The sequence below is a fragment of the Populus alba genome, chromosome 1 (assembly GCF_005239225.2).
Source record: "Populus alba chromosome 1, ASM523922v2, whole genome shotgun sequence".
Taxonomy (NCBI): Eukaryota; Viridiplantae; Streptophyta; class Magnoliopsida; order Malpighiales; family Salicaceae; genus Populus; species Populus alba.
The window spans coordinates 29,441,588-29,512,858 of record NC_133284.1 but is presented as its reverse complement, the minus strand read 5'-3'; the positions used below and the strand labels follow the sequence as shown (position 1 = coordinate 29,512,858).

General features: G+C 33.0%; 7 protein-coding genes and 1 long non-coding RNA gene across 11 annotated transcripts; 5 read left to right on the top strand and 3 right to left on the bottom strand.

Moving 5' to 3' along the window:
- Positions 1-6,882: 6,882 nt before the first annotated feature.
- Positions 6,883-11,947, bottom strand: LOC118032893 (cell division control protein 6 homolog B). The gene is made up of 17 exons (XM_035037684.2): positions 11,630-11,947; positions 11,424-11,514; positions 11,116-11,336; positions 10,649-10,723; positions 10,451-10,560; positions 10,151-10,257; positions 9,979-10,038; positions 9,692-9,765; positions 9,506-9,556; positions 9,372-9,421; positions 9,045-9,165; positions 8,722-8,811; positions 8,439-8,501; positions 8,263-8,358; positions 7,993-8,082; positions 7,731-7,888; positions 6,883-7,649 (listed from the first exon to the last, which is right to left on the bottom strand). Exons 1-16 carry the CDS (start codon positions 11,831-11,833, stop codon positions 7,856-7,858), a joined length of 1,536 nt encoding a protein of 511 aa, XP_034893575.1. The 5' UTR covers positions 11,834-11,947; the 3' UTR covers positions 6,883-7,649; positions 7,731-7,855.
- Positions 11,948-26,193: 14,246 nt separating this feature from the next.
- Positions 26,194-29,425, top strand: LOC118032894 (uncharacterized). 2 transcript variants are annotated; one of them, XM_035037686.2, is made up of 3 exons: positions 26,194-26,351; positions 26,576-28,251; positions 28,721-29,425. In XM_035037686.2, exons 2-3 carry the CDS (start codon positions 26,714-26,716, stop codon positions 28,968-28,970), a joined length of 1,788 nt encoding a protein of 595 aa, XP_034893577.1. In that variant the 5' UTR covers positions 26,194-26,351; positions 26,576-26,713; the 3' UTR covers positions 28,971-29,425. The 2 variants fall into 2 exon arrangements, with proteins under 2 accessions (XP_034893577.1, XP_073263265.1); XM_073407164.1 differs by having other exon boundaries at positions 26,212-26,351; positions 26,623-28,251.
- Positions 29,426-33,609: 4,184 nt separating this feature from the next.
- On the top strand, positions 33,610-36,498 carry LOC118032940 (transcription factor MYB119). The gene is made up of 3 exons (XM_073407102.1): positions 33,610-34,046; positions 34,169-34,322; positions 35,617-36,498. The coding sequence occupies exons 1-3, from the start codon at positions 33,610-33,612 to the stop codon at positions 36,496-36,498; spliced, it is 1,473 nt and encodes a 490-aa protein (XP_073263203.1).
- An 8,010-nt stretch (positions 36,499-44,508) lies between these two features.
- Positions 44,509-45,937, bottom strand: LOC118032897 (uncharacterized). The gene has a single exon (XM_035037690.2). It carries the CDS (start codon positions 45,751-45,753, stop codon positions 44,611-44,613), a length of 1,143 nt encoding a protein of 380 aa, XP_034893581.1. The 5' UTR covers positions 45,754-45,937; the 3' UTR covers positions 44,509-44,610.
- Positions 45,938-46,276: 339 nt separating this feature from the next.
- LOC118032898 (uncharacterized) lies at positions 46,277-47,600 on the top strand. 2 transcript variants are annotated; one of them, XR_004684735.2, is made up of 3 exons: positions 46,277-46,464; positions 46,662-47,143; positions 47,251-47,600. It is a non-coding gene; the product is annotated as an uncharacterized lncRNA (long non-coding RNA). The 2 variants fall into 2 exon arrangements; XR_004684734.2 differs by having other exon boundaries at positions 46,607-47,143.
- Positions 47,601-51,954: 4,354 nt separating this feature from the next.
- LOC118032896 (probable anion transporter 1, chloroplastic) lies at positions 51,955-57,363 on the top strand. 2 transcript variants are annotated; one of them, XM_035037688.2, is made up of 10 exons: positions 51,955-52,478; positions 52,677-52,784; positions 52,868-53,023; positions 53,117-53,332; positions 53,624-53,833; positions 54,560-54,697; positions 54,833-54,934; positions 55,265-55,330; positions 55,573-55,657; positions 56,844-57,363. In XM_035037688.2, the coding sequence occupies exons 1-10, from the start codon at positions 52,110-52,112 to the stop codon at positions 56,939-56,941; spliced, it is 1,548 nt and encodes a 515-aa protein (XP_034893579.1). In that variant the 5' UTR covers positions 51,955-52,109; the 3' UTR covers positions 56,942-57,363. The 2 variants fall into 2 exon arrangements, with proteins under 2 accessions (XP_034893579.1, XP_034893580.1); XM_035037689.2 differs by having other exon boundaries at positions 52,338-52,478; positions 52,663-52,784.
- Positions 57,364-57,486: 123 nt separating this feature from the next.
- Positions 57,487-59,448, bottom strand: LOC118032895 (cytochrome P450 86A1). Its single transcript, XM_035037687.2, has one exon. The coding sequence runs from the start codon at positions 59,371-59,373 to the stop codon at positions 57,838-57,840; it is 1,536 nt and encodes a 511-aa protein (XP_034893578.1). The 5' UTR covers positions 59,374-59,448; the 3' UTR covers positions 57,487-57,837.
- Positions 59,449-63,165: 3,717 nt separating this feature from the next.
- Positions 63,166-63,721, top strand: LOC118032899 (uncharacterized). Its single transcript, XM_035037691.2, has one exon. The coding sequence runs from the start codon at positions 63,343-63,345 to the stop codon at positions 63,619-63,621; it is 279 nt and encodes a 92-aa protein (XP_034893582.1). The 5' UTR covers positions 63,166-63,342; the 3' UTR covers positions 63,622-63,721.
- Positions 63,722-71,271: the final 7,550 nt, after the last annotated feature.

Below are 71,271 nucleotides of genomic sequence, written 5' to 3'. Positions count from 1 at the left end.
AAGGGCCTGTTAGAGTTCTAATTCAGTGGGTTGACGGCTCCCATCTGCTGCAATAGTTCCAGGCTTCCAGCACCATAAGAAGATCCACCCTTCACTTCATTCATCTCAAACATGCCACTGTCGACGGTGTAATTGTTGAACCTCAGTATTTCAGGAGCCAAAAGTCTCTATTTATTCATTATTATTGTGACTATATATATCCATACAGAGAACAACAGTAATAACAGAATAGGGAAGGAGTAGTTTTAATCCCTGATTCTTAGGAACCGTTATTAACAAACTAACAAAATACAAAACAGAAATGTTGAGTCACCACTTAAGCTTTGGCAACATTCCCTCCTTTAAACTGAAGATATTGTATTCAGTTTACTTCTGGATCTTCACAGACACCCATCAACATACGCAGCTTCTCAAAAACAACTTGTGGCAATGGTTTGGTTATGATATCAGCTAATTGATCTTGAGAGCGACAGTGCAGTAGTGTTACTACTCCATCCTGAGTTAAGTCACGAAGAAAGTGGAAACGAACATCAATATGTTTGCTTCTACCATACATGACAGGATTTTAGGAGAGTTTAATAGTAGAACTATTATCACAGTATATTATCGTAGTTCCAGTTGAGGCGTGATCAAGGTTTTCCAACATTCTTCTCAACCACATAGCCTGACAGGCACAAGAGGTGGCAACAATGAACTCGGCTTCAGTGGTGAAGAGTGTGACGACAAGTTGCTTCTTTGAAGACCAAGATACAGCTCCAGAACTTAGCATAAACAAGAAACCCGATGTACTTTTCTTATCCTCCAAATCTCCTATATAATCGTTATCGGTGTAGGCAAGAAGCTCTGTATTACCACTTTGTTTATAAAAGATGCCATATGAAAGAGTCCCCTTGATATAGCGAAGTACTCTCTTAACAACTTGAAGGTGGAGTTCTGTAGGATGTGCCAGATATCTACTAAGCAAATTTATAACAAACATAATGTCAGGTCTGGTGGATGTCAAATACATCAGACTGCCTACCATTTGAATGTACTAGGTGTTATTGATTGTCATGCTAGCAGAGTCTGTAACTAGCTTGAATCCTGAAACTATAGGATTATATACAGCATTGCACCCAACGATATTAAATCGTTCCAACACCTCCTGAGCGTATTTCCTTTGGCAAATGAAAATACCATCAGCTCGTTGTAGCACTTTTAAACCAAGAAAATACTGCATTCTACCTAGATCCATCATATCAAATTCCTTCATCATGGAATATTTGAAAGAGCTGAACAATGTTTCATCATTCCCAGTAAAGATGAGATCATCTATATAAAGACACACAAGTAGTAAGGAGGTACCGTGTGATGCTTTCTTGATGAACAAAGTATGTTTATAGGGACATTTCTTAAATCCTTCCTTTAGAAAATAGGCTTCAATGCGACTGTACCATGCCCGTGGAGCTTGTTTCAAACCGTACAATGCTCTTCATAAGCGATACACTTTGCTTTCTTCTCATTTGACTATATAACCAGGAGGTTGTTCAACATACACCTCCTCATTCAACTCACCATAAAGAAAAGCAGACTTGACATCTAACTGGAACAGAGACCACCTTTTTTTAGCAGCTAGAGCAAGTATTAGTCGTATAATGTCCATGCGAGCCACAGGAGAAAATACCTCCATGTAATCCACCCCATGTTGTTGCATATATCCTTTGGCAATGAGATGAGCTTTGTATTTATCGACTTCTCCATGTTCATTTAGCTTAGTTTTATATATCCATTTCACCCCAACTATTGTTGCACCACGAGGAAGATCTATGAGATCCCATGTATTGTTTTTCTTAATGGCAGCAATTTCAGTCTCCATTGCACATCTCCATTTATTATTGCGAGCTACATCTTCATATGATAGAGGATCTACATCAACAAATAGAGCAAAATCACTTTGATTATCTTCATCAGAGAAACCTTCCCAACTGTCATAGTCTTGTAGCCATGCTGGTGGTTGTCGAGAACACCTCTCAAGAGGGCTGGGAACGTGGTCAATCTCAACAGTTGTATGTGCATTGATTGTTTGATGCTGCTCTAAATCTCCCTCTGGACTACCAACATAAAGATCAATATTAGTGGATCCACTTGTATGATCTTCGGCATAACCAGTCCCACCCAAACTATCATTGTTTATAGTTTCATTCTGGACATTTTTAATGTTGTTGTCTTCATTTATATCCCCCCACTCAAGAGATACATGAATGGCCGCGACATGATCTTCACTCCAGGGCCAACTATCCTCTTCTTTAAAGATAACATCACGACTGATGATTATCTTTTAAGAAAGGGGATCATATAAGCAGTAAGCCTTAGATTCCTTGTTAATTCCCAGCAGAACACATTTCAAGCTTTTACTATCCAACTTTGTACGTTTGTTATCCGGGATATGAGCATAAGAGACACACCTAAATACTCAAAAATATACAACAGATGGTTTAGTGCCACTCTATGCCTCCTCTGGTGTCTTATTACGTACTGCAAGTGTGGGACTTCTGTTAAGAACATACACTGCCCAGTTGACAGCCTCGGGCCAAAAGGTTTTGAGAACCTACCTACTGGTGAGCAGGCTGCGAACCATGTTCATGATTGTGCAATTTTTCCTCTCTTCCACGCCATTTTGTTGAGGAGTGAATGCTGCAGTAAGTTGACAATGGATGCCATTGGTTGCACAAAACTCAAAGAATTCATTTAATGTGAATTCCCCATCTCTGTCAGTACGTAAGCCCCTGATATTGGTACCAAGTTCTTTCTCAATCTTTATTTTGAAGAGTTGAAACCGTTTGAAGGCAACTGACTTCTCTATCAAGAAAAAGACCCAAAGTTTCCTGCTAAAGTCATCAATAAAGGTTAAAAGATATCGTTGATGACTATTAGAGATAGGAGAAACTTGTCCACATATATCTACATAGAGAAGTTAAAGTGGTTGTGATGATCGCCACATACTTTCTCATGGAAATGAGTTTCTGTGTTATTTGCCCAGTACATAGTCCTCATATGGTAGAGTGGAACATCTCAGCTGTGGCAACCCATGAACCATCTACTTTTGTTATAGAGTTTGTAGACCACCAAAACTCAAGTGACCATACTGACAATGCCAGAGATAATCCAAATTCTATTCTAGAGTTAGAAAACAGTTCTGATCATGAAGTTGGATCTTGGTAAGAAAAACAAACATTCTATTAAGGGTCATAGTTGTTTCGATTATAAGTCCTCTCTTAGGATGATACACTTTACACTTATTGTATCAAAACAGAATGGCCAATGCTTAATAGATTGTTTTTCAAATCAAGAATATAAAATACCTCTGAAATGACTTGTGGAATATTGTTAACTTGAAGATGGATACGGCCTTTTCCCATTACATTAATACTGGAGTTGTCCCCTAGCTTAACTGATTTGCGAAAGCTCTCATCCAGTTCTGCAAAGAAATCTTTGTGTCCAAACATGTGATTACTACATCCCGAATCTAAAAATCATGTTGTCTCATTAGGTACTTTCTCAATATGAGCTATTAGAAGTAACTCCATTGTGCATTCATCTATTTCAACAAAATCAAGTTCTCTGCATTCATCCATTTCAAGAGATTCAGGTTCTGAACAAAGCTCTTTGAATTCCACCTTCTCTGTATTGTTAACATATGCCATTAGTAACAACGATTCATTGGTTTCAACATAATAAGCATGTGATTGTGATTCCCTTTCTTTGCTCTTCTTTGGACATTCATACTTGAAATGACCAAGGTCATGACAATAAAAACATTCAATAAAGGATTTGTCAAAGCCTTGCCTCCCATGACCACGTCCCCTTCCACGAAAAGTGTTGTTGCTATGACCAAATGTGCTATTATTGTTGTTATGAGTAATCTTCAATGCTTGCTCTTCCACAACATGACTGTGCATGCGCTGCTCATAACCCAACAGACTACTTTGCAGTTCATCAATGGACATGGTGTCCAAGTCTTTGGACTCTTCAATGGAGCAAACAATGTAACCAACTTTTAAAGTCATAAATCGTAGGATCTTTTCAATAACAGTGACATCATTCAATATTTCACCAAGAAACCTCAGTTTATTAGTGATAGTGAGAATGTGGGCAAAGTAATCAAGACAGTCTCATTGTCCTTCATGTGGAGGATTTCAAAATCCTTGCGAAGAGCCTATAGCTGCGCACATTTGACCCTTGTATTTTCTTGGAACTTTTTCTTCATAGAATCCCAGATTCCCTTTGAAGTTCCTTTATCCAAGATAGTCTTAAGAATTGAACGATCGATGGCTTGAAAGAGGTAATTCTTAGCTCGCAAATCTTTCAATCTTTGATCTGCTATCGCCTTTTGTTGTTCATCCAAGAGATCAATGTCATCTGCTGTAGCAGAAACACCAGTTTCAACTACTTGCCAGTATTCCTTAGAGCAAAGGAAGTTTTCCATCAGCATGCTCCAGTGATTGTAGGAATTGCTAGCTGGACGAAATTGCCCTCACTTGTCATCTTAGCTACGACTATAAGATGTGAAAGAGAAAACAATAAAGGCTCTGATACCAAATGTTGAACCTCAGTATTTCAGGAGCCAAAAGTCTTTGTTTATTCATTATTATTATGACTATATATAGCCATACAGAGAGCAACGGTAATAACAAAATAACAGAATAGGGAAGGAGTAGTTTTAATCCTTGATTCTTAGGAACCGTTATTAACAAACTAACAAAATACAAAACAGAAATGTTGAATCGCCACCTAAGCTTTGGCAACAGTAACCCCGAGGAAAAAATAGCATACCATGGTATGCTAGCTGCGTTATGGTTGTAAATATGCAAACAGGAGATGAACAAACGATCAAGTGACCAGTGGCATTTTACAGAAAATGGGGAGATCATATAGGACATTGTATATGCACTCATGCCCATAAAGAAAAAAAAATTGAAAAATAGTAGCTAATGATATAAATTTATTAAAATACGCCACGATTTTACCCTAAATCTGATTATTCATTGATGATGACGGGATTAGCAATGCAAGATGAATCATACAAGCAAAGAAAACTAGTGAACTTTCAAATTTCCTTTCCCTTCATTCCATTCATGCAATTTTGTCTATAACTTTGACAACATTTCTTTATGCAAGGCTCAATTCAATAATGTCAAAAATATATGTTAAACAATTTAATATGAAAATGAATATTAAAATTACCCTTGATTATTCGATCATTCCACTTTGATGATGATTTTTTTAATTTGAGTAATAAATCTAACAAATTTATCAACTTCTCTATTTATTTATTGGCATCTACTTGAAATGCTTATTTAGGAACAATTATTCAAGTTTCCTCCATTTTCTACAAAGTAAGTATGTACTCAAGCCTAAAACTGTTTTGTTTGTTGTTCAACTCCTGTAATTGGATCTTTGCTTGTAATTAACCATGCAAAGATAAGTAAACAATTTTTCTCTGGTGAGAAGTTTTTACTTCTTTGTGATTTTTTTTATTGTATGGACATTTAAATTCGAGTATGTTAAGTCATCAATTAATTAATTAGAGTCACTTGGTTGAAAGAGAATATCTTTTGACTTGCTCATAAGAAAATTGGTAAAAGAGTTTAGAAAATTTGAATCTATCTATATTTAAAAAAAAAAAAAAAAAAAAAAAACAACTCAAGTTAAAACCTCATAAAAGGGTGTAAAGGTAGCTCACATTCAATGTCTAGCAATTATGTGTGAATTAATAATAAGCATTGCCTCCTACTTGTTCTAACATTAATCTAATCATACAACCATTATAATTTGGCCATTTTGGGGAACTAAAAAATGATTGATATATTGGTTTAGTTGCATTTTCAACAAGATAAAATATAATTCACCTCAAATTAAAATAGAAAATCAAAAATAAATTTAAGATATGTCACTCTATATTTTTATCAATATCAGCTACCATCATTACTTCCTCTCAATTTTGTCTAAGACAATAACATAAATAAAAATTGACTTTCTTAACCTATATCAAAACACATAAAATAACAAAGAAATAAAAATCATCACAAATAGCAAATTAACAACAAAAGGTCTCAAGAATCAACTAATTAAATAAACATACCTTTTGATTTCAGCTAATTAACACAACCAATGTTATTAATTAACTAGAGAATAATTGATTCTTGTTTTTCTAAATCACAATAAAGGTGGGGCACAATGTAATGGTTTGAAATTTGCAAGTAAATTTTCTTCCTTTTGTTATACTTTTAAAGAGAAAAATAAACGTTGGCTAATGGATACAAAACAAAAAAGACAATAGTCAACAGATACAAAACAAAGAAAAAAAACATTGGCCAACTGAAAAACATCATTTTATTAACTTTTAGTTTTTTCTACAGGAAAATATAGAGATGACACTTCAAAACAAGAATAGCTATTTTAACTATTCATATAGTTTACCTGTTGGAATGGTTAAAAGCAAAAACTATAAAAGATAAAAGTATAGTTTTTAACTATTTTGCTTCTTTTTTTTTTAACCTTTTCATTGGATATGCTATTACAAATATAAAATTTCATGCAAGCTAGGGTGTTTAGAAGTGTGGTTGTTGTTGCTTTTTAAAATATTTTTTACTTAGAAAAACATGCCAATAATATTTTTTTTATTTTTTAAAAATTATTTTTTAAGATCAACACATCAAAATGATTTGAAAACATCAAAAACATATTAATTTAAAACTACAAAAAAAATAAAAAAAATTTCAATTTTTTTCAGAAATGCTTTTGAAAAGCACTCCCAAAATTATTATTTTTTTTTTTCAGAAATTATTTCCATTACAATTAAAAGCTTCATATCCATTAGATTTTCCTTCAGTCTCTTAGATTTTCCTTCACAATCTCCTATCTTGCTTGCTTAGGGGTACTTGAAGATCAAAAGCTTCATATCCTATATCATAACCGCACAGAATCCAATGCTGTCCATCGTGTTAAAAGGGGCCTTGGATTGTGCTGTGAGAATACCTATATATCATTCCTTAATCTCCCAATTCTTTGTCCTAATCCTTACCATTAAACTGTCAGGGCGCGCTAATTGCTTCCGTTGTTTACTGAAGGCGTCCCATTGGCATTTTATTTCCATTACAATTAACGCAAGAAATATATTCAGTTGCCATGTCATCTGCAAAGGATTTATTTAGATGCAGGGGCGGAACTACCTTCAACAATGAGTGGGCAAAGGCACACCAAACTTTCGAACATTTTACATTTTAGTCCTAAAACTTTGAATAGCTTAATTATACCCTAAAATTTGTGTTTATTTTATCTAAAATACAAGAAGCTTTTCCCTTCGTTGTTGCAGGGGGGGATCAGAATCAAAATCTTTCCACTAACTTCATGAAATGTAATACAGCTATTGTAAAAGCAGTGGCTTAATTTGCATACTACTATAAATCTGTACTGAATTAGTCCTTTTCCTGTCGATATTTCTGTAAATGGCAACTCTCATTTTGGTTGAAGATAAAACGGTTTACGCAATCCAGGTATGCTATCTCTCTTATTAGCTTCTTGCATGTCTCCATCATGCACTCACCGTAACATGTGTGAAAGCTCAACGATGTGTGCCATGAGATTTGCTGTGGCGATGACATCTGATTCTGAAAGAAAAATACACACGATGAAAACTTATAGAAACAACGAACTACAAAATCTCGTTTGCAAAATCAACAGCTACAAACCTTGGAATAGGTGGAATACTCTGGTAAATAGCGACCAAATATGAAGTTGAAGAAAGAAACAATAAAAATCCTTGTAGCTGATAATTGAAGGCAATTCCGGAAGACTCAATCTTCAATTATTAGCATCACTGAAGGCAATTCCGGAAGACTCGGACTCCCTGACCAAACACACATGCTAAGATGATAAGAATCCAATTGAAGATTGGGGGGGGGGGGGAGTTAAGCTAATAAAAATAAATAGCTTCTCTTTTTGAATCCATACCTGCAATGCAAATGTGATGTCTGCTTCATCTACTTTTAAGGTTACTCTCTTTAATTTATCATCACGAGACTGCCCTAGTTTAAGAAGCCCCTGCACAGTGTTCTCAATATCATGCCATTGTTGGTGAATCTCATTATTCAGTAAAAATGATGTGCTTTAGTTCCCGTCGGCTATTCACACTTTTATATGAGCATATGTATTGATTTTGCTTCACGGAAATAAAATACCCTGGAATGAACTAAAACTGGACACGTGTTTTTCTATCTGTACCTGGTCAGCTAGAACTCTGCACATACTCAAGAATTCCAGAATCCCAACCGGTGGTATGATGGTTGATTTGCAGATCTCCATGTAAGATTTGTTTAGCTGTATCCATGTGACAAGTTCAATACCAGTGACAAAAGCTAGATGTTCCTTGATCATTATTTTAAGTAAAGAAAACACACCTCTCCTACAGTAGTATCCTTCTTTCCTCCACGGAAAAACTTCACAGCAGCGCACAGTATCATCTGCAGTTCATATGTCATTAAACACTGGAATCTTGACACTTGAACAATAGAACAGGTCCCCCAAAGAAAAGAGGAAATCTAAATGGGTTGCATTTTTTATACGAGAATCAAAAGGAACTACACTGTACAAAAGCGGGTAACGAATCATGTTAAATTCATTTATTTCATGCATGTAATATCTGCAAATCAATAATTACAAAAGTTACTGGCCCAAACTTACTTGTTGATGCTGAGGGAGGGACTGTATGGTGTCCACTGTTGGTGACCTAAAAGCTTTTGATAAAGCAACAGCCATATGATCAATCCTCACCTGTAACAAGTTCAGGGAGGCATTTAGCATGGGAAAAATTTTAAGAAGGCAATTTCTTGATTTAATTTGGAACTATCAAGTCAATAGCATGATTAGACTGGAAAAGAACACAACAGTTACATAGTGAAATGCAAGAGTATTGACAATGAGGTGGCCTTGCAATAAGTTAATGGCATGATGTATGAAAATTGATGCTTGTAAAATAATAATTCAAAATGATAGCAAGCACTTACGATGTCATTTTCATGTGTTTTAATACAAGCTGGAGCTGTCTTTTGTTGAGACAATTCTTTATCAGAAGTTAGAATGATCGTAGATTCTCTCAGTTCTGCTTCTAGAATCTCAATTGCACTCCTGAAAAAAAAAAAAAAAAAAAAAAAGTTATACACGCTGCCACTTCAAAAGCCCCGACTAGGAAAAGCTGGCAAATGCCACTGCAAAAAACCAGCCTCTGTCATTTGCATGCATCAGAAATTTGAATTAGGGTAAGCCTTATGCCATGACATATAAATGCAAAAGAAGACTATTAAATGAATAGATAAAAGAGAGAAAACAATGACCTGCAAACACAAAGGGCTTTACGCATGTCTCCAGATGCAGCTGCAACTTTCTGTTAGAAGTCAAGAAAGGCTATTGATCAATTGTATAAAAGCAAACCAATTCATCAGAAGTGCGCCCAAAAAAAAGGACTTACTCTGGCACAGAGTTCCATTGCTTGTGGGTGAAAAACTGTGTGTGGCACTGCCTGTTGATGCAGAGCAACAGTTATTACATGTCAGCAATGTATCCATATAATTTCAAAAACTATAATTTCGCAAGTATTGTTGCACAAAGCAGACTCATGCATATAGGAAAAGTGAAATACAAGGATGTAAATTACCAGTAGCCTCTCCTGAAGTATTCTGAGGATTTGATCCTTGGAATAGGCCCTGAAAGTTATAACCATAGGTTTGCCTGCCACAGGAAAGAATGCACATTTGAAACCACCAGTAAGTACCAAACCCAAATTCATGCTTAGTAAGTGACAAGTGAGTGAACAGAACAGCAATCATTGCTGAAATGAAAAATGCTAAAAACTTAATTTCATGACATTGAATCAAGGATAAGCATCTGCACGAGGATGTAGAAAAAATTCATCAACTTGAAGAAAGCAACCAATGAACTCACAATTCAATGACTTAAGTCTCGGAAGAAAGCGATCTGCTAGGTCTATGGCATTTGCTACTCCTGCAAAAGCAAAGGTTAAAGAGTTAACTCTGGTTTGAATGTGGTAAGAAGACTTAAAACCCAAAAGACCAAGTGAAGAACCATTAGATAAGTAATTTGTGACGAATATTACCTATCAATATGCATCTAGAAAATGGGAAAGTTGTAAGCATGAAAAGATCGTAGAGGACAGCACGGTCCTTGGTTATTAAATAATCCAACTCATCAGCAATTATAAGCCTGCAACAGGTGAAGTTTGGTCATGTATAATCCAAGAAATTATGCATCAAAACACATTAATTCAAATAGATTTTGCATGCGTCATGGTCCATTCCATTATATTCTGTACATTTGACAGTGAATTGCACTACCTCATTTAATTGAGAAAAGGATGACAATTTATTAGCCTGTGTGTTGATGACATGATTCTTACATCATTTTGGAGCCCATTGACTTTTGTTGCTGCGAATACAAGTTCTGGAGATGTTGTAGAGGTGGGGTAGATCCATTGATTTTCTTCCCCGGCTGGTTTTTCTCCATCACCTGAGAAGACAAAACAGCTAATAAGCAAACATTGTAGCATCTATATGCTATTATACTGCATTCAGTGGAAAGAACTGTCTGTCCATACCTTCTTGAAGATTTCAGATGTTTTTGTTAATGAAGTGCAATTCATGGTCAGTACATCCGGAGGCTGAAACCCAGCCTGATAGGATAATAACTTGATGAGCATTGACAATTAGGAAAAAGCAAACGCACAGCAACAAGCAAAAAATAAGAAAAGCATTGGGAGCGCACATTATACGGCGATTAATTACTATAGTTCAGTTATCGAGTTCAAGAAAATAAGTGACCTAAGTTCTTCCACTCGTTCATTTCTACAAACAATAATAAACTGGCGTAAAAAGCACCGTAATTCATTGGTGTATAAAGGTAAAAAAAGGAAAGTAAAGACCACAGCACAAAGGGGTACAAGCATCCATGTTGTTTTCTTATGCCAATATACAGAAAATCAACCCTAACTCAATAAATTCACAGCATCTATTCAAAAGAAACCTAATCATTTATTCTAAAAACAATACATTCAGCTTTACTTACCTCTTTTGCCCAATCAACTAAACACTGCTTCACTTTTTCCATCGACAATGATTTCCCAGTCCCCGGGCACCCACACACGTACAAACTCCCAGCCTTTTCCTGCTCTATACACGCCTTACAGAAATCAAAGACCCTTTTCTGCTCATCTTCACGGCACACAGCACTAGATGGTGCTGTCGACACATGCAACACCTCCTTCACAGCGCTTACTTGCTTTACATCTACAATTAAACCACAACAAAATTAAGCTCAACTAAACATTAATTTAAATTTATTGTCCAGAAGCGGGTAATTAATCAAGCAAAAACCTCTTGGATTCCAATTTGGTTTCTCGCTGAGATTATTTGACAATTTTTTCTTCACAGGCGATTTGCATTTCTTTTCTAGTTTCTCAATTCCCTGAAAATTAGCAAATTATCAAACACTTTAACCACTTACAAACAAAAACAGAAAACGCATATAACAATTTGTTAACGGTGAAATTAAGATCTATAATAATAAATCAAAAGCTCACATTAGTAGGAGTGTTAGGGCTCGAATCGACGCATCGGCGAGGCGATTTCCGCTTCAAAGGAGAAGAAATCGGACTCTCGTGCATCACTAGATCTGCATTAGATCTTAATCTCCGTTTCTGAGGAGTAGTTTCACCGTTGGATCGAGAGATCTCGTCCGATTTGACGGCCATGATTGAGGAGCTGCAGCCTGCGATTGACGGCATCGCTAACTGAACTTAAGTGCTTCTTAGGATTTAGAGAGACTAAAAAATAATTTTACGAAGAGAAAGTGAGGCGTTGATGGATAAATAGAAGGCAGAGGAGGGTTTTTGGCGAAATTCTTTTCGCGCGAAATGTAACCGTAACAATTCGTCTCCCGCGCATATATAAGTGGTCTTCTCTTTTTTTGAAGTCTTGCCTTATTTCGTGTTTGGGCTGGATTCGGTCCATTTAAATCATTTACTTGCACCCCCTCACCAAGGCCTGGACAAACAGCCACTCCAAGGATCAAGAATCCATGTTGTTTATTCAATGCGCTTAATCTCTTACACACACATTAGAAACATGGCCGCCTACACCGCAGGTCAATTTATTTTACATAAAAAATATTAAAAAAAATTAAAATTTAAAAGTGTTAGGTTTTTCTCCAAAGTTATACCTAAAAATATTTGGTATGCCTGTTACGCCTGATCCAAAAGTTATATTTATAATATTAATAATAATATTAAACTTGCATCACCTAATTTTATGTGAGTTTAATTGCAATATCAAACTCGGAGCCCTGGATATGAGTCTTGATGTTTATAAAAGTGTAATAATTAAAAAAAAAAATTAATATTACAAGATAAAATTAAAAAAAAAAAGATTAATTAAATAAAAAAAAATAACAATAAAACAAAGCATTATTCTGATTAAAAGTGATTTGCAAGGAGGGGTATATTAAAATCACCTCATGGTATAATAATAATTGAATGAACAGTAAATAAAACAAATCATAAAGTTCAATTTTTAATCAAATCGATATTAAAAAATAAAATTGAAAAAAAAAACTACTTAAGAAAAAAAAAAATCTAAATCAATTGGTTTCACTCGTCAAACCAGGTTAACCCGTCAAATCTAGAATTTGTGTCATGAAATTGAAAGAAAAAAGGTTGATGCATTTTAGTTATAGTTAATTACAATATTTAAAGATGAAATTGGAAGAAAAAAAAACCAATGAAGAAAAAAATATATGAATCAACTAGGTAAACTCATTAAATCAGGTCCTGGGATTCGTGTCATGAGAATGTGATAACTATATAGAAAAAAATTAACATTAATGAACTAAATTAAACCAAAAAAAAGATTAATTAAAAAGAAAGAAAACCTACAGGACGAAAAAAAAACTAATGAAAAAAAAGAAAAACAAACCTGAATTAACTAGGTTAACCCGTCAAACCTGGGATTCATGTCATGAAAGTTTGATAACTAAATAGAAAAAAAACTTACTATTAACAAACTAAATTTAAAAAAATAATAATTAAAAAGAAAAAAAAAAGGTAAAAGAAAAAAACACAAAAATACTTAAAAAAAAAAGATTAATTTAAAAGAAAAAAAAAAGCCTACATAAAGAAAAAAACTAATGAAGAAATAAAAAAAATATGAATTAACTTGGTTAACCCTTCAAATCAGGTTAACCATGCAAGCTTTGGATTCATTTCATGAAAATTTGATAACTGAATAGAAAAAAAAAATATGGGTTAACCCATAATTAGCTGGGTTAACCCGTCAAATTCGTGATCCGTGTCATGAAAGTTTAATAACGAAATAGAAAAAATTTAACATTAACAAACTAAATTAAACGAAAAAATTAATTAAAAAGAAAAACCAAAAAAATATTTTGGGTTAACTCGGAATCCATGTCATAAAAGTTTGATAACTAAATAGAAAAAAATTTAACATCAACAAACTAAATTAAACAAAAAAAAAATATTCATTAAAAAAAGAAAGAAAAAGGAAAAAAAAAAGAAAGAAAAAAAAACATGCTCAGCCTTTTGACAATGGGTTAATTATAATGTTAAAAAAATGAAATTGGAAGAAAAAAACTAATGAAAAAAAAAATCTGAATCAATTGGGTTAACCCGTCAAATCTGAGATTCATGTCATGAGAGCGATAACTAAATAGAAAAAAAATAATATTAATGAACTAAATTAAATAAAAAAAATTAATTAAATAGAAAAAAAAAGAACAAAGGAAAAAAAACCTATATGAAGAAAAAAAACTAATGAAGAAAAAGAAAAATAAATCTGAATTAACCGGGTGAACCCGTCAAACCTTAGATCCATTTTACAAAAATTTAATAACTAAATAGAAAAAAATTTAATATTAACAAACTAAATTTTAAAAAAAATCAATTAAAAAGAAAGAAAAACAAAAAAAAAACCTACATGAAAAAAAAAACTAATGAAGAAAAAGAAAAAATATCTGAATTAACTGAGTTAACCCTTCAAACCAAATTAACCCATTAAACATGAGATTTGTGTTATGAAAGTTTGATAGCTAATTAGGATAAAAAATTTACGGGTCAACCTAGAATTATGTCAAACCCGGAATCCGTGTTATAAAAGTTTCATAACTAGATAGAAAATTTTTTTAATTTAAACAAACTAAATTAAACAAAAAAATTAATTAAAAAAAACTAGAAAAAAAATCTAGGTTAACCCGTCAAACCCATAATACGTGTTATGAAAATTTGATAATCAAATAGAAAAAAATTTAACTTTAACAAAAAAAAAATTAAACAAAAAATCTATTCATTAAAAAAAACAAAGAAAAAAACAACTTAAAAAAAACAAAGCAAAAGACTAACACAATAAAAGATGGAGCAGTTTTAGTTTATTAGATTATATATATAATAATGACATGTATCTATATTTTTCAGCATTAGATGTCTACGTTTTAAAATTACTAATGACATGTATGATTAATGGGTATGTATCATCCTTGTTATGGACCCTGCCCCTGCTAGCCCCTGTAATTCCGTCCATGTTAATGGCCGTGGCTCTTGAACGGTGTTGGTGGCGCGTGGAATATCACTCCATGGCCAAGGCACAATCAACGGTGGTCCCTCTTGCAACGACACGGACGGCGAAAACGATCGCTTGCATGTCCAAAAGTTCTCCTCTCTGGGATAATTTTTATTGATCGCACACAAATCCAGTCTTGAAGATAGCATGGCGTGGATAAATTAGAGGGAAGGTATTTAGTAATTTGGAGTGGAGATAGAAACAAAAATTGTAGAGAGGGAAGGATCGATGGAGCATTGGGTGGGAGAGGGAGAGGGAGGAGTAGATTAAGCGATAAGGGGATTGGCGTGGGATTGGCGTTTACACGTCCCTGTCCGATCCTTGTGCCCCAGTGAAACAGAGGCCTTTCTCGACGTTTTCCTTCTGTTGGATTTTTTCTCTTGGTGCCAGCAACGGAGTCTCGACGGAATCATCGATCTCTTCTTTACTATCTTACACGTTTGAAGCGTTGAAAATTCAATGTAATAAACACGAGAATTTCAAACAAGTTGCTTGCTTTCAAATCTTCTACATCAAAACCTTGTTTGTACAGGGCACATGAACGCTATTATAAAAATAATAAAAAAAATCGAAAATCTCATCCTAATACCGCAAAGGGCCATGCATCATCTGTATCTAGATATACACTAGTTATTTAACGTGCAATTCGCACCGGGTTGCATAATTTCTTTTTGTGAAAAAAGTAAACATCCAGGTACTTCAAGTACAATTTTTTATATAAAAAATAATCATAATTATAAATAAAAAAAGCTATGCATCCATATGATGAAGTACTAAAAAATCAAAGTTGTTTAAGAATAATGTTTATGTGCAAGATATATGCTGTTACTAATCATAATCCTTTTTGTTGTTTAAATTCGTAACAAAAAGGAAGGAGGATTAATATACGATGTTAAATATACTAAAGTGTCATTTCTTGATGCCATGGCGCCGCGGTTTGAAGCACAGAAATATAGAAAATTAAGGATATAGTGTGGCGCTGAGCCCTCTATTCTGTAATCCAACCCTGCAATAACCTAGGGTTCATTTCTGTACAGGCGACAACATGGATTAGCCAATCGTTCTATCTTGTCGGAGATTGACTGGTTTCCTGTTCTGTACGTGCTCCAATACCACGACGTGCATGTTACTTATAATGCATGTGCAACATGTTGGTGGAAGAGAAGAGGCATATGAAGGTGTCCCGAATGCATCTAGCTAAATATCTACTGCTTGACCCCTTTCGTCCCCTTCTGCCTTTTATCCCCTTCGAGAGAGGATAATGCATCTCAAATTTACTGCAAGGCTTGAATCCATGCCTGCTGTGGATCAGCAGATAATGAGGACGCAGACAAGAAGAGGAAAAAATGACTTCTTGCTGTACTTCGATGGTTTTAAATATAAATACTCTCGAGAGACAAGGTATGCGCAGGCAGGTAAGCGGGGTTGCTGATGCTCCAGACCCATTAAACCAGAGTCATAAAATCTGTTGACAGACTCTCTTCCATGGCCCCATCTGGTAAGCTATCGTGTGGCAGATGACTTATACATGGTTCTTGCCAGTTTCCCTTTATATATATATATATATATTTGGTTATTTTCTTCTTGACTGTCTCATCAATAAGCATCTACGATAGGTTTTAATTGGCCTTTTCTCTTTGCAAACTCTTGTTTGTCTGGACCTATCATCATACAGTAGGGGTGCGCTTCACTGTTCCTTGCGAAAGGATAATTCATCACGCGTTGCGTCTTTCAACAAATAATTTTGAGGTCCAATATGTAGACTTGAGGGCAGGTGAGACGTGACAGTAGTTTCTTTTCTAAATGGATTTTTAGAACATAAATAAATTTTTCATGACCTTTTCCATTTGATGTGAACGAGATTCACGTTCTAATTTTTTTAACAGGTGAAAAGTAGTTCCTGTCATCGTTCTCGGCCAACATAATTTAATGCTACGATTAGATGGCAAGCCCGCGTGTTCCAGTCATCTTGTTATATATCCGTGTATTGCTACGAGTTTATAGAAAAAATCATGTGGAGAAAGATTATTTTAATTTACAGTGTTTAAAAAAAAAAGAATTATAAAATTTTAATTTTAATTAACTTAATATTAAAAAAAAAATCATATAAAAAAATAAAAAAAATTATGAAAAAAGAGTAAAAATACATGGAAAAAATCTTTTAAAAAAAAAACCATGTAGAAAAAATATTATAGCAATCCACAATGTCTTGTGAGGAAAGCTATAATTGTAATTCTCAATCATCTCAATATTAAAAAAAAAAATAACCAAAGATAATTTTAAAAAAAATCATAACAAAAAAAACCATGTGAAGAAACATTGTAGCAACCCACATTATTTTAAAGAACAAAAAATATAAATCTAAATTCTTAGCCACCTCAATATTAAAAAAAATAAAATCGACAAAGACAATTTAAAAAAAAAACATGTAGGGAAATATTATATCAAGACACAAACTATGTAGGGAAACACTATAACAATCCATAGTATTTAAAAAAAAAGCTACAAAGCTAAATTCTCAACCAACTCAATAAAAAAAAAAAAAAAAAGAGTAAATCAACAAGGATCATTTTGGAAAAAGAAACATGTAGGGAAACACTATAGCAATCCATAATGTTTTAAAGAAAAAAACTAAAAAACTAAATTCTCAATCGGTTCAATATTAAAAAAAAAATCGACAAAGATAATTATGAAAAAAAAACACAAAAAAATAAAGAAAAAGAAGACAATTTCAGGGGGAAGAAACAAAAAAGCAAAGAAAAACGAAAAAAATAAAGAAAAAAAACATGTAGGAAAAGTTAAAGTTAAATTCTCAACCAGCTCAGTATTAAAAAAATAAATTCAACAAAGATAATTTTGAAAAAAAAAACACGTTGGGAAACACTAGTAAAACAAAAACCATGTGGAAAAACACTGTAGCAATTTATAGTGTTTTAAAGAAAAAACTACAAAACTAAATTCTTAACCAGCTCAATATAAGAAAAATAAATTTGACAAAGACCATTTTAGAGAAAAAATTAAAAGGAAAAAATCAGAAAAAAAGGAAAAAAAAACATGTGGGGAAATATTATAGCAATCCACAATGTTTTAAACAAAAAAAACAATAAAACTAAATTCTCAATCAGTTCAATATTAAAAAAAATTGACAAATATTATTTTGAAAAAAAAAAGAAGAAGAAGACAATCTCGAGGAAAAGACAAAAAACAAAAAAAAATGAAAGAAAAAAACATGTGAGGAAAGTTACAGTGTTTTCCTCATATGTTTTAGAGTATTACTTAATAATTTTGCCTATAGTTGAAAAACAATCTCGGAGTTACTTGGTTCAATGATACAAGACTTTATAGGTCTATTTTTATAGATATTTACTAAAAAGATATTGGATCAAGAAAAACATACGAGAATAATTTTTTAAAAAATTCTCAGGTGTAGTGGGCTGGCACGCACCAGCATAAACATACTTCAGTTGAGACACATCAGGTCTAGACAAAACCAAATTCAAAAGCTGATTGGATCTAACGCAAGTTAGACATAGCCATGGTTGGACTTCATAATGTGTTAGGGCCAGGCGCAGTGAGTTTGGCTAATGTCAAACTCAAAAGTTACCGAGTCTAGCCAATGTTAGACTCGTATATTATTGATTCTTGTGCTAGCCAAACCCAATTGTCGTTCGTTGCAGCGCTTTCCAAACCTCGTGCTTGGGCCTGATAGATGGCATCGGGCCTCAACTCAAACTGGGTTTGGCGTCTGCTAGGCCAACAGGATGGATTCACCACACTCACATACTCAACACATGATACTCGAATCTAATATCATCAATTCTATAAAATTTTAGATAAAATCATAGATGATTTATTTCTCAACAAGTAGACTTTATTTAAACAAGTCTACACTCTGCTAACACCATTTGGTGTTTTAAAGTTTTTCATGACCTGTCATATCTTCATCTTTTAACTGGATAAAATGAGTGGAACACAGCTTGCAATATAGCTCAAGATATCATAAAAAATGCAATCGCTAGTTGGGATTTGAAGTTATCGACCAAATAAAATGAAAAAAAAAATTCAAACTTTTAGATCAAACCTAGATCTTTGTTTAATGATTAAAAATGACTCTTCAATCAATCTTTAATCAAAGAGCGTTTGTCCATTTTGATTAAAAATTGAGGTGAATTCAAAATTGTTCAAATTGTATATTCATCAATTACTGACGGTAAATGACCTAAAGCAATTTGGTTATTATTCAATTCGTGAGATAAAATTGCACTCTAGTATTTTCTCTTCATAAAAAGACATGACTCATGGATTATAGTTATACCACGAGATCTTTGAAACAAAAGTTTACAATCTTTATTCGTTATTGGATATATATTTTTAAAGCATTTCTTTTCAGAATATTAGTGTATTTTTTATTTCTAAAAAATACTTATTTAAATATTAAAGAGTCTTTATTTCAATCAAGATTTTTTTATATAAATATTAACTGCAAGCTACTTTAATATGTATTACCAATTATCATGAATAAAAAGAAAAGATGAGATTATTAAGACAAGAAGAAGATTGGTCCTAATGAATTGTTTTCGTTGGATATGCCAGACAAGTCATGAATAATGCCATCCTTATCGATCCATGTTGGGATTATGAACATTCGCTTCGAAGAATTGAATTCCCGCCTCGGTATATAGTTTAATGTTGGACAAGGACATTGCTCTCAACATTCAAAATATTTGACAAGATTTTTCTTCGACGTGGCATGCGGTTAGAAAAGAAAATAAGACGTGGAGAACAATGACCGGATTTTTTTTCGGTGAAGGGAAAGTCAATATGAGGTTATCACCAATCTTGACCTGGATCCTAGAGTATGACACTGCGTTGGTTAAATCAAAATGGGATCCATCGTGCTCTTTGCTGAAAAAAATCTGGAATTCTGAGAGGTTGCCAGCCTGTCTATAGATTCTATGCTCTTATGGGTGCCCACTAGCCCTAGATAATTAAATAATTTACGTGGATTGGAATATTTGTCCTTTTTCCCATAAGTGTCATATTTGCATCGAACCATGCCTTTTGGGGTCAATTGAGAATTGACATTACACCCTGCTGCACCCAAAACTGTGCACGGGGCCGAATGAGGGCTAGCAAGTCTCGAATGTCAAGAGTCGGCACCATACTTCTCGAGCTTTCTAGTCTGATAAGATTTGAATACAACTAGCCTTATAACCCACGTTTCCTCGCTATTTTATATATATATATATTAAATACCATGTATATTGACTGGTTCAAAATATTTTTTACATGAAAAATTTAAAATACAGGCTGAAAAGTCTACACAATTATTTAACCAAAAAAATCAACAATTATTTATGTGAAAAAAAATTGCTAACAATAACCAAAAAAAACAAACCATAAAAATAAGATATTCACCTGACTATATTTATTAAGATTATTTATTTAAATGGATAAATAATAAATATAACTTGGAAAAATAATGACTTAAATAATAAATACAAATAAAAATGACCGAATAAACTCATATCATGAAAAATATTACACAAGGTCGAATACATCAACAAAATATAAAGAATTGACACCTGGCAGTATAATAGAAATATATATATAAAAAAAAATGTCTTGAGAGTACCCAGCAGCCAACTCAGATTAACTAATCAAACACATGATCCAAGACATGAAATTGGGATGACCTCGTAAATAGAAAATCAAAAAACATACATGCAAAAAAAATATATGAAAAAAATGTTTTTTAAAAAAAACCAAAGTCGACTCAGGCTAGTCTTTTAGATCTATAACTTAGGTTATGAGACCGAGGTGACCACATTAAAGACAAACCTATAAAAAACAAGAAACAAGATTCTTAATCAAACAAACATTGAATGGTGAAATTGAGGGGGGAAAAGTAAATAAAAAAACAATACAAAACAAAACAAATAACCATTAAAAAGAATTGGGACTAAATTTGACATAAAAATAAATTAAAATAAAATATTTTGGGATGGAATTGAAAAAAAAAATTAAGAACATGATTATAAAAAATAGCAATTAAAAGAATTATGACCAAACTTGACATAAAAATTAAATGAAAATAAATATTTAGGGATAGAATTGAAAAAAAAAACATATCAATCAAGAAAACGATTCAAAACCAAACAAATAGTAATTACAAGAATAAGGACCGAATTTAATAAAAAAATTAACAAAATCAAACCACCAAAGATGAAATAAAAAATAAAATCCAATTTAAAGATAATCAATGTAAATAAAACAATTATAGTTAATAGAAGAATGATTGAATCAAAAGAAAAAAAGAAATTGAAGGGCAAATATAACTTTTTTCATGACCGACATGCAATTTAAAGGAGAAAATTAAGGAAAATAAAGAAAAGCAAATTGACGCCAAATTAGACCCAGCCACCATATACGCGCTACCTAGTGAGAAAGATGATGCTGAAATGAATCCAACAACACAATGGAATTACGATTTAAACCATCAAAGTCAGTTGCACACACAATCCTAAGACGACGAAGCTTCTGATGCGTGCAACTTTTTCTCTCCTTTTTTATTTGTATAAAAACAAAAATGCCCTTGATACTAATCAATAATAACAAAAAAAACTACTGTGAAATTGCAATTAAACCCCTAAAGTCAAGGCTAAAAAATCTAGATGGCAAGGGTAATGGATAATCACATTGTTCATTAATTTATAAAGAAATGAAAATGCTCCCAAGACTAACAACAATAATAATAAAAAAAAAAAACAGTATGAGATTACAATCTAAATTTGTGCATGTATCATTTTACCCTCCAAGCAAAACTTTATAAATAAAAGAGTAAAGGGTAAAATGATAATTTCACTATAAATCAAGACATGTATTACATTGGATCAAGTTACAGTGAAATACTCATATGGTTTTGTTTTTAATTAGTGTTAAGAGAGAACTCATTATAATCGATATTTTGTAATCACGATCGATGTTTTACCTTCATTTCTTTCAAGTAAAATAAATTATTTTTAAAAACATATTTTATTTTTCATTGTCTAGTTATATTAATAAAAATTACTTGAAAATAATTATTTGGTGTTTGATACATATATAAAAAGTATATATTCAAAAGAAAAAGGGATAATAATTAATTGATCCTGGAGTCCATGGTTTATGGTCTTGTAAAACATTCTCATCTTTTATTAACTAGCCTTTTTTCTTACACAAAGCAAACATGAAAAATTTTAAAAATATTTTATCAGAATATATTTTACATGTTCTAAATACACTCTTTATATAATCTATTTACTGCATGGAATTTACGTGTTCTTTCCTTTTTTACGTCCTTCATTCGCTTTCCTTCTTCTTCTTCCTCTCTTCTTCTCATGGATTTCTTTCTCAAATAAATCTGATTTTTTTTTACTTCATATTTATATTTATCTAAAATACATGAAAAGACCAAAAATGCTCCTTAATTATTTATACCCTTAATTATTCATCAAAGGTATAAATATCATTTTGAATCCTATATTTCAGCATATTACAAGTTTATGCTATCTTGCTTATACTGTATAAGATTGACATCAAAATTATCTAGTAGGTTTTGTTCATATATACAAAAAGTTGGTGCCATGAATAGATATTGTCTATGAAGTTCTATTTAAGAAGATTGGATTTTAAACGAGATTGTTTTTTACCTCTCTAGTCTTTTACAAGAACGAACTTAGAAAAAGTATTATTCATGCCATACTTTTTTTGCATACGATACAGTTTGTATGTGAAATAGTAAGAATTGAATAAATATTAGTGAATAAATCTCAGTTTTTAAAGATTTTCATATTTTTGCACACCAAGTGAAATGTAGAATAATATTCTTGATGAAAAATCATCTATATAGATGAGAAATATGACAGTTTCTTTTATAAAAATGCTACCTTTTCTAAAGCACTCATGAATCAGAGAGTTATTCGGGCCTAAAATAAACAAAACAGCAAGAACAAAAAAAAATCTTCAGGTAAAAATCTATGTGAGTACTATTGTCCTGGTTTACACAAAAGATTGGATAGTTCAAGATATTATGTTCACTGTTTAGCTAAGTAAATTCAGTGGTTTTTCACTAAGAAAAGTTCAAAATCAAAATCTATTTATCTTGATATAGTAATCTACTAAATCAATATCTCTTAACAAATTTTTAAATCCTTTTCCAATTGGTGAGATAATTTCCATTCTACGTAGGGGATTCTTGGAAATTTATTTAAATTAAATAAATTGTGGGTGAATGATAAATTAATAAAAAAAATCTTGACTTTTTTACTTTAATAACCTTCGTTTTTTCATAGATTTAATTCTTTATTTTCGGTGGATAATTAAAGGTTGATAATGGTGATAATTATTTCTTCAATTTTTTAACTTTCAAAATTCACTATAAAAAAAAAAGAGGCGAAATAAGAGTTTCTACCTTTAATTTTTTTAGAATTTACACACTCTTCCTCACCTTTTTTTTAGTGTTTTTTTAATGCTTTTATATTTGAGTTATATAATCTCTAGTTCAAATACATTGTTTAAAGATGCATTTAAACCAAGGTGATGGTGGTTAAACTATTAAAAAAATACTGTAAACATCCTTGTTATACGAGCAAGGAGTAAAAAAACTCTAAGGGCGAATGACTCATTCTTAATAATAACAAAATATTTATCACTTTAAAGTGATTCAACAAGTATGTATTTTTCTTTATCTAATTTAAGCATGATTAATTTTAATATTAGTATGCATGTCAGGTTTTTTGATTTTATATCAATTGTAAATTTGAATATATCCTAGTTACTAGTATGCAAATTTAAAAGCATGCTAATACTCTATTGTTTTTTTTCGTGTTGAAAGCATGTTTGCTATTAATTATGTTTTTGCATGTTTATAGATTTAAATTTGTAAAAACTCTATGTTTTCATTGATTTTTTTATATATATATTTAGCATGTTTTATTATAATAAACTAAATATCATTGTTTATTTATTCTAATATATATATATATATATATATATATATATAAACTCTAGTTTCACAAAACACAATATTAGGGCTTGAGTGAGAATGCTTTCCCCTACTTTCATAGCCTTTTTTTTTTTTTTTTTTGAAGGGTTGAGGTTTTGTTGAATACTAAATTTGTTTTGTTGAAACTAATCATATCTATTTAAATTTTTAGTAGCACATTGTTTCATTTTTTTTCCTTTTAACATATCTTATTACAATTATTATTGTTATTTTTTAGTAGCACCATTTGAGAATGTAGTACAAATCACGTTTTATAAAAAATTAATTTTTTTATATGTTTTAAATTGTTTTTGATATATTATTTTAAAAATAATTTTTTTTAAAATATTATTTTAATATATTTTAACACAATAAATTACTTGTACGGTGCTTGGAAGTACCACTTAAATTCAAGTTTTTTTTCTTTTACCCTGTCTGTCTGTTTTTTTTTTTTTTAAAAAAGAATATTCAAGTTATGTTTTACAGACAATTGTATGAAAAGGCAACTCAAAATGCGTAAAGTTGAAAAACAACAGGTAAAATTATATTTATCTTTTTATAGTTTAGTCAAAATCATACTTGCTTGCATAATTTTTTAAAAACTCAATTTATATTATTGATGAGAATGAAATAGACAAAATTATAAGATAATTTATGATGTAAATTGATACATGTGAATAAAAATTCGGATGGTACGATATAACTGTTTTGAAGTAGGTAAACAAACAAAATTTCTACAAAATTATAGAATGAGAAAGGTAATTTTTTCAAAAACAAAAAAATGAGGGCAAATATCAAATATAATTATTAAGATAACATTATTTTGACATCTAAATTATTTTGATTTTTCAATTAAAATTTATTTGAAAATCATCTAATGAAAACCATGACCTTTTTTATATATAAAGTAACACTATTTTTATATAAAATTAATAATTTAAATGAAAATATAAATGAAATATCTTAAAAATGCATGAAAATTGTTGATTGAAAAATTTAAAATTTTTAAATAAAATTGAAATAAAACTGATAAGAAGAATCTCAAATTATTTTTTAGAACGGGAAAAAAAAACAAAAATTAATATGAAGATCTTAAAAAGAGAACATAGAGTTGTTTTTTACTATTCTTAAATAAATGAAAGTTTGTTTAGTAGTGTTGTTTTGATTGTTTTTTAAAGTATTTTTTATTTAGAAATATATTAAAATAATATATTTTTATTATTTAAAAATTATTTTTAAAATAAATTCTTCAAAATAATCTAAAATTATCAAAATAATATTAATTTAAAATAAAAAAAATTAATTTTTTTAAAAATATTTGGAAAACATTAAATAGGTGAGTTTTCCTTTTCAATGACAGTTCCGTCCCTTCGCGTAAGACTACTGTGGAAAATTACATCACTCGGTACCCCTCGTCTGTACAGATTCCTGTCAGGCTCTCTTTAGTCTACATCACCATTGATTTTCCAGACAGGTTAATTTCGCTTTATTAACTTTTTAGGTGACCACTACATTTAATCTTGCTCACGGTTTAAGGGGGAAAAAATAGCAACACTGACACGTGTCAATAAAGCAAGTCAAAGAGGCTGTTTGTTACTACTTACCGGCTGTGTTTTTAAAAACTTTAAATTGTACAGTGTTTTTAAATTGTTTGTTTGATGTAATAGCATGGGAGATGCTATTTTAAAGATTAAATTATTAAAATAATTTGAGTAGTATAAATATAGTTTTTTTAATTATATATATTTTAATGAAAAAAACTATTTAAAAAATCAATTTTATTAGAGTGAAATAAATAAGTGTTTTATTTTTTTTAATGATTGTAGTGTTTTTTTTTTTTTTCACATGACTAGATTTAATTGATTTATTTTTTTGTTGGTCCACTTTGTTATTTTAACTCTTTTGAGATATATATAAAAACAATATTTGTGGAAAAAAAAATATTTTAATATTTTATTTAGCTTTTTCTTTGGAGTATAAAAAACAAGTAAATAAAAAGTTAAAATATTATTTTTTTATTTTTGGTTATTCATTTAACAACTTTACTGAAGATGCTCTAATGATATTAAAAGATTAAAATTTATTTTTTATATATTTTTAAATAAAAAATATTTATAAAAATAATTATTACTATAATATTAAATATTATCTTGTAGTCGATGAACCCACGATTTTAAAACCATGAAAAGTCGGTGTGAACACGCGGCGCCATTCAAGAACGGCGAAGATGAGATCCAAATCGTCCGTGAAACGAGCCGTTTAGGACTCGAAAATCAGGATCCTCGTCCTGGTTCTTACCTTGCATGGTGGCAGCTGACCCGGATCCAGTTAAAAGTCACAAACCATACCTGAAACCGGACCCACTTGATTAATAATCCGACTGGCTACCCACATTCCCTGTTATTTACGCGGAGTTGTGATTCGGTTTTTACTCTTATAACCGGCTCAAACAGAACCGGCTACAGTCTCGGAGATTTTTTTAATAAAAAGAGAGAGAGCGAAGTGTGGGCGTCAGTTATATATAAGAAAAAGGAAGGCCTCTCCTTTCCTTCTTCCTGACAAGTGATGTTACGGTTCGTACTTCCCGTTTCAGCTTCTCCCCGGGTTTCATCTCCGGGTTTCCAATAGAGATTCTGTTCATCAAATCCACCGTAAGTTCTTGCAAAATATCTCTCTTGAATCTTGCCATCGTTTCTTGGATCTCACTTCCATTTTGTCGTTGCTTTTCGTGCCGTTTGGCAGCTTTTTTGAATTCCGTTTTCCGATCCGGTTTACATGGAAAGTAATGATTGGTTGCCGGGATTCACACTTTTATATGTATTTTTTTTTTTTTCCATTTTGACTGATTTATTTTGTCCTCCTTGTTTATTTCCAGGTTCGAGTGAATTAAAAAGAGGGAGAAGGAAAACAGACTTTAACCAGCTGCTGTAGCAGAAGATCCACGGGGATTGGTTTTCTTCTATTTTTCTAAGCTTCTTTTTAGCCTTTCTCTGACAAAGAAAAGAAAAATAAAATGGGAGTGAAAGTTGCTACGACGACCTTTTCTCATTGGTCGCAGCCAATTATTCATCATTCACCATCTTCCTCTCAAGCACTAGCCTCCGCAATTGCATCTCCATCTTCAAAACGACAGCGTGGTTTCGATGGAGCTGGAGGTGGAATGCTCGTATGTAGATACGTACAGAGACTAAGCCGACGGGCTCTCTTTGGAAGTCCATTCACAACTAAGTTACAGAGGGCTCGTTCTTGCGAGTCTCAGAAACCAAGAGGTCAGACTACAATAAGAGCTAGCAGTGCTAGCTTGGATGCCTTTTCTGACGAAGAATTTTCCAAGAAAATACAAGAATTGGCCCGCAGATTCCGGCTTTCTGACGATGATGACGATAGCGGTGACGCAGTAGATTCGGAATCAGAGATTCTTTCTGATTCTGGAGACAACCTTGGCGGTATTAATGGCGGGGGCATTTATAATAACTGTAGCAGTGATGATTCTTCAAATTTAGTGCAGGATAAAAGGCAGTTTCCTTTGGATTCGTCAGTGAAGCCTCAATGGCCAGAAATCCGGCAAGAGCCACCGGATTGGTCAGGGAGGGATGATATAATTCCAGCAAGTATCGAACGGAAGGCGAATAGTGTTGATATTCCGCTTTCGCTTCGAATGATAAAGAGAAAGATGCAATGGCAAGAAGGGTTTAGAGAAGCAGGGGAATCTGCTTATTGTTCAGTGAAGGCGGCGTTTTCTTCTATGGTGTTCATAATTCGAGAACTTCATAGTCATAGTTTGCAAATGAGAGAGTTTCTATTCACTGAAGATTTACAAGGGATTCTTGCTCGTGTACAGCAAGAAATGCATGCTTCTTTCGTTTGGTTGTTTCAGCAAGTGTTTTCGCATACACCTACTCTTATGGTGTATGTGATGATTCTCCTCGCAAACTTTACTGTACATTCCATGGCCAATAACACTGCAATTGCAGCTCCACCGAATACAGGGTCTTACGCAGCCACAACAGAAAGTGTATCTGTTGTTGAAAATCTAGACCAGAAGAATCAGAAGTTTTATTCTTCATCAGTAAAGACGTTTTCGGTACCATCTTCAAGTGGTAAAGCAACTTCAATTGGGGGCAATAACGGCGGTGGTGGAAAGGTCAGGCCAGTCGCCAGTGGCACTGAAGGCGATGGATGGTTCGACCAGTCGAGCCAATTTAGAACAATAGTCCCTGATGGGGCTTCTCAGCTGTCATCTTTAGGGACATCAAGGGAGGCAAAGTCAGTATCAGAGCAAGTGAGTGGAGCAGAGGAGTTGAGTCTATGGAATTCAATTGTAGATGAAGCTTCAAAAATGCAGTCTTCATTGAGAGATGTATCTCTTGATCATGAGACTACACATGGATTTGTTTCTCCTATTAGCGCGAAGATTGAGGCAGATGATTATGAAGATTATTTTAGAACAGATTTACTATATCAAACTGGATTGTCTCAAGACCCTAACAATCCTCTTCTCCTTGCCAATTATGCTCAATTCCTCTACATGGTTGCCCACGATTACGACAGGTAAAAATCTACACTATTATTTCTTAATTATTGTTAATAATAACTACTTCCAAGATTCTAGGTGCCATGTTCAGGTATTAAGCAAAAATCTGTCAAGTTAGATGAGATTTCAACAAGTTGGGCACTCGGTTTGTCGTGAGAGACAATCATGTCAAGCACCGAGTTAGAATATCGCCTAGGTTTATTCGCCAACGTTTTTCATAACCATGTATGGCTGCTTTAGATTTTGACTAGTCGTTTTGTAACCTTTCCTGTTCGGTTTTGTTTCTGAATCCTGATAGGGTAATGTGTGGTGTGGTTTCCTTCCATGCCAAACATCATCTTCAACTTGCGTAGAGCTTCGTCTGTTGACTGCCATTTTTACTGTTTATATAAATATTTATGAGCTTGATCTTTAGACTTTTACACTATCAAGTTAAGAAATTGATTGACTAATAACTAACCCTTTTCTTTATGTGTGAATTAACAGAGCAGAGGATTACTTCAAGAGAGCAATAGGGGTGGAGCCACCAGATGCAGAGGCATATAGCAAGTATGCAAGCTTTCTATGGCATGTGAAAAGGGACTTGTGGGCAGCCGAAGAGACTTTCTTGGAAGCCATTTCTGCTGACCCTACGAACTCTTATTATGCTGCTAATTATGCTCATTTTCTCTGGAATACTGGTGGGGAGGACACGTGTTTCCCTCTTGGCTCCCCAGATAACGCCCAAGAGGTCTAATAGGCTAAAGAAGGGGAAAAAATCAATCGAAGGGATAAATATCCCCTTCGTTTCCACTTCTTGACCTTAAAAAAAAAAAGTTGCATAGTGATAATGTTGACAGCAGTATCTGCCAGAAATAGAAAGAAAAGAAAATGAGATTTTTTCTTTATGGAATCTTTGGGAGGACACGTGTTTTGAAATCTCTGAAAAAGTGAACGGTGGTGCGTGTGGGTGGTGGGCCGGCGGTGCTCCGAAGATGGGATTCACGTGACCTTTGGGAGGATTAATCGGCAATTTGCACTCGTACATGGCAACAGCAGCCGAGGGCAATTGAAGGAGGGGGTAGTTCCGGCATTTAGTTTTGCACAGTAGAAGAAAGTGTAATTATTCCATCGTCAATAATCAGTGTATGCCATTTTTAATTTCGATACTGTAATAAAGGTGATGATCGTCAATATAAAGAAGTTTCTCAATTCCCCTCGTACCATGTTGACGCCACAGTTTTTCTTCATCTGCAGTGCCATGAGATGCCGTCTAGAAATTTCTTCTCGCCGTCTAGTTTCTCATCCAAAATCGCCGTAAAATTAATCTGCATGATGATCAAGGGCTGTATGAAGTATGAACTTCTAGCTCAGGCAGCTTATTATAATTTAACTGACTTCTGTTTCGTACAAGAATGTGCAGTAACAGGAGAAAGGTGACTTCTGTTTCGTGCAGGAATGTGCAGTAACAGGAGAAAGGTGACTGCAGATGGCTTTTATGCATCGGTGATGACGGTATATTTATTCTGTACGAAAGCTTTCAGTTGATCGATCCCGTCAAGCACACCAACCCAACTGAGTAAGTGCAGCAGGAATCGTCCATGAAAGCACATGCAAATGTTGAAATAATGTTGTTTAAATTATTGTTGGCAATTTGTAATGTTGTTCTTGTCGTAGCTTATTTGTTAATATTGTATTTTAATTTGTTATCCCTAGCAGAAGCTATACCTCTGCAATTTACAGCTCTTTTGGACTCAACAAATGAGGCTTCGATGCCCACATCAAATGGGAAATTTGAGTGAACAAGAGCAATAGTCAAACTTCAAAATCAAACATGCCGAATGCAATGTATATGATGGGTCCTTGGGATTGAAATAGTCCAAACACAAAGTGTCAGCTTTTCACGTGAAGTGATGAGCTACTCTTATCTCTTCTCATCTACCATTTCCGCCCGAGAACGGATCAACGTTTCAAATCTCAAATATTGAATTCGAAGACATTTTTTTTTTTTTTTTTCATTTTAGATCTCAACTAGATAGGACCCCCGCAATCTGCGTACTGACTCAAATTGTTTACAATATAAAAAACCCAAGCCAATGCAACCATTAAAAAAATTTGAGATTTATATCATTAACTTGACTAAATTTAATAAACTTAGCTAATTTAAATAATATAAAAAAAAATAATACAACAACAATAAATGAATTGATAAGAAAATTGGCAATGAAAAAAGAAAAAAGAAAACAAAATCAAGTCTACTTGAATTAACATGTCTAATTCATGGCCTGATCATGATTTTTGGATAACCTCATTGAAAGCTAACCGAGTAAAATCATGAACTTAATTATAAAACAATATAATATTCAAGGTCAAAATCAAAAAAATAAAATAAAGCAATGAGAAGATTAACTTGTGTCGACATGGGTTAACTCATCAAACACGTAGAAAGGAAAGCGAAAAAAAAACATGAAAATCAATTCTCAATACATCAAATGTTCAAGGATGAAATCGGTCAAACTCGGTTAAATTCGGTAAAATCAAATCGATTTTACGAGTTTGATCGATTTTGACCGAGTTTGACTGATTTCGAGTTTTAACCCACAAAATTTCAAAATTTTACTGTCTCCCTGTCCGAGTCCCCTTACACTCCACTACATAATCCCCACTCCCCAATCTCCCTTTCCCCGTTGCCCAAATCTCAAATTTTCAACCTTAGCAGACTAACATCAACATTAGAGGATCTTGGGTATGGGGAAGCTTTATACTGTATTTTAGGTCAGGAAGGCATGATCGGAGGATTGAAACCATGGGAAGACAAAGGTAGATGGTGAGGAATCAAATGAGTAAAATAAGAGATAGAAATACTTATATAGAGAGAAATACTGTGTTTTAGACTAACCATTGTTAATTACAAAGAGAGAGGACAAAGACTCGGAGAGAACTTGAAATACATGTCTTGCTTGTTGGGAAGTTTGGATATTATTTCTAGAACTTGTTACTAACATAAAGGTGGAAGGTGAGGTGGCATGAGATAAAATTGATGTCATTTTGTATGTTTTTGTTCTCGTTGTTATGGATTCACTGTATTGGTCTCTGTTAATTTTTTTTTTGAAATTGGTGATATACCTTAGAATGTTGTATCATTTCACTAGTTACCTGCAATGTGTTTCAAGACATGTCGTCTAGAAATGTTCTAAAACTCTATCAATAAAACATAGTTGTTCAATCTTTTTTTTTTTCTTTTTGTATTTTTAAGTTATTTAAACCATGTATGAATTTTTATTTGAATTATATATTTTAAGGTGTTTGGACACTTGTATTGTTTATTTCGCTTTTATTTTAATTGAGCTATAATATTACTTATTACTTGACTGAAATTGTCAATATATAATTAGTTAAAATATTTTTCTTGCGATTTTATGATTTTACGATCTTAGTTTATATTGTATATTTCATTTCATGTTAAAAAAATATTTTTAACAACCTTGAATGTACGACACAGCACGTCCTGTTTGAAAGGTGCAAGAATCGTCCATGTGCTTACCAATGTTCTTAAAATTAATATTTAAATTATTAAAAGACCAAACCACCCTAACCCAATATATTAATTACAAAAAAGCCAACTTGAAAATACAAAAATACCCTTTGGTTGCAATGTTTAGGTTTTTTGCCTCAAAAGTGTTTGGAAGTATTTATACTATTTATAAATATGTTAAAAGGCCTGAAAACCTATAAATTACAAAAAAAAAAAAAAATGCAAATACCCTTGCTTGTTAGTTTCGTTTTCAAGGATATGAAACTCTTTACACTATTTAAAATAATATAAAAATCCAAATTAATTCATTCAACCTTTCAACAACCTTAAACATATTTAATGTAGTACATTTTAAAAGTTATTTGTAACTTTTGAAACATGTTTTTTCTTATATTCTATCTTTATAAAAAACTTGTATTAAATTATGATTATAAACTTTGAATATATATATATATATATATATATATATATATATATATATATATATATATATATATATGATACTTAATTTGCAAATAGAAGGTGTAATGATTATACAAGTATATTATGAACCCCCCCCCCCCCGGTTTTTTTTCTTAGAAAAAATCATAGCAAAAACAAAACCGTATAATCGTATGCTTTTCATTAAGTTCTTCTACCAAAAAAAAAGAAAATAAATAACAGGTTTTTTAATGTATTGTTAATCTATTGTAGATATATAAAAAAATTTGAACTTAATTAGAAGAAGATATAGAAATTTAAAATTGAAATCATTGACGAAGAAATAAGGTTTTTTATTATTATTATTATTATTCTTTATTTAAAAAAACAAGAGTTAAAGAGTAAAACGTAACTGTTGCTTTTCTTTTCATGGGGCGCAGAAGGCGCTGGAGGCTGAGTATATTGTAGTCACAGCCCATGGGCTAAAACGAAAGCTTTGCGAAATGGGATTATCCTTCACCTGGGCGTCTTAAGAGGCCAGCCAGTAGATAATAATATCTATGAAAATATGGTAATAATTATTTAAAATATAAAAAAATAATTTTAAACAAATAAGAAATTAAATTTAAAACTGTTGAAAAGAACAGTAATTATATTTTAAAACTGTTGTAATAGACTCGTTAAGACGACAATAGCAAACAGCCTCAGTGTTTAAGTAGTTACACAGACAATAGACCTAATCAGCAGTATTAATCCTCGTCATTACTTGGAATTCAATGACTTAATTGAGAATTAATAACTAATCAAGCGGGAGCCATTAGCCAACCAGGCAATTGAATTCCAAGGCTTGGAATTCTGCAGAACCCCGTCACCCGTAATAACTAGTATTAACTCTCCGAAAAGATTTACATGGACACCCTGTTATTACCATGTCCGAATCCCCATGTTATTACCACATTTGAATCCCCAAATTAAGATATTGGCGGTTATATATGGCAGTGGGGCTTGCATAAAACTGCTATCATGCACCACACAGCAAGATTGTCTTTTCAAGACTGGTGCCAAGATGCCTACGTAATTGACCTTCCCCTCCCCTCATAGATAACTTTCCATTATTTGGGATTTATTAGAAAATGATTAGTTAATTGTAAGTTTAATAACGAACCCTCTAATCCCTCTCCCTGCTTTTGTCCAGGTGAGGAAGCTCGGGAGTTACATTCAGCTCTAATTCTCAGCCATTAGATCACTAGGTGATCAACGGTTCTTAGGCCACATGGCATGTCGCAGGGCTTAGTATAAGCAAGATGACCAGCTTTTGTTATGTGGTTTTCTTACAAGTAGACAAGTAAAGACCTACAAAACCACCACTCCATAAGTCAAGCTCTCATTTCTACGCCTAAAATCTTCTCTCCTCTTCTTCTCGACTGATCAAGCTCCTTTGATGGAAGGAGGAGGAGGCGTTGGTGGCCGTCTTGGCAATCGAAATTTGCAAAACAACCGTCCCAACATCTATCCACCATTAACAGCCATAGATAGATTTTTATTTGGTCAGAGCCATTTCACAACCCACCAAAATATTCAAAACAATGATAAAAACAAAGAAACCACTGTTTCAAACAATGGGTCGTGTGGTTTTTATCCGCCTAGTGGTGCAATTGCTGCTGTTCCATGGCAGAGCATTCAAGAGACAAGCTTTGTTGATGGTGCAATTGGTGTTGGTGGAGATGACCTTAACTGGACATACGAGGGAAACCCTAATGGGGGTTTGAATGGAAAAGTGGGTGTTTCAGGGAAAAGTTCTAAAGGGATAGGAAAGAAAACCAAGAAAGGATCCTGTGCAACTTTGATCAAGGGGCAATGGACAGAAGAAGAAGATAGGTGATCAAAGAGACTTTGTTCAACATGTTTTTGAATGTTTCTTCTCCTTTTTTTTTTTCCCTCTTATGTTAAATTTTTAAATATGGTTTTAGTGAAACATTATGTTTTGTTTTGAAATGAAGGAAGCTAATTAGGTTGGTGAAGCAATTCGGAGTGAGAAAGTGGGCTCAAATCGCGGAAAAGCTTGATGGTAGAGCTGGAAAGCAGTGTCGTGAGAGATGGCACAACCATTTAAGGCCTGATATCAAGGTTTCTTCTCCTTTCACTTCCTCTAGGGTTCGTCAATTTAATTAGTTTTATCTTCTGTTCATGTTGTGATGATCTCTAAAATAACAGGTAAAACATTAATTTAATTAGATCTTCTCAACTTTTATAAGGATTTATTTTTATGAGAAGCTGTGATGGGGGTATCTAATAACAATCTTCGACTTAGATTCTCAGATTCTTCCTTCTCAATTTTCGGAAGTTCCCCTAGAACTAAATATTGGCTAGATTCTCATCAAAGCTTGATAATAGTGTTGACAAGACAACCCAGATCACAGCCTTATCCGATTTGCCTTGCGATATATTCCTATTTTCCTTCGAAATTATTGCCGTGGCTAACATATATATAGAAAGCATAAATGTTGTTTGGTTACCTGTAAATTAATAATTGCAAGCTTATAATTTTATTAGAAAATATACATGCGAGTACGCGCGCGCCAAGTTAATTTATTGCAGTGAAGAAACAAAGCGAGACCGGACCTGTATCCTTTTCTTTTTTGGGTGGCGGGGGCATCAAAAAGTAACACTGTAACACAGTTATTGATGATAAGACAACAGATTCATTCAGCTCTTACCATGGCGATTCTCTTAAAATGTATAATAATTAGAAATGATTTTCAACATTTCTATTTTTTCAGCTGCAACTCATCAGGTCAGCTTTTCAATACCAAAACACTCGCGTTTCTATTGAACATGTACTGGCACCTAATGGCAAATAAAACCTTTAGACTCGTGCATATCTTAATTTATCAATGGTACAGATGATATGAGTTGAAGACTTTCAAGGATCTATCAGAAAAAAACTTATTTCTTATTTTTCTTGAGAATCTACAAGAAAATATGTATGTCCCTTATCTGCTAAGCGGAAGCGATTTTCCAGTTGTCTACCCAAAAGAAACCGATGATTTTCAGTTTTACCACACGTACATATACGACAACATCACATATATATAAATTTTACATGCGAACAACTTTAACATTCCTTCAATCTGATGTGAAATGTGTTTGTTAATTTATATTTCAAGGCTATTTCTCGGTTCAGTTCATATTGTAAGATATTGTTTTGCATCTTCTTCACACTTATTTTTTTTTTTGAGTGTCCAGTAGCATGTGATGAGGTAACCTTTCTTTTTCTCTCCAAAAAGCATTGTCATTGACATAAAAGGCATTAACTTTAATCATTCCATTGAAAACTTTTTATTGCCTTTCTTGTAACAATTTTTTTTTTCTCCTCTAATGTTATCTTGTATTGTCTTTTAGTATTTAATTACTATTTTGTTGTGTTTTCGTCGACGGTTTGCTGCAGAAGGATAGCTGGAGTGAAGAAGAGGAGAGGATATTGGTGGGAGCTCATGTTAAAGTTGGAAACCGATGGGCGGAGATTGCAAAGCTTATTCCAGGAAGAACAGAAAATGCTATAAAAAATCATTGGAATGCTACAAAAAGAAGGCAGAATTCAAGGAGAAAGCACAAGCAAAAAGAAAGCCAGAGTGGGAAAACTCAATCCTCGATACTTCAAGACTACATTCGAAGCAAGAACCTTAAAAATGCTTCAACTTCCACCCAAAGCACAACCACTACCACCAACACCCCATCAAGCTCCATATCTGAAGAGCCATCGAGCCAAAACAACTATTTTCTCCCTGAATTATCAGAATCAAACACTGATGACTCTCCATCATTACTTGCACAAGCATGTAATGATGTCGACGAACTTTTGTTCATCCAAAATTTCTTTGCCAACAAATCCAAAGACCCATCAACAGATAGAGCTGATATGGAGAATCCAATAATGGAAGTCAACAGCTTCAATGCGGATCCTTTCAATGATTCCTTGTCCTTGGATTCTTGGGGTTCATACCAAAACAATGGAGCTCAGCAGCTCAATGATGGAAATGAAAATGGCTTTGTTTCTTCTAGTCTGAATCCGAAGTTGTGCACTAATGATTTCCAAGCAGCGGAAGACCATACACCTGCTTATAACCACCTCCATTCTGATCTCTATCTTTCGTATCTACTGAATGGAGCAAGCAGCGCCCCATGTTCATCTTCTACTGAATATGGATGCAACATCATGGACCTGGACTTGGAGATGGATCAAACTGATTCTCTCAATGGAAAGAAGGAGATGGATTTGATAGAGATGCTTTTTTCTTCTCAATTCTCTCAGGGTAGTAACAAAATGTAGCTTTCGATGGCAGGTATAATTAACATGCGGCTTTGTGGTTCAAATAATCATCCTAGTTCTCCTTGCTTTTAAGTTTTTTAAGGATATGAATTTGATCGACTGTTTTTAAGTGTTTACAAACAATTATATATCCTAGTCCATTACATGCAAGTGAGACACAAAAGAAACTATCAATGACAGGCGGGGAGCGTTTCTTGATGTCTTGTAATGGCTTGTGTTGCGGGCAGGTGGTGCCTCCTTTCTGCTTTATATATATATATATATATAGGAGAAGACTGCAATCATTTTCATGACTGTTCCTTTTGTTTCTGTTTCGTCGTTTTCCTTCATTTTTGCTTAACAACTTCCGAGTCTTTGACAGGTTTGTTGAGGGTAGGTTTGGTTGTCAATGGACAAGATTTTTCATGTATAAATTAATATATACAGATCCAAACAAGGTTGAATGTGATCCACTACGTTTCTTTTGGCGGAAAAGAGGGAAGATTATTAAAGCGAGTGGAGAGATAAAAGATCAGGAAGAAAGGGACCGAGGTATCCATATCCTTTTGCGCAAGAAAGTTTCTTTCAGTTAGATTCAGGGCATAAGAGGACACTTTTCTCCTAGTTATAAAACTCAAATCGGTTTAGCAACTGACTCAATCAATCAATTCATGATAAAATCTAATCAAAATCTTATAAATCCGAATAAAATGAACCTACAAACCCGTCAAAATAAACCCAAAAAATTCCTTTAAAATAAGCTCAAAAAAACACCTCTTGAGATAGCGCTTGGCATCCTATCTCTAATAAGCCCAAATCCAATATTCATCAGAGATTTTTTCGGAATCCCACACTGTTCCTCGAGATTTTATACTGATTCAATATGTATTATTTCGAGTAGAATATAACTTAAAATATCATAAAGGTAAAATACACTTCAATCCCTTCTCCTCTCCATAAAAGAATAAGATATATGAGTTATAAATACGCCATAAATCCTTTAAATCAAAGGTAAATAATCTCTTCATTCTCAATATTTTTAGCACATATATTTTCAGCGTTTATTCCTCTAAAATATTATTCTATTTTCTCTCTCTATAAAATTATTGACTTTACTGTCGGAGAATCCTCACATGTATCAAATGAGACCTTTTACTAGTGGTGAGCAAAAAAACCGAAAATCCGATTAGACCAAGAAAGCTGGTTTCGAATTTTTTTTAAAATTTGATGTGGTTATTTTTAGGTAAAATTCGAGCTAAACTGAAAATAATTACCTTTACTTTTTACAGCTACTAGTCACTTGCCTTACCAAACACTACATGTTATTATTACAGTTACCGGTCACTTGCTTTTAACAGACATCACTTGCTAACACTTACCAACTTTTTATGCTCTCCATATCATGTCATTAGATACTTTAACTATAAAAAATGAATCAGATTACTTGAATAAAGGGGGATCAATCAATTATCCAACATTTTAACCTTGTTCATAAATATTTTGAATTTTGAAACACATCAAAATTTATTAACAAAAGTTTTTTAGTCCGGCTAGAAATTTGATATTCTTATAAACAATTTAGGATAATCTCAAATTGGATTTTATAACTATAGTTTTATCGAATCTTCAATGTCAAGGGCCACCGCTATTTTCCACGCTAATGAAAAATTTACTGGTAAGTTGGTGTAAGAAAACCCAAAGAATTGGTTTTGCTCTGCTTATGCAATCCAGGTAAAATCCATCAATTTTACTCAGATCAACGACGGTCGATGTGTTTGCCCTCTCCCTTGTTTTTTTGAAAAATCAAGTATCAGACTGTCAATGCAATCGATCAGGCTGTCAATGCTAGGTTAACCATATTAATTGAAGTTTGATTTTATTTATTTTTTATAAAATTATTTTGATATACTGGTGTTAAAAATATTTTTAAAAATAAAAAAATATATATTATCTTAATATATTTTTAAATAAAAATATTTAAAAAATAATTGTTAATATAAAATAAACTATATGATTAATATAGAAACCAAGAGAAGATAGAAACGAAGTACGGTTTATGAACTGCATCCATAATAAACATTTCTCCCAGGTTCCTGCAGATTTTTGGCAGAAAAAGTTTATTGAATAATGAGATTAAAGAAAACATTCAGCATTTTTTGTTTCTTGAGATAATAAAAAAGGACGCAGGGACCTTCCCTACGACAATTAACCTCCTCCCTTATGAATGAGCAACCAGAATATTTAGGGTTATTCGGGCTTGTGATTTTCAAATTAAGCAGCTAATTGCTTTCCAAACCCCTTAATTCTTTGCTGCCCTAGAAATTAGTAAATCAGCTGTTCTTTTAGAAAACCATGCACATACCCCACTTATTAGAAAGCTTCTGCTTCTTCCAATCCAGTGGTAGCACTCAGAAGATGAAACCAGATTTTGTTTCTGAATCATCATACCGCAGCTTTCTTACTATTAATAAATTACTGAACAAAATTAACAAAAATCTGATTCAATTCTGGGATCAGGACATTTTAGCCCTAGCAAAGAATATTCTAGCAAATAAAACTGCGAGGAACATGCATAAAACTTCCATGGGATTTAAATGAATAGAATTAATCGCATAAAATAGATGTATATTGTCTGAAGAGAATTGACTATACCGAACAGTATACTTAAAAAATTTGGTAAACTGGGGTGTGTTTTGCATTGCATTTTGAAAAATTTTTTGAAAAAATTTATAATTTTTTATATTTTAAATTATTTATATATATAATTAAATTATTTTAATGTGTTGATGTTAAAAATAATAATTATTTAAAAAATATATATTATTTTAATATATTTTGATTAAGATTCACTTTAAATAATAGAGTGTGGAATAGTACAGGACCAGCAACAGGTATGAGATCTTGTTAAAGTAAGTCACTAGATTGTAGAACCGGAGACAGAGTGTGATGATGTTCCAAATACTCAGGTGGTTATTTAATTTGTGGGTATTGATTAATGAAGAAGATATTTGAGTAAATAGTTTTCTTTTTCTTAACTTAAAAAACATTAAATTAATGCTAAAGTTTTAAATACTTACAAAAATAGTTCTAATTAGAAGAAATTTTAAGAACAAATGATGTTTATTTTTGCATTTTAAAATGATTAATACTCAAAAATATATGTAAACTGTTAAGAAATAAAAAGTTTTTGAATATTTATCTGAATGGTTTATGAAGTATTTATATCTCTTAAACCTTGTTATTTTCAAGAAAAAGAATAATTGAAAACTCAATTACTTTTGGTGATATTAATAAGGGACAAATACCCTTCCATGTTATTAATGAGATGTTAATGAGATGTGAAGTATGTTAGATCCCTAATTCATCAAACCCGTTACACTTTCAGTTCAAAAGTTTATCCAGGACTTAGCATATTATCTTGGGTTCGGCTGATTGTTGAACCTGTATATATTAGGTTAAGCATCCTGCCCTGTTCATGTTACCTTGGGTTCAATTATCAGTTGAACCCAAATATATTGAGCCTGGTATCTCGTTAAATTATAATACCAACTAACAATTGAATATACGGGTATCGGATTTAATATCTTGCTAGATCTATATTTGTTTAGGTTTAACTTCAATATTTTTTTAAATATAATAGAAGTACAATATTTCTGATTTTTTTTAACACAACACTGATAGGATTAAAAAAAAAATTGTTTTTTGTTTTGTTTTTTCATATGTGAAATGAAGTTTACAGGTAAGCATTTGTCAAAATAGTTAAAATATGGCTTAAATTGAATAAAGAAATTCTTGTGAAAAGGAAAAGAAAGCAATTGTCTTAATTTAAGGAAATTTTTTCCAGAAAGTTTTGGTTATGTAACAACCTCCATTCTAAGTGTGTGTGTATATGTGTGTGTGTCTGTATATACACATATATAAAATGTATATTGGTTCCAAGGAGCTTAGCGTAGTAGCAAAAGGCTTGAGATCTGCATAATAAGTCTCGAGTTCGAGTCAGGGCGTGCATCTCTTGTAAGAGCCTAGGATAGTCGGGGTTTTATTCACTCATCTAGGCTCATAAAATACGCTTTCCGGGGGTGGGGTTTCCCAGAATCCAAAATATATATATATATATATATATATATATATATATATATATATATATATATATATATATATATATAAAGAACTCTAAAACGCGTGGGGAAATCACTGTAGCAGCTGTGATTTTTTTTTCTTTTTTTTTTTCAGAAGGTAGTTTTTTTTTTTTTTTTTTTACATGTAGCAGTTTTTTAACTGTAGCTTCTTTTTTTTTTTTTTGCTTTTGTTTCTTCTTTTTTTTGTTACATGTTTTTTTTTCTTTTTTTTTCTACTTCTTTTGTCTTTGTTTTTTTCTTTTTTTTTAATTTTTTTTCAAAAATATCTTTACTAATTTTTTTAAATATTAAGCTAGTTAAAAATTTAACTATACAGTTTTTTTAAAAAAAAACATTGTGGATTGCTATAATATTCTCATACATTGGTTTTTTTTTTCTTTTTATGATTTTTTTTTTCAACATGATCTTTGTAGATTTTTTTTTTTATATTAAGTTGGTTGAGAATTTAGCTTTGTAGTTTTTTTTTTTAAATAATATGGATTGCTACAGTGTTTCCCCTACATAGTTTTTGTTTTGCTGCAGTGTTTCTCTATATATTTTTTAAAAAAATTATATCTATTGAATTTATTTTTTTCAATATTGAGCTGAATGATAATCTAGCTTTAGCTTTCCCCACATGTTTTTTTTATTTTTTTTATTTTTTTTCAAATTGTCAATTTTTGCATTTTTTTTCAGAATTTTTTTTTATTTTATTTTTTTACTATTGAACTGGTTGAAATTGTAGTTTTTTTGTTTATTTCTTTAAAACACTGTATGTTTTTTTTCTGCTTTTGTTTTCTTTTTTTTACATGTTTTTTTTTCATTTATTTTACCCAAAATTGATTTTAAAAAAAATAGTCTTTGTCTTTTTTTTTATATTGATCTGGTTGAAAACTTAGCTTTGTAGCTTTTTTCAAAAAAAAAAAAAAAAAACACTATGGATTACTACAATATTAGCTTTGTTTTTTTTCTTTTTAATTTTTTTTATGATTTTTTTTTTTGATTTGGTTTGTTAATGTTAAAATTTTTTTATTTAGTTATCAGATTTTCATGATACAGATCTCGGGTTTGATGGGTTGACTTAATTTGACGAGTTATTTTTTTCATTTAGTTTAGTTTGTTAAAGTTAATTTTCTTTCTATTTAATTATTAGACTTTTATACTTTCATGATACATATCCTGGACCTGACATGTTAACTTGATTTGATGAGTTAGCCCAGTCAAACTTTCATTACGCGAATCCAAGGTTTTACGGCATAACCTGGTTTAAAGTGTTAACCCAATTAATTCATTTTTTTTTTCTTTTTCTTCATTAGTTTTTTCCTTCATGTTAATTTTTTTTCTTTGTTTTTTTTAATTAGTTTATTTAATTATCACACTTTTATGACACGAACTTATAGCCAGACCCACATCCGATATTCTTGAGTCCAGTGTTGCAATCAAGTTCATTTAAACTTGGGTCATGCAAGTTTAATTTTATTATTAATATTACTTCTAGGTCAGACGTTGCAGCTAAACTCAAAATTCTTTATGTATGGCCTTGCAAAAAAACCCAAGATTTTTAAATTTTTGTTTTTTTTAATATTTTTATACAAAAAAAATGACCCGCGGCATCGCGCGGGTGCCAAGGCTAGTATATATATATATAATGTATACTGCAATTGAGGACGTCAACTCATTATTTGTATAGTCCAGCAACTAAATTATTGTTGTATAGGCTATGAAGAAAAAAAATACTGTGGTATCATTTTATTTTAATTAAATATTGTTTTAATGTTTTTAAATTATTTTAATACATTAATATAAAAAATATTATTTTAATATTTTTAAAATAAAAATCATTTTAAAAAATAACATGCGAACATCCTATAATCAAACTCAACTATTATTGTTCTGGTAGAGGAATGGGACATTGTACCTTAATCCTCGCCCATTCCAGCAAGAAAAAAAAGCAAACAGAGCACGTAATTATTTGCAAGTGATGGCCAGTTTGATGTAGGAATCCACCGGCCACTGAAAACAAAAATTAACCAGAATCAACTGCAATATAGTGATCAAATACATTACGAAAAAAAAAGAAAAAAAAAAATGGCAGTCCAGCAATAAACATGCCATGTAACTAATACAGACAGCCACTCATTGCTTTCTCCAATACTCAAGTCATAATTAGGGTCCACTCCTCTCTGCTGCAGCTCTAAAACACATATATACAAAAATGAAGTAGATAACATACCTATTATACAAGCATTTACAGGGTTTTTTCTAGTGTCTCTGTGTTTTTGGGAGTGGAAGATTTAAGAAAGAAGAGGCTTTGAATGAACAGCAGCAGGAAGTTTGGGGACTCCTCTGCAGACTTGTTCTTGAATTTCCTTTAGCTTTTTGCGGTGAAAATCTGGCTTGCTTCTTGGCACGGAAATGGAGGTTTTGAATTTGCTCGATTTCTATGATTTTACAGCAACGTAGCCTTAATGACTTGATTGAGGGCACATCAAGCAACTCTCCACCAAGCTCAGCCCAGATAGGGGGTGGGATGGATAAGGCGGAATTCCTTATGGACCCAGACCATAGTCATGAGTGGGCCAGCTCCATAAAACAGCCCATTCAACTGTGTATTTGATAAGGTAGTTTGTGAAATATATTAAAATATTTTTTTATTTTTTTTTAATGTTAACATATTAAAATTATTAAAAAATACTAAAAAAAATATTAATTTGATATTTTATTAGATAAAAAATAATTTTAAAAACATTTGAAAAGCTGATGAATAGGAAGAGCATGTGTTAGTGATGAACCACCATATATTCTCAGGATAAATAAATAAATCACGACTGATAGACAAGAAGCCTAGCCGAAGGGCTCGGATTATATGAAATATTATATAAAAAAAAAAAAAAAAGCAGTCTTTTCTTAAAGTATTTAGATTCTTAGAACTTCCGAGAGATTTCATTTTAGGTATAAAAAATGATCAAGTATAACAATCCCTTTTCCGTTAAATGTTAAAAAAAAAAAAAAAAAGCTGTGAAGGCAACCAGTACATGGCCTGTTGAATAATTTATAACCCGTTCGGAATTGTGGTAGTAGATTTAGACTTTATTTAATATCATTATCAAAATTATTTTTAAAATGTATTTTTTAAAAATTTTATTTTATTTTTAACATTAACATATTAAAATGATTTAAAAATACTAAAAAAATATTAATTTTAAATAAAAAATTTTATTTTTTAAAAAAATACGTTTTCATCGTAAAACAAATAAGGAATTAACGCGTAAGTTCTAAATGGCATAGGAGATATTAACTTATTATTCGAGAATGGATCGAAACTGTGTTATATATATATATATATATATTGTTTTGATATGATGAAATTAAAAATAATTTTTATTAAAATAATTATTTTAATATATTTTTAAATAAAAACATAACATTTACCGAAATCTGAATTTCCTTATAAATTCTATTACTGAAACATGGTGGGAAAACCATATCAAGCAGCACCGACACCGCATTGTTAAATTGAACAAGAACACCTTTTTCTTTTTTCTTGTCAGGACAATTCCAAATCATATCAATAATTGACTTAATGAAGTACAAAATTAATAATGCTAAAAACTCACAAATTAACACACCAAGTTGTTTGTTGTCCAAATGGAAGGTTATTTACATTACATTTAAGTTGTCTCTTACGTGACAGTAGCTATTTCCATGGGGGTTATAGCCCTTGATAATAATTATGAGTATAATAATAATAATAATAATAATAATAATAATAATAATAATAATAATAATAAATCAGAAGCAAATCAGGAGAAATTAATCCGCAACTAACATTATACAGCATCTACTCTCTGGGTTAATGGGGTCGAGACCAACTGACCATGTTTTGGTCACATTCACGGATCAAGTAAAAATGTAAAATCAAAAGCCATGATCACCACCACACATCACACTTGACAAATCCATCAAAATTAAAAACACAAGCAGAAGGGATCATACGCTATTACCATGATCACACTCACACAGTATATACAATAACAAAGCAGGGAAGCACAGCCCTTGGATTAAACACCAACAGCTCCTCCTCGTCCAACCTCGTGTGGATCCCACTGCCACCCCTTCCCAGGACAGAATCAGACCCACTATCCTGCTTGTCTATATCCTCCTCCAGATCACACCCGATCCGACCCGCCACGACCCGGCAAACTAGCATAGCCCGTTTCACGTTCATGAACTTGAACTCCTCTTCGATCTCCTCAGGGAACGCCATGTGTGCTCTCCAGCTAGTAGACAGTGTAGAAATTCCATCCATCTTCGGTGAGAAACCAGACTTGATTATCCCACAAACACTGCAATATTGCTGGTTACAAATACTAGAATCCCTGTTCAGTCCTAAATCACACATAAAAGTTGAGCAGTAAAACCTCAAGAGCTCATTACCATCAGCAATGCACCTCTCATCTCGTCTCTTGATAGGACTGTTTCTCGCTGCTTTGGCTTTGACAAACTCTCTGTACTCCTCAAATCTTGACAATATCTTTGGACTATTATGGATCTTCAAAATCCTACGGATTTCTGGGCTCTTCTCTTTGCAAGACCATCCAGTTTTAAATATGATATCGACTATATTCTTGCCTGAATCACCGTCTAGAAGCTGTGTGACAGCATGTTTGATAGCTTGATGCTGTTCAAGAAGCTGAGGTTTCTGGAAAACTTCACCGCAAGCTGTGCATGGAAAAATATCATTTCTCAAAGGAAAGAATTGGTGATCTGTAGAGATATCGGATTCTTCGCAGGACCCAGTTGACTTTTTCCTTGGTGGAAGTTCGGGCAAGTGAGTTTGATCAGATAGGATCATGGAGACAATGGATTGTTGTGATGATCTTGCTGAGGTTAGAATCGGAGCTGCAGGTTGAGTTTGGGTTTTGGACGTTTTACCAGAGAAAATGCTTTTGAGGTAGGACCAAGAGGAAGAGAGAGCTTTGTGGGGTTTCAGGCGAGAATGAGAAGAAGAAATGGGAGCGAGAGGAGAGACTTTCTTGCGTTTCTTGGCTGGTTGGCGATCATCTAATTTGGCTTTGAAAATAAAGCAACCAAGATGGAGAAGAAGGATAAAGAAAGAGAGGAATTTGTTGAAGACTGAACCTCTATTGGTTGCCATTGTTTAATTTTGGAATCAGCTTGAGCTCTGGTAATTCTTCAGGACATCGGCATTCCTGTCCTAGAGAGAGGGGGAGTCATGTGAGAAGGAATGATGGAAGAAGCAAGGGAGAAAGTATAGCAAAGGAAAGAAAGAATGAATGTAGAGGAAGCTGACATTAAGGGTGGGGGCATGGAAGAATAAAGTTAAGAGTAGGTGGAACGCAACTTCATGGCATATATTGTCATATTTATTTTCTTTCATGTGTGGGGCACAGCATGATACTTTATCGTTCTAGTTTTTTAGATGATAATGAGGATCAAAGCAGAAAATATCATTACAGCTGAGTTCAGTTGAAATCATTTTTTATCGAAAAGTAACTCCCAATAATTCCAAGAAAAATGTTAATCTTATCCAAGCTTTCTTCCCATCTATATATTGACGTTTTACACTCTATTTAGGGTGTTTGTCAGCAGTCAAAATACCATTTTTTTTTTAATTTAAATTATTTTTTTTAAGTTAATATTTCTCCAGCATTGCAAAGTTGCCGGGGTAATTAAGGTTGATATGGCTGTGTGCGAGAGGCATAAACATCGAGACCTTGTTTTCTCTCGGGATCGGTGAGGAGATAGGGCAAATTATTAAGAGGAAGCAAGAAAGGCGGGCTTGGCATGTGGAGTCCTCTAATGCTGATGATGCAACTGCAACTGCAACTGCAAATACTGATATATGGTACCTTATTATATATTGTTATCGGAGGCGTAATTCAAACTCCTAGATAAGAGATGAACGTGGCTATCTCCACACGTGCAGGGGTTCCTCGTTAAGCAGACAAACTTATCTTGTTTTTATATTTTCTTTCTGCCTCTTACAGATCGTAACAACATGAATTTGAGTGTCGATTCCTCACAATTTGCTTATGAACACAGATACTGCCGCTCTTCCCCTGCTCTCAAGGAGAATCCAATGCATATAGCATATACATGACCACGAAACACATGATCTCTTGCAGATGCTCAGCCTTTAGTTACAATTTTTAACAACAGCAACGACGAATCTGATCCTCTGTCCTAAAAGCAGCAGTGACCAAGAATCAAATGAAGAATCTTAAGAAGTAATCTTGTGAAAGTTTTTTCGAGTCATTTACAGAAAATCCATATTCGAGAAAGTTGTTTTAATTAGTGCCCCTCAGTGTGTGAGCAACTTTGTCTTGAAACTTCCAATTACATTGTTGAATCATACCCAGAAACAGTTGAAAGAACTAGTGTGATGAGGTAAGAGGATAGAGAAGAGAGGTAATCAAGTTAGCTTTTCCACATGAGCTGACGCAGAGAAAGCAACCGTGATTAGCTTGATATAACGTTGCACTAGCACTGGATATTAAGCTAACACAAAGTCGTCAAAGAGGCAGGTAATTCCAAGTAAATTGAATCCAAAGTATGTTATAATTTGCTGAATTTGTCAGCTCAACCATGATAACAACTTGGTATTGATTTGCTTCGATGGTCAATCGGGCAGGTACATTATCTTTCAAAATCACAACAGAAACCAACCCAGCTAGTTGACGGGTCGTTTTCGGTTTAACACAAATATCAAAGTTGGTGCTGGGTAGCCATTCTTACGTCTTCCCTGCAGAAGGCAGTAGCAATATTGGTGTTTTTTCTTATTATTGTTGTTATTATTAATGTTGTTTTATTTTGCTTCCTTCCCCTCAACTCGCGATATATTGGAAGGCAAAGCCAAGATTTTATGTGGGCCACATGATAGGACTGTCTTGCTTTTGAAGTGGGCCAGCACTATCTTTTTATTTGGCCGATAAATATTCTCCCGATCCCTCTGTGTCTCACGTTTATTAACAGTGTCTTTGTTTGTGCGGTAATAAAATTGCTTTTAAATTTTTTTATTTTATTTTAACATTTTTTTATACATTTATTTTTAAAATAAAATAATATTATTTTAATACCCTTATAAATAAAAATATTTTAAAAAACAATAAATATCATATTATCAAACACTACTCATACCATGGTAGTAGATATGGGCAAAATCATCTTCTTTTCTTGTTGTAAAATCTAGAGACATGTACAATTTACAAAGAAATTTCCAGTGGAGTAATTCCGCTTAAATAAGTTAAATAAAATAAAAATATATATTTATATTAATAATTATTTAGTGTTTTTATATTATTTTAATGTGTTGATATCAAAAATAATTTTTTAAAAAATAAAAAAAATATTATTTTGATATATTTTCAAATAAAAAATACTTTAAAAATCAATCACAAACACACTTCCATCCATGCTTTTAAAAATACAGATACATATATGCTCATTGACTTTGTTTGGGAGCTGAAAACTCTATACAATATCGTAAAAAAAGGGTATAAAAACACACTCAAAATTATAGTTGACAGAGAAGTCAAAATTTAAGAGAGTATGGTGGAAACATGTATTAATTTGATTATCATCATGCATTGTCGAAATAAAAGAGCTTTTGTGTCCAACACATTATCCTAAAACCCTTCACAAAAATCATGCGTGTGATGGATAACTTCATTACCATCGTTGTCAGGCTAAATATAATAATTGCTGGGTTGTGACACGACATTAGTCATTGATATCATTATGTTTTTTTTATTTGAATAAAAATTTATTTGTTTTTTGTATTTTAATAATATTTTTTAAAAAATTAAAATTAATATTTTTTTAATATTTTTAAATTATTTTAATATACTGATATTAAAAATAATTTTAAAAAAATAAAAAATATTATTTTAATATATTTTTAAATAAAAAATACTTAAAAAAAACAATCTCAAAAACATACTCAAACATGCTTCTAACTGAAAGAGGATCATAAGCAGCTGCTGGCGGTGACAAATAGCTATCATCGAGACCAAGACTCGAGTGAGTTCGGAACAAACTTTATGCCGCTGACAACATTAATAACCTTTTGATAAATGTCGCCTTAAACTAGCTTATTGGCTATCAAATCAAATGATTATATTTAGGTAATGTGAAAATATAATTATTTTTTAAAATAATTTTATTTAAAAATATATTAAAATAATATATATTTTTTAATATTAGTATCTTAAAATGATTAAAAACATAAAAAGTAATTTTAAATAAAAAATCAAAAAATTGACTTTAACCATTTTGTTGACTCAACAGTTCAACAGCATCTACAGCACGTTGATAACCCCACATGAAAAAAAAGGGCAGTGATTAAAATTGACTTTGAACATTTTGTTGACTCAACTAATAATAATAATAATAAAAAAGCCTCGGTTCCCAGTTCCTTACTCTTTACTTCTCTTCCCAGCAGTCTCATAAAAGAAAGATGCCGACATTGTTTTAATTAAAGAAGGTTGATTGGTGACCATTTTAATTTAATTTAAGATTAAAATATATGTTAAAAATCCCAGTGCTGTCGTTTGGGCCCCACACACCCATGCTCTTATTTTTACGACACACACCCAAGCCGGCAAAATGATGTGGACAGAGCGCGGACAGATATCCAACACGATCTTATCTGATAAGATGCTTGCTTATGGCTTACAAAATGTTTCATTTCAAAGTCTAGTTTAAAAATTAGATTCTCAATTATATTTCACAAAGCGTTGCAGAGTTTTCTCTTGTTCTTGAATGCCGATTGTCAGGTAATTAATTCAATTTAATAATTTAAATTATTTTTTAAATTTAAAATTTACATAAATTAATACTATTTAGCCCTGTTTATTTGCTGAAAATCAGTTTTATTTTAGAAAATGAATTATTTTATGATGTTTGGTAGTGCAATGAAAAATAAGTTAAAATTTTTTTTTCAATGTTTAGTTTATGTCATGAAAAATGAATTATAAAGTAACTTATGAATGTTTCATTTTTTTCAAGTTTATTAAAATAATAAGAAACAAATCTTACAAATTAAAAAATTGAATGACAATGAAATTTTTTAAAAATATAATTTCATAAATTATCTCAAATAAAATAAATAATAATCAAAACAATAGAGGTTAAATTTAAAAAATTAAAAAATTAAAAGGTGAAGAAATTAAAATAATAATAATTAATATTTCATAAATTATTTAAAATAAAATAAGTAACAATAAAAAAATAAGAATTAAATTTGATAGATAAAAAATTTCAATTAAAAATAATAAGAAAAAAGTAAATAATAATTATAAAAATAAGGACCAAAATTTATATAAAAATTAAATTTTAAAGAATAAAATTGAAAAAAAAAAACAAATATATATATAGCAATTAAAAGTTTGATGATCAAATTTAATATAATCAGCAAATAATATGATATTTCTAAATTTTTTCACAATTTTCAAAAAGTATTTTTCATCCAAAATAAAAAAAGAAAATACTTTTCTGGAAACCAAACCAAATTTTTCTTTGATTAGAAAGTATTTTTCATTGACCGAAAAGTGTTTTTCGTTGACCAACTTTTTTAATGACGAACAAACACAAGAAACTTTAGAAAATAATTTCCGGAAACCACTTTCCGGGAAACAATCACACCATTTATATTTAATTTTTATACACCATTTATATTTAATTTTTATAAAATAAATAAAAATAATAAAATTTAAATTCATAACTACTTAATTATAAAATTCTAATATGTTATTAAATGATATATTTAAATTATTAAATAAAATTCTAAAACATAATTTATCACATGCACACGCTTCTCCTCGTTGGTTAATCGCCACCTAAAATCACCAAATGTGTCCTTTGTCCTTTCATATTTTTGGCCCAAGTTCCGATCCTTTTCCTAAGCTTTAGCAATCAATTTTACTAAAGTATATAATCGGGCACCCACCTGGGTGTCAAGATTAATGAAGAATCTTTATCGTACTGTGTTATTTGTACAACTGTTTTGAAACGGGACGCCCTTAATTTTTTGCTCAAGATCTGCATTAAAAGCAAATATTCTTGTTGCTTTATATATATTACCGCATGCAATTATCACTTGCGCTTGCTTTGAATTTCAAATATATTGATATATACAAGTTATATCAAAACATTATAAATAGGACCGCTTTTTATCTCCAGAGATCATATGTGAGATGAAAGCAATAAAAATAATATCTTTAAAAGCAATATTTTTAAGACTATAACTAAAAAAAAAAATTATTTTAACTGGCATAGCTTTTAATGATCTTCAGGGATTAAACATACTCATGAATAGTGTTTAGTTATCTACAAAATAGACAATCATATGTTCATTTCAATTTTTTTTTTTATATATATACAAGAAAAGTAGAGGATTGGTGATAGAATTCTCAATTCTTGCAAAATAGTTTTTTTTATAGGATTTAAAGATCCTCCAACAATTAAGTCAATGAATTTAAAGTAAAAAATTATACTAAATAAAGGGAAGAACATCAAACTCTAAAAACGATAACACTTGCTTTTATTTTTTATGTAATGAGTGCTTTTAAAATGTAAAATAAGAGAATAAATATCATAAATCCTTTTACTTGGGTGGTTTGTGTTAAAAAAACATATCAATTCAATAGCTTAAGTTGTTAGATAAGATCACAAGATATGATCAAAAAAGTTGGGTCTAATATTTTATTAGATTCACAAATATTTAGGCTTAGAATGTAATTGAGCTTAGAAATATCAAGCTTAGAAAAAAAAAAAAACCAAAACTAGACCGCTCAGTTCTATCAAACTCATGCATGTTAAACCATTACCCGGTTTCTGACCATTCTATTCATGAGCTTTATTAAACTAATAAGATGTGTATAAAATATTTCAATCCTTCTGCTTTGAACTAACTTATTCGTGTAGAGTTGAAGTTGAGTCAAACAACTAATGGTTGAGCCACTGTATCATAAAAGGATAAGTCATTGAAAACATTTTCCGTGTCTACTAAAAAAAAAAATATAAATAACATTTTTCCTCCTGTAAGCTTTAATTAATTAACAACGAGGGGAGAACATTTGAAGCTGGAGCTAGCGACCAGCCCACAGTAAACGACTCCAGCATTTGAAGTTTGGACCCAAGTTTAAGCCCATCATTGATGTTAGATTGGTTTCTAACTTTCTATTGACCGAAGCCCGTCGAAATCAAAACTAAGCAAATAACTAATGGGCCTACACTTGATTGTTAGCTCAGCCCACAAAATAACCCAACGACCAACTGTATTGTTCTCTGTTAAGAGTTAAAACTCCCCGCCCTTTCATCCTCCAATCCTCTCCAATCACACAGCACCACATGTGAAAACAATCACCAATCCCCATAAATATCCCTCCCTCCAAAACTCAAAATATCCTGCTCTCCTTCCCTATCTGAAAATGTGGTGAAGGAGCACTAACAATCTCACTTCCTCACGGCAGCACCACCACCACCAGCGCCATGAACACTACTAGAGCTCTTCTCTACTCCTTCACCGACCGTCCTTTTCGCCCTCTAAAATCACTTCCCGATATCTCGTGCCCTAAAAGACCTAGAGAGGCGCTTAATTTCCGAGTCCGGTTACCCACTGATCAAAGGTGCTGTGTCTTTCGGGTCTCGGTGAGGAATTCGGGTCGGGGTGAGACGGGGAAGGTGTATGCTGATGTTAAGTCGGATAGGTATGAGATCTTGGAGTCGGCGAAGTTGGAGGAGGATGCTTTGGACGATGCCGTTCTGGATAGTACGGTGCCGTGGTGGGAAGAGTTCCCTAAACGATGGGTCATTGTGATTCTCTGTTTCTCGGCTTTTCTTCTTTGCAATATGGATAGAGTACGTTGCTGTCATTCATTTCGTTTCTTTCATATCTGCTTTGATTTTCCTTTATATGTTGAATTATCATAAAGAGGAGATAACAGTACTCTTAACTCTAACTATGGAGAAAAATTAGAATTCTTGAAGTTCATAATTTATTTTTTATTTTTTCTGGAGTAATTAAGAAGTAAATCATGAGCAGATGCTGTTAATCAGGTAAACATGAGCATTGCAATACTACCAATGTCAGCCGAGTACAATTGGAACCCAGCCACTGTCGGTTTGATCCAGTCTTCTTTTTTCTGGGGCTACCTACTCACTCAGGTAACTTTAACAAGCTCTCTCTCTAGATTACTATACATTTTCTTACTAATAATTTTATTTTATATTCTTTTTATGATTGATAGATTGCTGGTGGCATTTGGGCGGACACAGTGGGCGGGAAGAGGGTTTTGGGATTTGGCGTCATTTGGTGGTCCATTGCCACGGCTCTTACTCCTGTTGCTGCTAAAGCTGGATTGCCCTTCCTACTCATTGTTCGCGCGTTCATGGGGATTGGCGAGGTAAGTTATTTAGATAAACTATTGATTGACAAACAAGCGTTTTTGTCGTATTCTACAGTGGATGTTTGTTAATTTAGTTTGGTGCTGTATCAGGGGGTTGCGATGCCTGCCATGAATACCATTCTGTCCAAATGGGTTCCTGTATCAGAGAGGAGTAGGTCATTAGCGCTTGTGTATAGTGGGATGTACCTTGGATCAGTCACTGGCCTGGCCTTTTCACCATTCTTAATACATCAGTTTGGATGGCCATCGGTCTTTTACTCCTTTGGTTCTCTAGGAACAGTTTGGTTTGCTGCATGGCTCAGTAAGGTAAAAAATGCTTGTTGTACTTTGTAGACTATCATTATTTTCATTTAGCATGTTTCTTTTCAACTTTTGGACAGAGATGGTAGATTCAAATTCCATTCCTATTACAAGACGCTTTTGGTATTAAGAAGTTTGGCAGCCTAGATGATTAAAATTTTGTTTAGCCTTTAATTTTTCTTTCCATGAAAATTATAATTTCTGATTTAAATTTTGCTTTTAATTAAGGGTTCTCTTCCCCTGTAAAAAAATGTGTCACCTTTCAAGATGTTCATTCTTCATTCTTTATACCTACAGGCACACAGTTCACCTCTTGATGATCCTCAGCTACGGCCTGAAGAAAAGAAGTTGATTTTTGCGAACAGTTCTTCCAAGGAACCTGTTAAATCGATTCCTTGGGGACTGATCTTGTCGAAAGCCCCTGTATGGGCTCTGATAGTGTCCCACTTCTGTCACAACTGGGGTACATTTATTCTTCTTACATGGATGCCAACATATTATAACCAAGTAAGTCTTTCTTTCCAACATGAACTTGAATGATCTGGGTCTGTTGTATCATTTAAAATATATCTTATATGATATCTTGTGAATTTTCAGAGTTAAAACTCTTCGTGTGACATTTCGCCTGCATTCTTGTTGTGCATGATTAGCGGTCAGTAATTTTATCTTAGCTTGCTAATGGGTAGAGAAGTCAACTTAGAAACCATTAGCTACAAATAATGTACTGTCAAGATCTTCATAAATTGAAAAGTGTCGAGAATCAATGGGAAACCTTGTATCACTTGCATGAAAAGAGAAACTTGTTGGTGTTGTGACTTGCTACTACTGGATGGCTAACCTTGAAACTACTATGTCAAGTGAATCATTTGATATGAGGCCACCCTTTAATGTTGTGGATTGGCTTAGGATTTTAAAAACCTTGTTGATGTTATCTTCTCACATTGTAAAATGTGAGGTACAGGTAGGAATTAAACCATAAAAAGGTACTTGTTATAAGATACACCTTTTATTTTCAGTTCAATCAATCTTGTACCTTAACCTCCATCTTGTCAAATTCTGTTAACAATACATTGAAACACGGAAGTACATGCTACTGTCTCTTTGACTTACAGTTTTGCTATCATCTTGCTGAAAAATTGTAGAAGACACTTGCAGCCTTGCAATTACATTGCTTACAAAAGCTACCATTCTATTGTTAAAACTGCTGAGCGCAATTTCCTTTTGGGCATGCAGGTCTTGAAGTTCAATCTTACAGAATCTGGGCTTTTCTGTGTCTTACCCTGGCTTACAATGGCATTTTCTGCAAATTTGGGAGGGTGGATTGCAGATACTCTTGTAAGCAAAGGTTTATCTGTAACAACGGTCCGTAAGGTATCACTAAAGGCGATGCTAAATTCACCAGTCCCTTTCTCTCTCTTTCTCGTCATCTTGGCTTTATTTGCTTCTAAGTGCTATTAATTTAATGTTTTTTCTTTGTTCATTAATGCACTTTGCCCTCCTTGGCAGATCATGCAATCAATTGGCTTTCTTGGCCCTGCCTTCTTCCTAACTCAGCTGAGCCACATTGATTCTCCTGCAATGGCTGTTCTGTGCATGGCATGCAGCCAGGTATGCTTCTTACATTAAGACATGAACAACTAATGTAGTTCTTGCATCTACTATTCGACTTTTTCAAATTTAAGTAGAAATAGACAGTATATGTATTAACGTGCAAAGAGGTTGCCCTGTTTATCATCTGTATATTTTATCTGTCTGCTCTTTTGTTTGTCTTGTAAGTTCTATTTATGCGACCATGCATGGAGTTCAGTTGTCCTGACAGAGAGAAATTTCAGTTTAGAGTTTTATTATTTTTCCTTTTTCTTTTTTTGCTTGAGTGAAACAAGAACATTTTTTCGAAATTCTCTGCTCTTAAACTAACTGCTTCTTTTTCTTCAACAGGGAACCGATGCGTTTTCCCAGTCTGGTTTATATTCAAACCATCAAGATATTGCTCCTCGATATTCTGTGAGTATCAATCCTTGTAATGCTGTTGTCTGTTGTCCTAAATTTGCCTTGTTTAGTGGTGGGGGCTATTAATTGTGTTTTAATTGCTGTCATGAATCACCTATCATGAGGCGCCTTTTGAGGGGTCTGGAAAATTTGATGTTGCATGGCTGTTGCTGTTGTATTGTTGTGCTGTCATTGCTTCTATTTCCCCGGAATGATAACTTAATTGTTCCTATTTTTTATTTCTAATTATCATCCAGGGAGTGTTGCTTGGTCTATCCAATACTGCTGGAGTATTGGCAGGGGTGTTTGGAACTGCATCAACTGGTTACATCTTGCAACATGGTAAGAACTCATCCTTGGCATTTATGTTGCTGGTAAGACAATTCAATCATTAATATCTGCCATACTATATTTGAAGAAAAGCAATTAAAAGGTTGAAATTTTCTACAAGCCAAAGGTGTCCAAGTCACTACTAGATTAGTCATTCTGGATTTGGATCGATTTTATTTAAGCTTGAGGTTTTTGTTCAAATTACCCTTGGTATGGTTTTGAAGGCAGTTATTTCTAACTGTGCATTAGAATCAAGTCCTTGTTTTCAAGAGGACAATTTGGGTAAACCTAGATTTTTCAAATTGGAGGTCTCGTATTCAAATTCTTTGTTGCCTTCCATTGTCTAGTGTAAGGTTCAACAAACCATATAAAGCTAAAGGAGAAAAAAGGATTGCCTCCATTTTGTGATGTAGGAATAGACAGTTTTACTTATGTCCCTACTAATGTGGTAACCCTTTAATAAGGTGAAATGTTTTCTATTTAATGACATAATATGGCAGGTTCACTCTTTCAAATTCAGATTCTTTCATGTTCCTTTCTCTCATGTTCTGTCATGTTCATTAAATCCAAACCATCAAATTCATATGAATGGGCATGATTATAGCATATTTAAAGATGACAAAAATTAAACTACCTGCAATTTTTTTTAAAATCCCATCTAATCTAGATAATTAGGCAATGTGACTGCTCATGTTCCCTTCAGAACATGAGAGGACTCAAGACCCACTCTTGAGGACCATTTAATGACTGTCACCCCTAGCATTACTCGCCATAAAATGTAGCCTATTTTGTGCTGAATTTGCGTTCTTGGAGTACAGTTATTTGGGCATCAAGGTTCAATCCCTCTAGTTGTAAATTGTGATGTATTTATTTCAATCTCTAAAATAGAGTGCCAAAATGTCAGAAGCTAGAAGTAAGGCTTCCATTAAATTTTCTGATAAGAGAACTTCTGTGAACAGGGCCCTCATTTTATGAATGCAGAAAAAAGAATAGAGAAATGGCCATGCTGCCCTGCTAGATTCTTATTGCCTTGGTCAACAGTTGCCTTTGAATTCAAGCTCTTGTCTGCTTTAGAAACTTAGATTTACGTCAGCCAATTCCTGTGTGGCTCACTCACCACCTTTATTGAAATTTAACACTCTGAATTTTACACCATCTGATTCTTGTGCATTCCTTCTCTCCCTCGTTGCCATCTCAGGTTCTTGGGATGATGTTTTCAAGGTTTCAGTTGGGCTCTACTTGGTTGGTACAGTGGTCTGGAACCTCTTTTCAACTGGTGAGAAAATATTGGATTAACTTTCATGGACGCCAACGTAGGTGATGGCTCAAGCCCAGTGATTCCCGAACCAATGCAGAAGGCTCAGATGATTGAATGGGAAAAGGTGAAATTGTGAACGAGATTAAATTGAAGAACAACTAGACAAATTTCATACGGGATTCTTGAGCTTGAGGAACTGGCAAAAGATTTTGAATGCGAAATTATCGCTCAAGTTTAGAGTTGCATGCATGTCTGGGGCTCTAGCACAAATGCAACAGTCGCATACATCTCAATGAAGAATGTACCTGTAAAGTATCTCCGACCCTGCTTGTAAATGTTACATTGAATGCCTTATGAATCATTTTTGTATTTGCAGTATGTTTCTTCATTTCTTTTTTTGTCCTACAGTTATATTATTTAATTAAGTAAAAATTTCATCAGGGCTTTCTTTTCCCGTTTATTATTTTGGCATCATCTACATTTGTGATTTGTGACAGTGCACACAAAACTCTCATAGCAGTAGGGTAGGAAATTTCATGCAGATTCTTAAGCGTTATATGTTGAAGCAAGCAAGATTTAGTAATAGTAATTAAAGCGTATAGTTTTTCTTCTATTCACATAATTAATTATTTGAAAGCAACATCCGCTGGTATGGAATATACAACATTACATGACAATCACTCCTAATTTTGAATGGCTCGTATACCCTCCCTCCAATCTAGATGCAGCTGTATGTAGATTGAACCCATCAATGAACAAGGAATTTAAAGACGAAAACTAAAAACAATTTAAAATGACCCTTTAACAGAATTATGGGCAGTAAAGCCCCCATGGTACTGTGACTGCATGACTGCAATGTTGGCCCTGTCTCCTGTAAACGCCAAGCAATGCGAAGTTGAGCGACTCCAGAAATCTGATAATGTGGAAACCATTCCTATGCAAGATTACGAGGATGCAAGAATACACGAAGCCCGTTCTTCATGAACAATGTAAGAGACATCTTCTGCTCTATGCAGTGGCCGGGAACCAGCGATAATCGGTAGCGCAACAGCACAGCAGAAGCCACAGACTTCATTTGCAAGTAAGCCAAGTCCTTCCCCAGGCAAGTCCTGGGTCCAGCATTAAAGGCCACAAACTTGTAGCCGTCTTTAGGTGAATCAAATCTGTCCTCATCTGGTGATAGCCATCGCTCTGGTTTAAATTCCTGGCAGTCCTCGCCCCATATGCTCTTCATCCTCCCAACAGAATAAATAGAATATGTAACAGTGGAACCAGCTGGTACATATGTACCGTCAGGCAAAACATCGTCCGCTACCACGTATTTGAAATCTTGTGGTACTGACGGGTATAAACGCAGTGTTTCAGCTAATGCTGCTTTGAGATAAACCAATTTATCAGCTTCATCAAAGTCTAAGGGCTCACCAAGCCATTTCTGGTGATCATTTCCACGTGTTTCTGTGAGTATAGTTGATATTTCCTTGATTATCTTTGCTTCGACTTCAGGATGGTTCATGACTAGCCAGAAGAACCAGCTAAGAGCAACAGACGAGGTGTCACGGCCGGCGAGGACGAAGTTGAGAGCAATTCGTTGCAGAACAGAGATTGCAAAGTGGTTGCCGTCAACGTCTCTCTTCTTCATGAATCGCGATAACAAATCATCTGATGGGTTTTCTTTGCGTGCTGCAATGGCATCATCCATGTATGTTTCCACAACTTCGAGGCTCCTCTTCAATCTCTTCTCTGCTCCAATCCCTAAAAGCTTCTCCAGCCTCCATAAGAAACCAGGGTAAAGAAGCCTCTGAAGAGTAGCTTCAGTGGCCGTGTCAAAGGCAATGGAAAATGGATTATCTGACATTTCTGGAGAGAGAGTTACTGGATCTTTGCCAAATGTGAGTCCACATATGTTATCGAAGGTTAAGCGAAGCAACAAGTCTTGCAAGTCCACCGAAAGCTTCTCTGTAGCTGCCTTGTCCAAAATGTTCCATAGACGATTCTTGATTGTCTGATTCACCCACCGAGCCATGGCCTGCCGTAAAGTCCGAGTAGTGAACTCGAGAGCTGCGGTTTTGCGTTGTATGAGCCACGTATCTCCATCAGCATTAAAGATCCCTTGGCCTAAAAGATCGTGAAAGGCAGTTTGCCAATCGGGTCCTTTGGGATAATTATCAAACCGGGTTCGAAGAATATGTTCCATGTTTTTGGGGTGGCAGGTGACAGTGTAGAATCCTTGTTTGCGAGCAAAGAAAGGAAGTGCTATCGTGCACGTTTGGTAGGTTCCGGCACCACCAGTTGCACGGAGGTTTCCAGCAATCCAGTCATGGATTCTTCTCCGGTTCATGAAGAGATATGGAAGGCTACCCACTAGAGGCCATACTCTTGGGCCGGTAAGTTTACGAGATAGGAGATAGAACCATAGGAGGTAAGCCGAAGCAGCAGCTGCTAGGGCTAAGAACAAGGGCAAGGTCTCCATCTCAAGGTTGGTGTATTGTATTTGTGACAGGGGCTGCAGTGGACACTGGATGATGAGAGGGATGGTATAAAGAGGTGTTATATATATTGGTTGGCATAAAAAGAAAGTTTCAGGAAAAGTTGTTAGGAAAAAATTGTGCATTTAAGTCGAGGTCGTTGCTGGGTTGATAGGAATTGTACGAGAGAATGCACACAAAAACCATGCAATGCAAACTAATGTTAATTTTACTGCTACTATTTCTAGTCATCCGAGTTGGTGCAATTTGCCAAATCCTTAGACATTGGCTAAAAGCGTTGGTGCCTCGAAACCGACTCCAACAAGTTTCTAATCCAGCTAAGTGTGGATTACTTGAATATTTTTATCCAATTGTTGACGACTTTTTGTTCTTGATAATATTTAACGGTGGCTTCCTCTCTTAGAAAATGATAGTTTTTCTCGGACAGATAGAGACATTAACTACTTCTCTCTTATGCAATGTATTATTATGATATTGAATGTTTGGAATTCTGATAGCAAATATTTTTATTTTTATTTTTATTTTAAAATATTTATTTTTGATACTATGTTAAAATGATATAAAAACATAAAAAAACAAAATAAATTTAAAATAAAAAAATAAAATTTTTATTTTAAAAATACTTTTAAAATAAAACGGCAAGTCGTTGCTAAGAATTGATTTTCACAAGAATCTACATGATTGCTCTTTGAGCACAGAAATTAATTTTCATTTCGATTATATATTTGCTTGTTCCAAAATATCTGAGTGAATGAACTTAATTTGTTATACCTTCATCGATATAAAGGATATGCAAAATGTTTGAGTTAATTGCATGTTCATAGTTTTTTAAAAAGACAATTTAGCTATCAGTGAATGAGAAGTTTCATGCCACTTGTTCTCTTGGAAAATATTTATAAAATAATCTGTTTGTTTTTTATTTAAATTTTTTTTAAAAAAAATAAGTTTTTTTTTTAAAATAAGTTTTTTTGTTTTAAATTATTTTTTTATATTATCATATTATATTATTTTGATGTGGTAATATTAAAAATAAAATTTAAAAATAAAACAATATTAATTTAATATATTTTTAAACAAAAAAATATTTTAAAAATAAATACAACTGCTACAAAAATAAAATCAAAGAATGCAATATATGAAAAAAAAAAAAAAAAAAGCAGTCCAAAACCGCACTTAAAATCTCTGTTATGATTGTTAATTTCGAAGACACGCTAACCGTTCCCTTCTTTAGCTAGGAAAACTGGCCCTTAATTTTAGAAACTTGAGTGACATATTCTTGGCTTTCCCATGCCATTAATTAGTCGACCGTACGTTTGTGTTCTAGAAAGAGAGTCGTTAGAGACGGGTGACCCGCAACGAGAAAAAATGGGCTTTCTCGATCTAAAAGCAGGAAAAAAGACGCGAGTAAAAACAAGAGCTGAGACATGCAAGGAAGCTGATTCGACTCTCGGTGCAGTAGTCCCGAGAGGACGAAACTTCGAGAGAAAGATATTTCAAGGGCCCGTAGGTTTCCTGCTGCCTTTTCTTAGAGAAAACTAACACCAACTCTTTGAATATTAGCGGACGTCCATCCCTTAATTACGCTCGAACCAAATCGACCGTTTGCCGAAAGAAAAATTGTTTAGTGCACACAATGCTACCTTTAATTGCTCGCACTCTACTGCTATTTCCACAACAATCTCAACCATTCTGTGGACACGCACTGCCAACGCAAGCCCACCTGGCTTTATAACTCGGAAAGCAGTGGGAAAATGGCGTTTCCTTGCTGAGGTAGCTTAAGGGTCATCGTCGAGTACTTTTCCATTACCTTAAAACTAGTCAGGGAAGACGATGACGAATGCCAACTGGCTAGGCAGCTAGCCATAGCTTAGTTCATGCAGTTAATTGGATTTCAAGCGATTGACCTAGAGTTCAAACTGTCTTCAAATTCATATATAATACAAGATAAACTGAAAGAGAAAAGGGGGGTAACATTTATTTACTCGAGCTGTCGCTGCATCTGTCTATTTCTCAACGATTTGGGGTTGGTTCGGGAATGCAGAATGACCCTAAAAAGTGATAAAAAAAATAAAAAAATATTGAAGGCAGCCGAAGTAGTAGACTAGTTTGTGTATGTTGCTTGAGTTTATTACAAGGCCAGAGTCGGAGTTAGATCACCCACCTAAAAGCACAGTACAGTTCCTTTTGGCACTGCATAATATATGGTGTCGAGAGAAAACAATGGGTTTTACAACAGCTTCGAACCATCCCAACTCAGAATGAATCAACATCTGGGGATTCTATTGTTTTTTGTATCTTGTGGTTATTATTTATTTTTTTTGACAAACAGGCCCTAGGCCCAAAAAAGGAGCTGACTAAAATACCCCGACAAGACCTGTTCCTGGTTTTGGTAGTGATTTGGCTCAATTTTAATATGTTCGAGTTTTGTGGCTAAGATCCATCTATCTACTCTAATAACAGGCCGAGCCTTTGATATATTGTTTTTGGGCCCTTTGTTGATTTTTCCCTCCAGACAAGAACAAGATGTTATCCCTCGGGCTTACGCAGCCTACCCTCTCACATTAGTATAGTTGTAAGAAGTGTTATTCGGTTTTAGTTCATGGGTTATTGGATTTATCTTCAAACAATATGATATATATATATATATATATTTTAAATGAAACAATATTGTTTAGATAAAAAAAAAAACTGAAATATTGTTATGAATAAAAACTAAAAAATATATGGAATTGACTTCACTTGATTAAACAAATCATAAGCTAACTTGTTAGATTATTTGTGTTATATTAGGTCAATCTATAATCTATTTTAAAAAATAAATTTGGTTCAAGTTAGGCAATAGATTAACTTATCCAATGGGACAAGGTTAAATAAGTATGCACATTAATATTATTTATTTTTCAAAAACAATCGAACACAATTTTTTTATGATTATTTTATTTAAATGTGTAATCAAAATTTGCTCATGTAGTAAAATAATTTTTACATTATTGGTTTTTCTTACTGCCACTAATTAGCTGAGTTCTCATAACACTTGTAAACATTTAATATTAATTCTCCCAATCCTTAATTTCCTAGTAGATGAAATCAAACAAAATGTCAAAGTAGACCATATCAAAAGGTCTTAAATTATTGACTGCTTTGAGTGTTTTTTTTCCTTTCAAATTAAATCCTATTCAAAATGTAATTCTTGTTTCTAACTTGGTTTTTCTGTTTTTTCTTTTCTTTTTATATATGCAACTTACATAAATATCATACTTCTCTAGCCAAATAAGTGCTTAACCTCACCAAAACCGACTCTTGTGATGGATACACGATTTCATCCGAATTAATTAAAAATAATATAGATTTAAATTTTAAAGAAAAATTAAAAAAATATTGTTTTAATTTTTTTATATAAAAAGATTAAAATAAATTTTTATCTGGTAAAAAAGATCATTGGTTCATCAGATTTAATAGAATCAACTCTAATTTGTTTTTTTTTAAAACTCAGTCTAAGCCACGTTCTAAACCGACCCAGCAAGCCCGGTCTAATAATACGGGTTAAAACCATACATATAGATGAGACAGAGATATGCCACAGGAGCACTGCTGATGAATCTTAAGGCAATGCAGGAACCAAATTATCATCAAATTGCATGGGTTATCATGCTGCCACGTGTCAAATCTCTATCCATATCTCCTATTTTTCTCATCTTTCATTTTTTCCACCTGTGAGAAGAAAATCGAGAGCCAATAGAAAAGGGTTGAAGATAAGCCACTTGTGGAGGGCTCGCGCTCCAAACGCTTCCCACAACCCTCAAAGTCCCATCCAACGGCTAAAAATCCACATTCCCAGTAGCCAAGAAAAATATACCACCATAGCCATATAAACAGCTCGGTTCCACTACTATCCTTGCTTCAACATTTGTTTTCAGAAATCAAAGCAGACAAGGGGTGCTAGAAATAAGAAGATGGCTTCTCTTCCCATTGCCTTCGCCGTTCCTTCTGTTAGAGTGTACGCAGCCACAGCAGCTAAAGGAGCAGGGGGCAGCAAGGAGGAGAAAGGGCTTCTTGACTGGATTATTGGGAGTTTGCAAAAGGAAGACCAGTTCTATGAGACTGACCCCATCCTCAAGAAAGTGGAGGAGAAGAACAATGGTGGCACCGCCAGTGGACGCAAGAACTCCGTTGCTGTCCCCCAGAAGAAGAAGAGTGGAGGCTTTGGTGGACTGTTTGCCAAGAATGATTAAGTTTGTCTGTTAAATACTTCATCTGTCTGCGTTTGATGATTCTTGAACTCTAAGTTGTATGTTTCTATCTCTTGAACACTACATACTTTTTTTTGGTTTCTTTTCTTCCATGTCTAAGAATTATGAATTCATTTCAAGTCACTTAACAGGTCCTTTGAAAAATTATATGAAATAATTATTAGGCTAATGCCCCATAAAATCCAATGAACACCAATTACTTAAAAAGAGATAGCAGCATCCTAGGATATCCAGGATTTCAGTACATTCTAGCCCGTAAAGGATAAGTTTGCAAATCACCATACATGTATCAGGTCCGGGTAAAGAACCTTAAAAGATGGGAGAAATCATGTATGTTTCTGGGCTTTTCACCTTTGACATATGCATGTTAGGTTTAATATGATTCTCATTCAGTTAATTAGTTATCCGTAATATTATTATATTTATATAAATATATATTTATTATTGATAAAAAAAATAGTTTATTTTTAATATCTATATAATACTAGATTAATGAATTTAGAATATAAATAAAATTATGAAGCGAAAATAATTTACAAAAAAAATTATAAAGGTGTTATTATTATGAGATTCTTATTGTATTAAAATATTATTTCTAAAATATTTATAGTCGATGTTCTCTTAAATATTGAATATTTATTAGAGTCATAAAGACTAGTATATATATTATGTTATTTTTTTTAATGAAAGAAAGTAGTTGTTTTCATAAATTATGGTATAAAGAAACCTAGAACTAGTATATAGATAATTGTTATAAGACATGTATATTGAACTGAATCATATGAAAATTTGATATGGAGAAATCACCTATATCTATAGAAAGACTCACGTGATGGTTGTATATGTGATCCTTAGACTTGAGATTACTGAGTTATCTTATATAGAAAATATTATGTTTTGATCCTATTACATATTATTTTTAATTGAGGTAACAAAAGGGCAAACATTCAGTATATCATAAACTATATGAAGGTACATGAGTGATCAAAAGAAGATTCATCACCCTATATGAATTAAAAGAATGTATTTCATATGTTCTTAAATAATATTAATTGAGAAATTCTTGGCCAAAATGGAATGAAATTTGAAAAAAATTTCAAATCTTATTCAAACTATCAATGACTATTATGTAGAGAACAAACATAACAGACATACCATATGCTTTAATGTTAAACCAGAACATTATTGATGAAATGATATTAATTATATTGAGAAATCGGTTACTGAAAAGTTAAGTTAAATCACTAATAATTTTTTTAATATATGAGAGATTATGACATGTTACTAGATGATATAATATAAATTAATCAATTGTTTGATTGATAATAAATTAAATTATTTAATTATACTTATAATTTATATTTAAACCAACATATTGGAACCTAATGCAGCATACACATTAAAAACTATTAGTTAGAAATTAAACTAGGATGATATAATTAAATATGACTTGATTAAAATATATTTTAAAAATTAAGGACTAGAATATAATCAATACATGGATTATATTTCTAGACCTAGAAAAATCAAGTAAATACTTGATTGAGTTAATTTCTAAAATTATTCTAAATTAATATGTAGATATTATTTAGGATGAAAATTGATATTTTACCAATTTATAGGGTTTTTCAGGTTTTCCTATAAATAATAAGTTACGCTTCTTATTTTTTATAGATTGTCAGTTAAACAGAAAAACTATGTAAACATAAAATTAGAGATATAGTTCTCTAGACATAGTAACCCTTCTCTCCTAAATATGAATTTATGATTTTTTTCACTAATGATTCATGTAAATTACTATTAAAAATCAGATAATTAGAGAGCTTGTGGTTTGTGACAACTTAATATTTAAATAATTATTCAAAGTTAACAAAGATTAGATTTTCAAGTAATAAATTTCTAAATAATTTTAAATCTATTTAACAAGGTTTTAAAAACTTTCAAATAATTTTATTTAATATTTTATACTAATTGTATAATATTCATGAAACTCATCAATACATGCATTGTTTTATAAGGAATTGTCGACGGTTTGGAGAGCGATAAGCAAGGGGGTGGGCACTGTAGTGAAGGGTATGCTCGAACCCACGACCAAAAATATATCCATCCCCGAACTCTCTAGTCTCTACCCACACAATCGCACAACAACGGTGCCACTATCATAGCAGCACGTGTACAAATGTTTTTCCCACCAATCCAGCATCGAAGCCAGCACCACACGTGACTTGCGTCTTACCGATAATCATCCTTGTATTTTAGTGACAGTATGAAATTTTAATAGAGGTATGGTTTAAAATATTTTTTATTTAAAATTATTTTTTTAAAAAAATTATTTTTAAAATTAGTACATAAAAAAAATTATATATATATATAAAAATTTAATAAAAAAATTAAATTAAAAAAAAAAACATGGTAAAGCACGCCTTAATCCTGTTTCGCAATCGCAATAATAAAAGCATCTACACTTACCACAAACAACTGCATCATCACTTTCATTGCAGTTAGGCACAACGATTGCCATTACATTAATTTCAGGGGAGACTGCAAATCTATCGCATTTTGCTAGAGATAATCTTCAAAGCTGGTAACCGTGGGAGTTTCTGCTGCAATGCCAGAGGAGGCTTGGGGCATCTTTGGTTGTGCTCTAGATTCTAGATTGACAGCTTTAATTAGACAGAGATTGGCAGAATACTGAATCGAGCTTTTCTAAATCCTTTTCGTTTATCTTTTGCTGATCAGCATGTACTGGTTCTTGCTGCAGCTTTTCTTTTTTTAGTTTTTTTTCTTCCTAATGTTGGCAAAAAGATGCTGATTAGACTAGACAAAAGAGGTGGTGAGTACCATGTGGTTTTCCATTTTAAAGACGAGTTTTGGATATTCATAGAACAAGAGGGGCTTCTAACAGTAATTTAGCATGATAACGACAATGAATTTACTAGTTCAGTGAATTAACTAGATACTTAAGCATTTATATACACATGCTGTTTCATCGTGTTAAAAAATTTTCAAGTGAAAATAAAAAATTTATACATATATAATAAAATAAATCAAGAATTATATATATTAATATATATATAAATTATAAATAATAAATAATAACTAAAAATAAAAATTAAAAATTTGAGAGATAAAAATAGATTAAGATAGTTAATCTCGCAAGCCAAGACATATACCCAATTATATTAGTTAAATTTTTTTATTAAAATAAATTTTTTTATTCAAGCAAATGATAATATAAATAGAAACACAAATTAAATTTATTGAATAAAATAAAAGGTAAAAAAAATTATGTAGAACTGCGCTTATTAGAAATATTATCTTAAAATAATTTTTTTATTTTAAAAAATAAAGTTTATCTATAAAAGAGATAAAAATAAAATTATAGATAAATAAAAAAAACTCATCAAAATTTAAATTCATAACTAAAAAAATAACCATCATTTAAAAAATATTTCTCTAAACAAAATGAAAGACAAAAGGAGTATTAATCTAAATATAAAGAAAAAAATTAGAGAAAAAAACATATAAAAAAAGCATTAATCTAAAAAAATAATTAAAAAAAAAAGAAGCAAAGTCAAGTGCTGCTGAATCCATTAAGTTAGGCTAGCCCACCTAACTTATTTCATTAAGGCCCACACGCGGGCCTCCCTTAACAAGCCCGCATCATTGGACCCTTATTTTTTTTTTTTCCTAAAGGTCAATTCTCTAGCTGCTAAAAACAGACTTTAGAAATACACTTGAGGTCTTGGCTCAGCGGTTGAAGGGACTTGTTCCCTTCCTCTGCATCCTGGATTTAAACCTCATTGTGCACGCCTGTCACCCTCGCGGTGCCTTACATTCTCACTGGGTTTGCAGGATGTTCAGTGAGCCGTGAGATTAGTCGTGGTGTGCGCAAGCTAGTCCGGACACCCACATAAATCAAAAAAAAAAAAAAAAACAGACTCTAGAAATGACTGACCAAATAAAAAGAAAGGTGATTTGGATCAACAAAGCTAGTTGAACAATCCACTTTCTTGAAAGCTCAATATCTGCAGATTTCGCTGAGTTAATTCATGCCTGCCCACTTGATAATCTTGCTCTAACTTCTGCAGTAATGCTAATATGCAACGAGCTGCATATTTTGACCAATCACTCGCACATGATCAACTGTACTTCCAGGGAAATGCATGAATACTCGAACCATGTCAAATTTCTTTGCCTCTCTACCGTAATACTGCTTACCTGACCTTATGGTAACAATCTGCTTGTCCAATGGATCGATAAAATTGGTTTCTCCGTTGATGCCTGGCTAAATGGAGAGCGTAAGTTATGCAGCTAGTCAGGATTGATATTAGTAGAATTTGTGAACTGAGACTCTTGCAGGATTTCCTTCATATCAAAGTTAAATGGAGTTTACATTGTTTATTCTCTCTTCTCATTTTCGTGAAGGGCGTACAACAAAAGTTTTATGGCCGTTTAGTTGACTGTAACAATAATCTAACAAGGATTTGCAGTAACGGAATTTGACCTAGACAAAGAAGCAGAGTTGATGAACTCAATGCAATCTTCTATGGCTTCAGCTCTGTGAGCATCAACAGGAGCTACAGATGGTCTTGATCTTCCTGAAGAAGAAACTCCAGGTGAAGGCCGCCTCTCCAAACGCAGAGCTTTGGCTACCTTCCCACCGAGATGCTTGAGAAATACCGCCGGTGACATTATTGATCTCTTCACGAGCCTGAATCCACAACTTCGACCGAGCCATCTATTCCCAGAAACTCTGTTACCAGAGTTTCGCCTGATGGATATTGCGTTCTGGTTGATACCAGTAGGTTTGTATTTCACTTGATTAATCCTTGCTGACATGTTCACAGCTGGTCTCTTCATGGGGGAGGGAGGATGGTTGGAAGATGCATCAAAACATTTGTGAAAGCTTAATGTGCTCTCCGGATTGGAAATAGTTGATAGTTTTAAAATGTAGAAAAGGAAGATAAAAGAGTGAAGGAAAGAAAAAAAGAAAAGAAAAGAACTCTAGAACAGTATGAAAAAGGTAAATGGCTTGAGCCTTTTAAGGGTAGGAAAAGATATGGTTGAGAAAGAAAGGCATGATTGCTTGTGCATTCTTACTTCAATCACAAGAAATCGAATATGAAAGGAACCTAGCAAAGCATTCAAATAATCGGGAATCTTGACTCTTTCTTGCAAGTTCCGTTCCAAGGCACCAGTCCAGGTTGCACAGTCGTGAGGACTGCTGCTGTGAAATGCAAGCAGAAAAGCTCTGAAATGAAACAGTACACAGCAAGGTGATTGCTTTATAATCATCAAGGACGCCAGCACCCGTCCTCTAAATAATAGGAGGTAGGTATGTCAGATTCTCCTTGTTCATTTCTGTACAGGAAGAAAACATGGACACACATTCTAAATGAGTAAGCAATAATGTAGATTTGAATTTCTTCATGGAAGGCATGTGAATCTAGTGACAGAAAAAGCAAGATACTCTTCTGCAACATTACAAATATAAGATAGGTGAGTAGTGGGGGCAATGAAATCTTGTTAAATGAAATATAGACAATGATATCCAAAGTTTAGGCGTGAATATAGAAAGTACCATCAAGAAAAGTGTGACAAACTAAATAATATTCACGGAGTAGGGCCACCTGAGCCATTGTCTTTAAAGAAGAGTTGAAAGACAACACTGCTATGCCAGAATATCATCAATTTTCCAAGCTCTTTCTGGGAGGGCTTTCTCTCGATCAGAGTGTCTGTACTATAAGGTCTAAGTTACTGATGTAACCAGGCCAAAAATGAAAATAAAAATAAAAATTAAGGTTATGAGCAGCTAGACGAAGATTGTCATAAGTTACAGTCATGCTTATATACATTTATCATCAATAGATCATGCAAATAACTTATCAAATATATTTATAAATCAATGAAACAGAATTAAATTAAAAAAAAATAATCTGATCACCTAATTTAGTTTGACAATGAAAACCATAACTTTCCTCAAATTTCTTGACATCCCCTTCTAGAAACCCTTAAATTAAACAATATCAAATATATTCAAGTCTATTTTGTTATTATTATTTTTTTGTTTAGAAATTTTGATTTTTTTTTATTAAGGTTGGTTTTTTGATTTGTTGAAAAAGTTATAAACATTCTATAGAAACTGAACATATCAAACTTTTCAAAAATAAAAATTCAAGTTAAGGTTTTCGGTGTGCTAACCTAATATGTCAAACTTTTTCTTTCTTGTTGTTGTCTTCTTTATTTTTGTGTTATATAGTTTAATTGATGGGGACACCGAACTGAAAATATTATTTACGCACGCGTATGATCATAGACGATGGAGGATAGCCCAAACCATTGAGAAATTGGGCTTTAACTTATGTTTTTGGGTTTAATTTATATGAACTTTTAGTTAAGGTTTATTAATTTAGTTTTATTTGTTGGGTTTGATTTAATTATTGTTGAGGATTTTATTTAGCGGGCCATAAGCCCAAACGATTGTTCTAATTAGGGTTTTAGTATTTATCTCACTTTTCTAAATGTTAAGAGACTTTTGATGATTAATGAAACCTTTGCAGATCTCCAATCCCCTTTCTTCCTCTTCTTTAGCTTCTTTCTTTCTCTAAAGCTTCTTTCTTTTCTTGCTTTAATTCTTTTTATTTGTTGTCCCATGTCAAATTTGGTATCAGAGCACGACTTTTAATTGTTCTTACAATTAAATGATCTATGTGTTTATGTTTAACCCTAGATTAATCTGAAAAAAAAATCAGAAAACAACTACTGTTCCGATAAAAAAAAAAGTTTCTGTTAATCGAAAATTACTATTCATCGGTCGACACTGTTCATCGTCTCCACCAGCAAACAGCCCGCAATCAACATTTTACACTGTTCATCGTCAAAATTGTTCATCTTCCTAAACAGATTGGCCTCCACAACAGCCCCCGCAGCGCCTCCACCGCAACAGATCAGGATCTATAACAACTCATCCACCAGCCACCCACAAAACCCATCACAGCCATCACTGATTTGTGGTTCACAGACCAAGCAGCGCAACAGATCTTCATCTGCCTTGGTCCATAGTGTCGTCGCCCTTAGCAGCAACAACAGATCCACGCAGAAACAGACCCGACATCCTGCAGTGACACCACAACTCCTTTCCTCGCACCGCCGATCCCAAGCAAAATCACAAATACAAGTTCTTTTGCGCCATCGCTGTCAGCTGTAACTACGAATTACGAAAGGTAAGGAAGCAAGGAAACAGAAGCCCCCGAGGAAAAATAATTAACCTTGACACGTCATCAGCCTAGTCAGCGCCAAGTCAGCAAATACTGTCACGTAATCAGCCACGCTGTAACCACCATAGATCCAGTCCAGCACTTCCCCTCCAACGCCTCCGCCATGCCATGCCATCACAGTAGTTCAACGGATCAAACCAGCAGCCATATCAGATCGTCTTCTCCAGCAGCTAAATTCAACACCAGCAGCAAGCATTAATCTACACAGCTATGCCACGCCACTCTCTCTACTCTCTCTGCGGCCACCAGCTCCTTCACAACATCTCCATCACCACGAGATTAAGTCTTTTATCATGGAGTTGTCACAGAAACCCAAATCATGGGTTTAAGAACTCATTTGTTTATTAGTTAA

Coding starts and splice junctions, on each gene's coding strand:
- LOC118032893 (XM_035037684.2), bottom strand. CDS start 11,833: ATGCCGTCAATCGCAGGCTGCAGCTCCTCAATCATGGCCGTCAAATCG. Junction 9,557..9,691: donor TACTTCAGGAGAGGCTACTG/GTAATTTACATC, acceptor CTGCATCAACAG/GCAGTGCCACACACAGTTTT. Junction 7,889..7,992: donor ACATCACATTTGCATTGCAG/GTATGGATTCAA, acceptor GTGTTTGGTCAG/GGAGTCCGAGTCTTCCGGAA.
- LOC118032894 (XM_035037686.2), top strand. CDS start 26,714: ATGGGAGTGAAAGTTGCTACGACGACCTTTTCTCATTGGTCGCAGCCA. Junction 28,252..28,720: donor GTTGCCCACGATTACGACAG/GTAAAAATCTAC, acceptor GTGAATTAACAG/AGCAGAGGATTACTTCAAGA.
- LOC118032940 (XM_073407102.1), top strand. CDS start 33,610: ATGGAAGGAGGAGGAGGCGTTGGTGGCCGTCTTGGCAATCGAAATTTG. Junction 34,047..34,168: donor TGGACAGAAGAAGAAGATAG/GTGATCAAAGAG, acceptor TTTGAAATGAAG/GAAGCTAATTAGGTTGGTGA. Junction 34,323..35,616: donor CTCCTTTCACTTCCTCTAGG/GTTCGTCAATTT, acceptor GGTTTGCTGCAG/AAGGATAGCTGGAGTGAAGA.
- LOC118032897 (XM_035037690.2), bottom strand. CDS start 45,753: ATGGCAACCAATAGAGGTTCAGTCTTCAACAAATTCCTCTCTTTCTTT.
- LOC118032896 (XM_035037688.2), top strand. CDS start 52,110: ATGAACACTACTAGAGCTCTTCTCTACTCCTTCACCGACCGTCCTTTT. Junction 53,834..54,559: donor TGCCAACATATTATAACCAA/GTAAGTCTTTCT, acceptor TTGGGCATGCAG/GTCTTGAAGTTCAATCTTAC. Junction 55,658..56,843: donor TGGTTACATCTTGCAACATG/GTAAGAACTCAT, acceptor TTGCCATCTCAG/GTTCTTGGGATGATGTTTTC.
- LOC118032895 (XM_035037687.2), bottom strand. CDS start 59,373: ATGGAGACCTTGCCCTTGTTCTTAGCCCTAGCAGCTGCTGCTTCGGCT.
- LOC118032899 (XM_035037691.2), top strand. CDS start 63,343: ATGGCTTCTCTTCCCATTGCCTTCGCCGTTCCTTCTGTTAGAGTGTAC.